Source organism: Mus caroli, chromosome 11 (assembly GCF_900094665.2).
Source record: "Mus caroli chromosome 11, CAROLI_EIJ_v1.1, whole genome shotgun sequence".
NCBI classification, from domain to species: domain Eukaryota; kingdom Metazoa; phylum Chordata; class Mammalia; order Rodentia; family Muridae; genus Mus; species Mus caroli.
The window spans coordinates 58,665,453-58,726,978 of record NC_034580.1 but is presented as its reverse complement, the minus strand read 5'-3'; the positions used below and the strand labels follow the sequence as shown (position 1 = coordinate 58,726,978).

General features: G+C 47.3%; 1 protein-coding gene across 1 annotated transcript; it reads left to right on the top strand.

Annotated features, from left to right (window-relative positions):
• Nucleotides 1-4,141: 4,141 nt before the first annotated feature.
• Nucleotides 4,142-39,214, top strand: Hs3st3b1 (heparan sulfate-glucosamine 3-sulfotransferase 3B1). The gene is made up of 2 exons (XM_021177328.2): nt 4,142-5,129; nt 35,251-39,214. The coding sequence occupies exons 1-2, from the start codon at nt 4,576-4,578 to the stop codon at nt 35,867-35,869; spliced, it is 1,173 nt and encodes a 390-aa protein (XP_021032987.1). The 5' UTR covers nt 4,142-4,575; the 3' UTR covers nt 35,870-39,214.
• The last annotated feature ends 22,312 nt before the right edge of the window (nt 39,215-61,526 follow it).

The window sequence follows — 61,526 nt, the reverse complement described above, 5'->3', positions numbered from 1 at the left end:
GGGGGGGGGGGGGGGGGGAGGGTCTGCTTCTAAGAGGAAGGGCTGAATACAAATCTATGGCCTGATCTTCTGCGGCTCAGGAGAGCGACTTGACTTTGACCAGTCCTGACCCGCAGGCAGGTAGCGGGGAGGCAGATTATAGAAGCAGTGCAGATCTTCTGGAGCACAGGTCAGTGTCCGCACGGGAAGAATCACTCCTTCCAATTGGAGGCCTGACGAAAGTATAATCACAGAACTCTTTAATTGGCTGGAGAGTCCCAGCTGTGGCAAGGCACAGCTGAGTGAAGGGCTTCCACCTGAGAAGACCTCCTGGTAGGGCCTGCTGACAACCAAGCTATAGGTGGAGGACATCCTGACAGAAACTGTGACTTCCAGAGCAGGGAAACATCCATCCTGAAAGGCTCAGGAAGTTTCTGGGTTCTCTCACTTCCCATGCCTTGCCGAGGTCTCCAGGGTACAGGGTAGGGTGGGCGGGGAGGACCCCGGCCCAGTGTGCTGTGCATGGTGCAGGAAAACTACAGAATGAGCGCATCACTTAATCCTCACGTCATAAATTCAATCTGAGCATCACACTCTTTTCCCCCATTATGAAATGGGAACTCGCATCCCTAGCGAGGCTGGCAGCTGAGTCACTCAAAGACCCCAGACTTTACTCAGAATCCAGGCTCAGCTCTCCGTTAGGGCTGATGTTGCCTCTCATAGAGGGACTTGGGGTCTGAAGCTTTTCTAGCCTATTGGTCAGCCACCGCCTCCACCCCTACCCCCCCATCGCCATCTCCAGGAATTCCTTACCCATTCTCCCCATCCTATGCTTAGCTTCTAGGCTGGGGCGCCTATAGCCTTTTGGGGAAACAGAGAGGACACTGGCGCCTGTGACGTCCAGGAGGCGCCAGCAGCCGTAGGTGCCGAATCTAAGCCAAAGTTGAAGCCTTTCCGCCCTGCTCTGCTGAAACCAGATTGCCGCAGCCATCAGTCCAGCAGCAGCGCAGGTCGGAGCGCTCCCTGGTGGGCGGGCAGGGTACCCGCGGCCGCGCTCACAGCCCGTCCCTCCAGCCCGTTCTAGGAGAGCAGATCCGACTCGCAGCTGCTCAGTTCCAGGGGCGGCAGAGCTGGCAGCGGGCAATGCAGAGGGTTCCGGTGGCAGGAACTGGGGCTCTGGGCCACCGGTTCAGGCCGCCCAGGAAATGCCTGCTCTGCCGTTCCGCCGGGACTAGCGGGGGATGGGAGGGCGAAGCCATCAGAAAGGAGGCGGGTCAGACGCAGCTGCTAGGATAGAAGCCGGAGAGTGTGTTCTGCTGGAATCTTAGCACAGGCCATTCCTTTTTAGAAAGTTTGGAGTCACAAGAGGTTGCTAGCTACAGGACCCAGGGAAAGAAGGCAAGGACCACCACTGCCTTGCAGATTAGAACCTCCCTTCAGGCTCTGGGTACTCGCTCTCATTAGGTAACCATGAATAAACGAACCCAAATAAGACATAAACCTCACAGGTGTGCTGAAGTTGAATTCTCTCCTTAACATATTTTCCAAAGAGTAAGCATTGTGGAAAGGTTTATTGGAGGTCATTTTTTTTTTTTTCTGGTTGTGGTGGTAGCACTTGGTGGATACCCAGGAACGATAGATAAAGGTAGGGTGTTCCAGTCAGCTTGGCATCAGCTCTGCCCAAGATCGAATCTCAGGCTTCGCGTTTGGTGTGTAAGGCCAAGCAAGAAATGGCATGTGCTGAGGTCTGAACGAGGGGAACTGTAGCACAAGAGTAACTCCCAAATCACCCCAGGACAGCTCCTGGGGAGTTTGAAGGCCAAAGAACCAAAGCTTGCGGTCGCAGCCTGCAACTTGCGCCGAACTGCAAATTCTGACCCCGCCCACCCGCTGACCTTGGACGGCCGAGGCCCTGGCTTGGCGCATAGAGAGAACTCCCCTATTGTTCTCCGCAACAGGACCTAGTAGGCAAGCTGCGATTTAGCCCTGAGGCACTCAGCTCAGCGCCACACTCTTGGCAATTTCCGACGCCCACGTCTTTGCTTCCACTTGTTGGCTTCCTCCCTCCACCCCCGGAAAAAAAAGAGACTCCAAATATATCCGGTGGTCTCGATGTGTAATCGCTCACTTAATGGCCTTTGCTAACCCTCAGGACAGGGACCATTTCTATTTACACGTAGTCAGGCCTTCAGGGAGCCACGTGGGAACTGCAATTCACCACTTTCAAATCAGCAACTTCCTTCCCATCTAAATAACGAGAACTTGAAAAGGCTCCGGTCGGACACCCTGATCTTTCCTTCTCGATCTGAAAACAAAAAGCCGGACTAGTGCTCAAAGATGCATTTGTTCCTACATTGACTGATTAACTTTTTGTTAAAATGAGGGCTATTAAATCACTTCGAAGAACCCACATCTCAGCGACGGCGGTGGGGAGGGGTGTGGAAACCCTAGAAATCCTAACAGCTGCAATAAATGAGAAGAAAGAAAAGTGTCCTCCGACTAAATGATTTCCCTCTCAACCGTTTTGTAGGAAATTGTCTTGGGCTAGACACATAGGGATGTCAAAAGAGTTTAGCAAGAGCGCATAGGTCCGGTGGCGGCCGCTCTGTCACCTTTGGTCACCGCTATAGCTAAGATGCACTTTCAAATCCGAGGTGCACAACTCAAACCTACTTCTTTAGCTTGGCTCTACCGTCCGGAAGCCGGACCGTGGAGGAGCAGCAAGAGCTCTGGACACTTGGGGACATTAATTCCGGGAGGGAGACAGTATGCGCTCTGATTACCCCCACACTGTTCCCAAATAGTTGAGTAAAGGGAGAAAGGATAAGGTCGGTTCCGCTTCGCTCGCCCGTGCCCACCGGGAAGTGCAAGGCGCCTGTGGCCGCAGAGTGAGTCACCTCCTGCATCCCCGCGGCCTGCACGGGGGTCGGAAGGAATGAAAATTCTGTCCCGGAACCGCACGCAGCCTGGCGTTGGAGGCCTTTCGGTCTTGCGGAAAATGGATTCCAGGCACCGAAAGGCTCTCAAGCCGTCACTTGGGTTAACGTCCCTATCCCGACTTTCCTAACTCCGATCGCCAGCGCAGGAATTTGGCCAAGCCCGAGCTTCCCGCACCAGAGCTGACAGTTTCTAAGAAGACCACTTTCCGGGCCGCCCCCCTGGACAAAGGTGCGAAACAAGGAAGAGCCTCGGAGTGGATTTTCACCATTAAATAAGTGCTACTCACTACTCCTGAATTTGCCCCATATCGACATTCGACTTAAAAAAAAAAGTTATGGGGGAAAACGCCTAGGATTCAGTACAGTGTCATAGGTCAGAAACCCAACCGATCTTCTAAGCAGGGGCAGATGCCGGCTTAATTGTTTGTTCAAGAGAAAGAAGTTAGAACATCTATCAAATTAATGATGCCAAGGAACAGATACCCATATAAAATTCCGACATGTGACTTTAAGTTTCAACTAGTGTCTTTAAACTAAACAACCCCCCTTCTCTCTGTTCGCCTCCCAGGCCTTTTCAAGAGAGTTTGGAAAGCGTGAGATAGTGTTTACGTCCGTCCCTATTAAGCGGCAGGCGCAGGGAAATCATTCTGGACAATACTGAGAGAGCCGGGAAAGTTAGTGACTTCCGCCGAGGTTTCCCCTGCTTAAACTTCCTAAATCAGAGTCTGTTGGGGGCCCTTCCCTGAGCCCCGATTATGAAACTGGGTTTGCGGGTGGGGCTGGAAACACGTCTGGTCGGCTTTCCCTCTTCCATCCCTGTCTCTTTTCTGCAGCTCTTACACTCAGGAGCCGGATGGCGGGACACTTGGATGGGGACTGGCGTCTTTGTCACATAGGCGACTACAGCCAAGACTGGCCTCAGAAGCGAGTGTGGAAAAGCGCGCGTGTATAGGAGAGCGCCACTCAACCCGGTGGGACCTCTTTCAGCGTCGGGTCACTCCAGCATCCTCACCATCTGCTCCTGTCACCAGCCGGTGGCCTCGCCTCCCCGAATTCTGAAGCCAATAGCAACCCGAGACTGCTCTACCCCCCTTCGCGAACCCTTTCCACACCCCCACGTTCCGAGAGACGATTGGCTGTTTCGACTTGGGTGAAGCTCCGGCATTTGCATGCTGCTCGCGCTTCCTGGTAGGTAGCGCAGCCCGTCACTCGGAAGGCCGGGACCGCCCACTCCACCTCAGTGCTGGGCTCTCTTCCTGCGCAGTTCTCCGCCGCAGCCTCCGCGGGCAAGCGCCGGGGCTGCTTTCAATCTCCTGGCTGCGAGGAGGCAGCCCCGGCGAGCTGTCGTGCGCCCCGTCCAGAGGAACTGAGTGCGGGGCACAGCGTAACTGACAGCGCGTCTGCTCACAGTTCCCGCCGCCCGGACTTAGCTTTCCAACCCCGGCTTCTCGTAGGCATCATGTCAAGAGCCGTCGCCGCTGCAACCGCCGCCGCCACCCGGAGAAGAGCCGCAGCTTCGGCAGCCGCGCGCGCACGAGGGCAATAAACCGAATCACTCCGGGCTCAAAGTGGCAGGGGACCGTCGCGGTGCTCTCTGTTCCGGCGGGACTCGTGCCATGTGCTGAGCCATGCCCCTGGCCGCGCCCGCGGGCCGCGTATGGGGCAGCGCCTGAGCGGCGGCCGGTCCTGTCTCGATGTCCCGGGCCGGTTCCTGCCGCAGCCGCCGCTGCCCCCGCCGCCGGTGAGGAGGAAGCTCGCGCTGCTCTTCGCCATGCTTTGCATCTGGCTGTACATGTTCTTGTACTCGTGCGCCGGCTCCTGTACCGCAGCTCCCGGCCTGCTGCTCCTGGGCTCGGGGTCCCGCGCCACTCACGCTCAGCCAGCCCTGGTCACAGCTCCGAATGAGACATCCCCTAAGATGCTCTTCCGGGCACCTCCGGCCAACTCGCTGGCTGCAGGCAAGGATAAGACAGTAGGCGCCGGGAGCCAGGAGGAGCAGAGTCCCGAGGCGCCGGACTCCCCCAGTCCCATCTCCAGCTTCTTCAGCGGCGCTGGGAGCAAGCAGCTGCCGCAGGCCATCATCATCGGGGTGAAGAAGGGCGGCACGCGGGCGTTGCTGGAGTTCCTGCGCGTGCACCCCGACGTGCGCGCCGTGGGCGCCGAGCCCCACTTTTTCGACCGCAGCTACCACAAGGGTCTTGCCTGGTACCGGTGAGTTTCCTCTCCAGGGGCCGCTGCGCCGGCCGCGATCCCGACCGTGAGCCCCCACCGGCCGTTGCGCGTCAGGTCGGGAGGGAAGCAGGGGTACAACTTTGGTCAATTTAGGGCGGGCGGGAACCAAAGTGCGACCGCACACTGCGGGTGGACAGTTGAGAAATCATTGCTCCGGAGTAGGCTGAGACAGCCACCTACAGAAACTTTTAGCTTGACACCGTTGGCTAGTATGCTGCGCCCTAGAACCATTTAGGTGACCTCGCTACAAAGACACCCACCCGGCAGCTACTGGGAAAGCGCCGGAGGAATGGGTTACCTTTTGGCTGTGGCCGCATCCCACGCGAATAACTCGGAGTGGGTTAGGATTTTTGTCGTCTCTCTTGCAGCCAGGGACGCGGGGAGGAGTGTTGTGCGCCTCTGGGTCACAGCCTTTAACGAGCACCAACTGCTAGAGTCGCTTCTGCTGCCCAGATGGGGAGAGGGGCGCAGGCTAAGGCGCAGAGCCAAGGGCGTTTCGAGTCTGTTAACTTTTTGTTACAATTTTCCTTGTTGCTAGAACCCGAAGGGGGTCTGACTCGCTCAGCTTGCGAGCCGCTTGTGCTAGGGAGGGTAGCCGGGAGGCTGTGCGACTTTGCTGGCTGCGGCGCGCCGGGCGTGGAGCTGTGCTGGTCCCTGTCGGGCAAAAGCGCGCACTGCAGCGCGCAGCCTCTTTGAAGGCTTCTGGGCGCCCGAGGCGCTGCGGGCGCTGCCGCTTCGCCTCCCGGGTCTCGGTGCTGGGAGGGCCAGGACAAGGACGTGTACTTCTGCGGACCCGGTACATGTCCGACCTCAAAGAATATCCCTGGGCCATTGATTGAGAAATGAGGGTTGTTTCGGGGTCGTGGCTTCCGGCTGTGAGCCCAGTTCTAAAGGGACCGAGGCTCCTGGGTCACATTCACGACCTCTGCCCACTGCATCCTGGGCTGCTGGTCTGGTGTGAGTTGCTGGAGGGGTCACACCCCAGTTTCCGGAAACCCAGCCGGATCCTCAGCGCTTTAAGTCATCACCCAGCACTAGCGTCTCCCTAGATTCCCCCCCCCCCCCAGACCCAATTACTTTCAAAGAGCATCAGGATTTCCGAAAACAAGGAGAAACACGAACCGAACCCCGCTTTCTGCCTCGACCATACTTTCTAGGACACGGATGGCGTGGCAAATAAAAGGGCCTGACCCTGAGGATTAAAGCAGCTTCTTTCCCAGCCTCTCTCGCCCCCTCCCCTTTGTTCTTTACTATTATTATTATTTTAAATTGTGAAGAGTTGCCCAATTCAGGAGGTTTAAGCCAGCAGTGACGGTCTCCTTTCTCACAGTTCCCAGAACACTGCTGGCTAAGAATGGAGACTCGGGTGCAACGCTCCGGATTCTAGTCCGATGGGTCCTGGTGCTCTCATCCGGGCACAGGGAATAACGTGGATTCTGGCTGGGCCTGGAAGGGCGAAACCTTGGGTGCAGCCAAGAGCAGTTTACCACGGGGGCCTTCGCTATCTGTAGGCTGTTGCCATCGATGTGTTGTTGATGCCATTACCTCTTTGCCACCACTCGTCCCTTACACAACGGGCTCCTGGGATAAGGTTCCGAGGATCCGGTGGCAGGCTAATCTTTAGAATAATTTCTGGCGGAGCCGAACCTGAGGCAGCTTGGGTGTTTTTTTTTTTTTTTTTGATCAGACCCACTCCGGGATGGGTTGGTAGCAAGTGGCGGGCGAGTCGCTGAGCTCTTGAAGGTTTTAGAGGCACCTGGGGCAGGTGGTGGAAATCCCCACTGGAAGATTCACGCAGAGGCGGAGGCAGAGGTGGCTGCCTCCACCTGCCACCGCCCTTGGGGCTCTGGAGGCCCTCGCTTCTCTTGGGCGGCGACGGAGAGCACAACCGAAGAGCGTGGCGGGGACCGGCGACCCGAAACCGCGCCGCCAGCAGCCTTGCGGGCCACCCGGGCTCCAACAGGCCGCGGGGGGCCGGGGTCCTTTTCCTTCGGAAGCCATCGGGAGGCACGGGCCTCGCAGCGGAGACCTGGTGCTCTAGCTGCAGTAGCAGTAGCGCAAGTGTCCTGTCTGAGCGGCCTTCCCTGGCTGTACCACCAGCGACCAGTATGCCAGCAGAGTTACTGAATATTTTCTTAAAGAAAAAAAATTAATGCTGTTTATTTAGAACTTATAAATCATTTTAGACTGTTCGGAGAGCCTGGAGCAATGTAAGGACTTCACGATTTATTTGAAAGCAACCTTGAAACTCTAAATCCAACAGGCTCAGGAGCCGCTGACCCAGAGCGCTGCAACTATCCCTTCCCGGCTGGAGTCCACCGGGCACACAAGGCTGTGCTCCAAACCAGGCCTGTAGGGTCCCTCCTGCTCTGTCCCGATATGGGCCACCCGCTGGAGAACAGCATAAATAATGATTAACTAGAATGTTGTTGCAAGGCACAATCAGTGGTTAAAACAAGTCCTCAAAGCCGAAGTGTGAGCAAGGCGAGGCGCTTTTAAGGCCTTTGAGACAAAATGGGAGGGGGTGTGGAATGGATGGTTGAGTTCTGGGGTCAGCAGGCAATCGGTTGTAGAATGAGGGTCGTGGCTGTGTCTGAGCGAGTTGTTAATGAGTTTAATGGGTTAATACACCGACCTGCCAGGGTCCAGAACCTCGTGGATTTTCCTGGATGCCAGGGAATTTGCAGTCTTTATAGCTCCCTACCAATGCATCATCAGCCAACGCCGCGGGTGGAGGGGTGGGAGGGTGGTGCAGAATCCTGGGAGTCCAGAGCCTGCTTTGGTGGCAACTTGGAGCTGACCCTGCTGCTGCCACCACCCAAGTTTGCAAAATCGAGCTAATGCGAGCTAGTTCCAGTCTGTTTGAGGCCCAGTTTGTCCAAAGTTCTGAGCTGACTTTCCAGTTCATATCCAGGGTTCTCTGATCACTTTCCAAACTTAGTGCCCGCCCGATCATGATGTCTAAGGGGCTCATGGGGCTGTGGTGCCTGAGAGGATTGGGGTTAGGGGACCAGGAATTTACAGGCCTTGGAGCAAGCCACCAGCCGGCCTGGTATAAAGATTTAAACTGACAGAGAGACACTGATGTTTTAAAAAAGGATTTCTTCTTGATCCAGCTCAAGTTTTTGTAAATTTCCAAGAATTTGATGACCAGAGTTTAGGAGTTAAGTTTGTCATTTGCTCCACAGTAGTGGGAACTTCTTTCAGGTCCCCTTTCAATTTCTGTTGTACAAAATAAGCGGCAGAGGGGGATGGGGGTAGGGAGGGGGGCAGGGAGTGAGTGGGGGTATCGATCTCTGTGGGTGTGTGTATGTGTGTGACTCTCTGTCTCTCTCTCTCTCTCTCTGTGTGTGTGTGTGTGTGTATGTGTGTGTGTGGTTTAACAATATTGTTAATATGTACTAAACATTTGTTCCAGGCACTGTTTCAAGTGTTATGGTTAGCTGATTTAATCCTCATTACCATCCTGTGAAGTGGATACTTTGACAGGTGAGGAAACACAGGCCGAAACAGAGAGGTTAATCGACTTGCTCAAAGTCTCACAGCTAGAAAGTGACAAGAGTTCTTCCAACAGGACAGCCTTCTGTGCCAGGCTCCCTGACTTTAGTGACTAAAACGTGCTGTTAGTCATGTGTAATTCTTCAAAGTGATGTCTGCTCTAATAGTGTTTGAAGGTTTCCTGCCTACCTCCGGTGGCCCCCCGTGCTGAGCGCCCACTTTGTCATTTATCTTAAAACCTTTGTAATGTGGGGACAATTGACTGGGAATCATCTTGCATTGGTTTCTAACTAGATGAGGATAATCATACCACTCTGGCACTTTTATTTCTCTGCACAGGACAGCTAGAATCAAAGGAGTCATTAAAATGACAAAAATAGCCCTCAAGTATAGTGGCTGAAAAAACAGCCAGTGTCTCCTGGAGGAAGCGGTTTATTCAGTGCCATTTGCCCTTTTCAGGCTGGGAGGCCCAGGTTAAGTGACATCTTCCTAAGCTCTTTGGAATTAATTTGTTCATTTAAAACGATAGAATGATCCCAAGTCAAGAAGGACACAGTGATTACTTTGTGCTCATTAATCAGAAGGCAGATGTAGCTAGAACTCGAAGTTTTCCTAGAGATACTAAAATCCAGTAATAAATGTCTCCCAGTGACAGCCGAAAACAGTAATTTCCTCTATATTTTTAGCTGATCTCCTGCCTCCACAAGCCTCGTTGGTTTCTAAAAACTTGGTGGCCAGTCCTGACTTCCCTGGAGGCTCTGATCTCACTGGGGATAATCTGTTCTTAAATAATTGTTCTTATGGTTCTGGTGTTTAACACAAGTCCACGGCTCACTTCCAGGCTGCTGGGAGAAGGTCAGCCATCCACATTGAGATGCAACAATTTGAAACACAAACCATTATGTTAGAATGCTGTCAAGATTTACCAGCAGCACTGTGTAGCATGTGTTGAGCTCTGTTTTTAATTAGGCCCCTAAATTACACCATAAAATGGTTGATTAATCTTTTACAAGTTGGGGGGCAAATATAACATAAATTAACCTAATCATAAGTGTTTTCCCAGATGCTGAGTTAATAAAATTGTCAATATTTAATAGTGGCCTATTAGTTTTAGATAAATAAAATGCCAAAATGTATGAATTAAATTGCATTTATTATCTTCCAAGTGGTAGGTTATTATCCAGCAGGTCTGTCTCTGAAAATGAGTTTGGAGTCCTTATCTTAGGAGACATTCTTAAAAGATAGGCTGCTACAGTAAATAGAAATTAAATGCTGGCTACAGTAGATTTTGTTTTTTAAAAAGGAATCTGCTTATTAAAAAAGCAGTAGTTTAATGTCCACTAATAATGACAAGATGTATTCTCCCAGTCTGCAGTCTCCCATTTGCCTCTGCAAAGCGATCTTACACATCTCTTGTTTCTTTGATTTTTTTTTTTATGTTTTGATAATTAGTCAGCACTCACAAATTCTTGTTCTAAATAGGCATGCTTCCGTTTGAGCCCTTCAGTTTAAAACAGATTTAACACAAGGTTTTCTTTTTTTTTTTTTCTACAAAATGACTATCCAAATCACTAAAACTATTTACAATAAGTTCACTCGGAATAAAAAATAAACAAACAAATAAATAAAGCAAAACAAACACCACTGGCAGCTCTGAGGTTAGAGGCGCTGTGTTTACCAAGCCTCAGAACTGAAGCCCAGGACCAAGACAGCTTACCCACTGCTCTGGGCCGTTTGGAATGTTCTGTGTTCTCACTCTATGAACATGGAAGTTAAACTGATGGACAGAAGCACAAAATGCCTACCCTACAGGCGCAGCACAACAGCTTCTATTGCTATAAAGAGAGCTTCATCAGAACTTCACCCCTCACGTCAACAAGACTATTTCAGAGAGTAAGAGAAACTTAAGGGCAGGGCGGGGCTGGTGGGAGAGGCTCTACTCCCCCAAGTACATGGCATAGTGTCAAGGGTAATGAGAGCCTATCCTGCCTTCCTCAAGAGACAAGAAAGAAGAGATGGGGTACCAGTGTCATTGAAGACCAGAAAAGTTTTTTTATACTTAAATCCTTACCTTGTTAGGACTGTCTTATTCCCTGTTCTCAAGACTATCCAAACTCAAATAAAAATGGCTGCTTCTGCATGCCAGACTAGTTCTTCTTGTCCAGAGATAGGGGAGGTTAGCTGTGAGAAGCAACAATTATTCTTAGTAACTTGATAGTAAATTCCATTATAGCCAAGAGGCTAAGTGTTACAACATCCCTGCGGTTCAAGAACCCCACAGCAAAGTTTTGTGCTGCGGAGGAGTGGCTTTCTCTATTTAAAATTCTTTTATATCTGCACCTCACACACTCGGCGGTCGTTTGACAAATATTTAGAAAATAGTTTGTTACTGACTCACTCAAAAACTTGCTTTCCTGTGACGTGTAAGAAGCATGGCTAAATGAAGCTGTACTGCTCCATCTTTGCCCCCACAACAATATGATGTTCTGTAGAACAGCAGGGAGAATCCAGTTAACAATAGTATATTATAGAACAGAATAGGAGAACGTCTATGTACCCACCACGAAGGGATGATAAAAGGTTAAGGTGATGGATATGCTAATGACCCCAAGACTATACAGGAATTAAGACATCACATTCAACCACAAGACTACTACAAACAGTTTCAGTCAAAAAAAAAAATCAAACTTAAAATTGAGTGAGTCATGGAAATAGACGTGATTAATATCCAGTCGTGTAAATAGACCTTTGTAAAGAGGAGTTCGCCTTTCTCAATATTTAAAAGGGCATGCAGTGTGTTAGAATGAGATATTTTCCTTGTAAGCCTGGCAGATTCGTGAGCCTTGAGCGCCCCTGTTTATGGCAGGCCTCTGGCACTTCAGCTCAGACTACTTTGAATTGTCTTGGAGGAGAGGCCGTGACCATTCCATGTGTGTATGTCCGCGAGTTGGTGGGGCGCAGGATACAGAATTTCTGGGTTCCAGGATTTGCCACAAACCACCCTGCAACCTTATATTAAACCAGAAAAAAGATTTTTTTAAAAGGAGTTTCTGGGCATTGAGATTAGGAGTAGCCAGTGAAAAGTGAAAAAAATACCGGGAGAAGCCGAAAGAAGCCGCTTGCCACGCCCTCTCCTGATATAAGGGAGGAGTCTCCCCCTCTCTAGGCCTGGTGACATTAGTGTGCAATAGGGCCCACGCCTGCTGGCCGCTGCCACGCGTGCGCTTCTGGCGGGTCCTCACCTGTGGGGTTGCGCTGCCTCGGCCCGCGCTGATTGGTCGTAGGGACTGCCCGGAGACCAATGGCAACGGACCTGTACGAAGCTCCGCCCCCGGGCTTTCTCAGAGCGATTCTGTCTGTGCTGTCTGCCCAATTCTAGCCTCTTTTTAGCCTTGCTTCTCTGTATTAGACTCGGCTTTAGAGGCTCCTGCTCTGCGGGGTCAGCCTTCAAGACACCAGCCTGCAAGCATTCAGTGGAAACTAACTTCATTTTGACCTGGGGAGAGGGGAGGAGTTGTTTCCTTATGGTGGTGCTGGGGGAAAAAAAAAAACAAAAAACAAAAAAACCCAAGATTTATTCCGTTCTTCCTGCACAAAAGTGCACTCTGTCAGGAAAGCTGACATAATTAGAGACGCCCATCTCCTCCAGACCCCTCCCAGAGCCTTCTGGAAACTGGTCCTCATTCAGTCCAGCCCTTACTCTTGGCTGGCTGTTTGGCTGGTCCCTGGAGTCCTCCCATATGATTGTTCCAGAGGCTCCAGGCATTTAGCATATGCCAGCTCCACCAGTTAACACAGATACACAAAGAAGAAACATCCTGTTTCCACCCACGAGCTTCTCAGAAGCCCCAAATGGGTGGGTATGTGTGTGCTGGAGGGGGCACAACAAAGCTTACTTCTGAGGCCAAGTCCAGTTAAGTCACCCAGGCTGACCTATACCTTGGGGGTCCTTCTGGCAGCTGAGTAACTTGGATTAGAGGCGTGTGTCACCAGGTTCAATGAATAATGCACTCTCATAAATTGTATTTAAGCCCCTCCCACAACTGATCAGACAAGGGCATATTTATTGAGCACTTGTGGTAAAAAAAGATAAGACTTCATTTTCTGGAGCACTTTGTTCATTTTCTGGAACAAATGTGATGCACAGAGCACGGACCTTCATTTCTACATAGCATTCTCCCAAGACCCTCTCTTCAGCAAGGGATGATTTCATATGGTGGATGAGTTTGGGCATACAGGTCTTTCAGGCCCTGGTTCGAATCACAGCGCTGGAATAAGGGCCTCTGCCACCAACCCGGCTTTTTATAGGAGTTTGGCAGCCTGTAAACATGCCACCAGTGTTGATGTGGACTGCAAACAGAGTCCAGATATGGTGCTACTATGGCAAAGAGTCCCTCCCACTGGGTAGCCCCTCTCAGCTGTACTGGGCATGGAAGACAGTGTTGTCCATCTCTGCCCCTATCCCTTGTCATCCTATAAAGAGCCTGTTTCCTTCATTTGTAACTTGGCATAGGACAGAGCAATATGCCCTGTTCCATATCAAGAATATGCTTTCATGGTGCAATTTCCACAGCCCCATTCCTCACAGACATTCTGAAAGAGGTTGTTCCTCACAGACAGACATTCTAAATGAGGTTGTTCCTCACAATCAGACATTCTGAAAGAGGTTGTTCTTCACAAACAGACATTCTGAAAGAGTTATTCCTCACAGACAGACATTCTGAATGAGGTTGTTCCTCACAGACAGACATTCTGAATGAGGTTGTTCCTCACAGACAGACATTCTGAAATAGTTGTTCCTCACAGACAGACATTCTGAAAGAGGTTGTTCCTCACAGACAGACATTCTGAATGAGGTTTTTCCTCACAGACATTCTGAAAGAGGTTGTTCCTCACAGACAGACATTCTGAAAGAGGTTGTTCCTCAGAGACAGACATTCTGAATGAGATTTGCCATCTATTTTTATCCACTTCACTTCATTTGCATTTTGAACCTTTGTAGCCATCCTGGGACAGGTTAGCTTAGCCTTACCTGAGTCAGTTTCAGTGAGAAATTTTTGTTTTTATTTATTTATTTTTTTTAACTTCTCTAATAGAATTCTCCCACCTGTTGTTGGTAAGTCTTAAGGTCGGTCCTTTGCTACAGACACTTTTGTACCTGAGAAAGTCACCTGTCTCTAATGCCAGTATCCTTTCATACAGCTGAGGCTGGGCCCAACAGTGTGGCTGAACCAATGATACACTCTGTGTGTGTGAGTGTGTGTAGCCTCATATCTCCCACCCTGTCACACAGAGCTGCCACACATAGAGTGTTGTGAGCCTGTGGTGTTTTACAGAGCACACTGGCCCATTCTCTGTTCAGTGAGCTCTCTGGCTTAAGTTATTAGAATCGTGAGTGTCTAATTGTGTGTGTGTGTGAAAGATCATATATGTGACACATATAAATATATGTTTAATTTATTTAACCTAGCATTTGCTCTTGAGCCAGAATCCTGCATCTTGTTTTCATTCATATCACCCACATCATCTTGTGAAGTGATGGTTTGGATGCCGATTTGGAGTGTGTTGGTGGAGCAAACCTCTGAGCATTTGACCTCCTGATCTCTTGAGCTTATTTGACCTCCTGATCTTTGTTCTCTGTCTCTGCTTTTGCCTCCCCTTCCCTCCATCTTTACTCTAGGAACCTGGATTTGGTTGAATCAAATCCCATATATAAATCTATCTCCTGGGGTGTCTGCTCAGACCTAATAGGGCTGCATCCTCCAAGATGTTTGCTATGAAATGAACAATAAAGAAGGAGAAGCAATCGACTGTAAATCAAAGGCAGGATTAGGAAGTGGAAAAGGATGAGGAGTGGGAAGCAGTCTTGCTAGTGAGTGTTTCAAGTCGGGTCTTGCCACCAGCTTCTTCAGCAGGCCTCCCCTGCCTGTTGTTCCCCTGAGCAGGCTAATTGCAGGTTCGGCTTCCACGGAGCAGCTTAGGTCTGCTTTCAAAGGCGAATCTTGTGAGTCCTGGTGGTTTTTGCAGAGCAGGATATTTGCCTGTATTGGAAAAGATGGAGCTAGTCTCTGACCTGCTCAGCTCTGTACTCCTGCGGTCTGTGTGTGTTTTGTCCTGACCCCAAGATCATTGTTGTTCCTGGATGCAGCACTGAAGTCTTCACTAAATAATGTGAACAACTGGTAGAAACATCAGCAGCCTGGGGCTGGAAACAAAGCCAGTAACTTTAAAAGGAGGAGGGGGAGGAAAAGGGGGAAGAGGAGGAAGAAGAGGAGGAGGAGGAGGAAGAAGAGGAGAGCACATGTTCTGTCTTTGTGTTTGCAGCCACAGAGATACTGAAAGGCACCCTGAGACCCACAGCACCAGAAACAGAGGAGCCCTCTGGATTAGGTGTCATTAGGACAGGAGGCAGGTGGGACCTTTTAGCTGAAGAACTTGGGGTTGATTACTGCTGATGTACACTTAGGTTTCAGGGGTGTCTGAATTTCAGCCTGCTGGGATCACCTTATCTCCTGGCTCACTGTCTCGGGTAGGCTCCTCCCACTTAGTGACAGTCTCGAACCTGCCAGAATGCCCACCCCACAGCTCAGAGGCAGGCATTTGGCAGAGCCAGTCCAAAGGGCAGAGAGTGAGCAGCCTGGCACAGTGGGATCCTGTTGGCTGGTCCTTGGCTAGCTTTGCATGCTTATCTCGTTTCTCGCCCTCTAAAGTTCCATGTCTGTTTGGGGGACATTTGATGCCCCTCTTCTATTTCCTTGGGACCTGGGAGGAAGTCGGGCAGTGAGTTACAGGGTAGACTTACTGTCAGTCATGCAGCTGGAAACCCCAAAACAGGCTCCTGAGGATTTTGTGTTCTGAATAAAGAACAGGGAGTGCCTGGGCAGCCTACTATATATCTCCTTATGTAAGGAGATGAGGGAGGCCTTAGATGAGCACAGGTGACAGACACCAGTTATGAAGAGGATAGAAAGCTAATTGTTTTTCTTCTTCTAACTCTGTGGAGGGGGTTTTAGTGTGGAGTGGTGGGTAAGTGCATAAGATATATTTGACACTGAAAGTGTGAAGTTTTTTTGTTTGTTTTGATTTTTTTAAAAGATTTATTTATTTTACACACACACACACACACACACACACACACACACACACACGAGTACACTGTCTCTGTCTTCAGACACACCAGAAGAGGGCATCGGACCTCATTACAGATGGTTGTGAGCCGCCATGTGGTTGCTGGGAGTTGAACTCAGGACCTCGGGAAGAGCGGCCAGTGCTCTTAACCGCTGAGTCATCTCTCCAGCCCTGAAAGAGTAAAGTTTAACGTGGAACTTCACAACATTCTGCTGTGGATGCTGTTCTAACCGAATATATGTTCATTAGGTTTTATAGACTTTGGGTCTGGTTAGCTATAGTGTGTGATTTGTTTATTTATTCTCAAGTTTTTCTTAATAATAAGTTTACGCAAAAAAAAAAAAACACCCAAAAATTTGTTCTACTTGATGCCCACGTGTCAATTGTGCTTTGACTTGGACTTAATTGGGATTTTGCCCCGGTTCTAAAACCCCTCTGCTTCTCCTTCCCCATAGAATAACTTCTAGAGATCTTTCTGTCTGAGGACTGTCATGGGGACCAGCGATGGAACCAGGTAGCAGGAAGAAGGCATGAGGGGGTCTTCAGAAAGCATTTGTTTTGTTATTTGGATGCTTCCTGCTTTGGGTTTTGCTCTTTGGAGTTGCTCTTGTGTTTGGATGGGAGATGCTCTCCACCTGCACACAGCTTTAAATGGTTGTTCACAGCTGGTGCTGCCTGGAAGGTCCTGAACCTTCTTCAGCAGGCTGCCCTTCCTGTTCACACTGTACTTCCTGTGACTGCTCTGGGACCCAGGCAACTTCCTGTTTCCGCCACCATATCTTTCTTGCCGTGATAGATTGTATCTCTCTGAAACTACAACCCACAGAAGTACTTTCTCCCTTCAGTTTGTTCGGGGTAGTTTTTTTTATCACAGTCACAGAACTAAGACAGATGCAGTTTGATATACTCTGCAGTGTATCGGGCACTTGCTTTTTGTTTGTCCTGACTAGCATGCTTTTGCCAATAGTTGAGGTGAGGGTTCCCGCCTATACACTCCTATCATGATGATGCTGTCTGCCTTTCCCTCAGTAGAACTCTGTGCCTTGTTAAGTCCTTCCACTCTCAGGGTGCTTCTTATCAGGTGTTTGGTCACAATGATGAACGACTAATGAGCGCTATCCTGTGCTTCCATGCCCGTGCCCCAAGTATTTCATCCCAGAAGCCAAAATTACAATTCTGTTGAACAGTTTTCAGCAAGGACTGCGAGCAGAGAAGATGGCGCCTAGAATCAAAGGCCATTGCTAGAGCGCCTTCATGATGAGGGAGAGGGTGTACATCCTCAAAGTGGCTGCTGGTTGTTGGGGTAGAGTCTGTCATTAAAGGAAAGCCCTGTAATTAGAAATTCTACTTCCAAGAGAGACCTGCAGCTGAAGCAGCTGCAGACTCTCCACACAGCATTCCTGGATGCTGAAGAGGGGGATGCTGGAGCCAGGGTACCCATTCGGCAGTCAATGGGTGGACCTGTAGGTAGCCATCTGTCTGAGGATGTGGTCAACCCCCTCCCCGTTCCAGGGGCCAGGGATGAGGGCTATATGGCTGATTCTATCCTCATTGGCTCCTTATTTCCAACAACCCCACCCTTTTGGTTCCTTCTTCCTTTCTGATCTCAACACTCCTTCATTTTCATCCCCCTCATTGTCAAACTTCTTCCTGAGCATTGAACCCGGGTCCTTGTACATGCTAGCCAAGTATACTGTAGGCATGAGCCATCAACTTCAGGCCTCAGTTGCCAAACGTCATTAAGATGTCAACTCTAGGAAAGACTGTGTAGTGCACACCTAAACTCCCAGCACTTGGTAGGCAAGCAGGAGGATCTCGGCTTGAGGCTACTTAGTACAAACTCCATCTCAAAACACAGCAGCAACAACAAAAAACCCTCTTCAGTCTTTTGCACACTGTAAACTGTGTTGCTGTGCCCTTTTATCTGACCACCAAAGGAGAGGCTGGGCCAGGGGACAAGAAATTATAGAGACCTAGCCAGTGGCTGGGGTCTGTCCCCCCCCAATCACTGACTCAACAGACAAATCCACTGTCTGGTTTATAGCTAGGCTAATTCAATTTTCAGCTCAGAGGCCACCCCCTTGCCCATTTGGTGGTAATCTCAGATGGTTAATGAGCTAGAAGGAGAGCCAGCCTATGGGATGGCCTCTCACTCCTTGCCTCAGTGACTTAGCAGGCCTGATTTATTAGCCGTTTGTTCCTGGTGTGAGTGGGCCCAGGCAGTCTGACACAGCTTCCTGACTCTCCCCTCTTCTAAAGACCCACCGAGCTCTGGCTTCTGGCCTTAGCTTTTGGACCTCTTTCTTCCTTTCACAGCTGGGGTTGAGTGGAAGGGAGGAGAGCCTAGGACACAGAGAGCCTCAGGCCAGCTCCTCTGCCCAGCCAGCCTGCCTGGCCTGTGAAACTCCTCCAGCTCTTTATTTCGGAAGCATTTGTCCCCAGCCAAGCCAGCATTGAGCAATTCTGGCCTGAAATTCGGTCTCAACATTTGGGCAAGTGCTTTCCTTCTGTAGGACTGTGATACACTTGAGAAAAGACTGAATGCCTGCTCTGTAAAGCGGGCTCGGCGGAGCTGGGGAAGGCAAAGAAGTGGGCTTTTAGCTTTGTGACGACTGGCTTTAGGGAAGGTTTCACTTCTGCTTCCTAAATTAATCTGCTTTCCTCACACACAATGGTCCGTTATGCCATCACACCCTCTGTGTCAACCAACATCTGAGTACACTTATCACCTGGATGGTATCTGGGACCCTCTGAGGCCACGTGGGACTCCAGTTACATAGGTAGCTTGTTAATAACCAACCCCTGTTGTATGTCCATACCACTTCATATATGGTGTCTCACGGATACGAACATATAGTTCCATATAATAAAGATGTGGTTCGTATCATTGCAAACAACATTAATTTGAAACCGGACCTTTTCAGGTTTGACTGGCAGGCAGGGAGGACAGAGACCGAACTCTTTCCAAAGGAGGTTGGCGTTAATGGATGGGTCAGAGAGCAATGGTGATGATATTTGCACATGTTGATCCCATAGGTTGGCTTCCCTTCTAGCTCCTTAACCATCTGAGATTACCACCACGTGGGGGTGGGCGGTGGGGACCATAGCCTCGGGATGGACATGACCCTAGAAATTCAGCTGTCTAGAGTCTGCATTCCTGCTTCCCTGTTGCCCTGTATAAAGCTTGGGATCCAGAGGCTTCTCCTCCCTAAGCTACTTTGCCCCCTCCTTTAGATGTAAAGCACCAGAGGGTCCCCTTGTGTCCCCATCCTTTGCTTGCTCCATCTGCAGGGCTCCATGGTAACATGGCTGATGTAGGGCAAGGCTGCCTCTTCCTTACCAGAGGCAAGTTGCTGTGGTTCTGTAGCGGGGACTTTGAGCATCGTGCAGGTCGGTGTCTTGGAGGTTTGGCTGAACTGCTTAGACCCCACCCTTTCAAAGCTTAATGAAAGACAATGAAGGGCCTCAACCTCACAGCCAATATCAGAGAATGAGCTGAACCCATGGACCCTATGGGATGGGATCAGAAAACCCAGACAATACCATCATCTCTGTCCACTCTGGCCTGTTAGCACCTTGAGCAGGCTCGTGGCCAGTGGGTGGGCCGGCATCGGGAGCTCTTACCCTGTGTCTGTGCACTCCTGAAGCTGAGGGTCAGCTTCCATTTATTTGCTGCACAGAGGACTCTTAGCTTTCTCAGGGTCTGTAACTCCTAAACACTGAGGAACTGTCCAGGGGCACGGGATTCCGTTGCTATTGTTTGTTTCTTTGCATTTTTTGCTCCCTGCCCAGTGCCGCCCCCAACCCCACATGCTTTTGTCCAGCAAGAGTCTTGCCGTGTGGCATAGCTCAGGATTTCCTCCAACTTGCCTTGCAGGTTCCAGACGTACTTCACTATCCGTGGCTGCACGTACTTCTTGCTTACTGTAATATTTAATGAGTTTAATTTAATTTCATTTCTGTTCTTCTGACAGGATCTTCAGTGGCTGTGACTTTTCCTCTGTGATGTACGGTACCCTCAAACCATGAACAAAACCAGACCTTGCCTTCTTCTTTAACCTGCTCTTGCCAAGCGTTTTGTTACAGCAAAAATGAAGGCACAACTAAGCCAGGGCCTTGTGGAGCTAGGGCCCATGCTGGATAAGGAGGCTAGGAGCAGGGCCTCTTCATACTGTGCTTGGTCCCAGGCTGTCTGTCACTTGGGAGTCTTGGCACCTCTGAATGACAAGTTACTCTGCATTTAGCAAACCCAGGAGAGCTTTCAGTTTGATTTGTTTCCCAAACATGCTAATAGGGCTGAGGAAAAACGGGCTCTGATCCTTTCTTTAGGTAATGTTTACTTATGGGCTTAGAGTGTGTTCTCAGCCAGGGACTTGGGAGTGGATTTCCAGGGGAGAGAAGTTAGATTTGGCTTTGTCAGACTCCAGAGAACCCAGAGGCTCAGTGGCGCCTCTCTGAGGGAGGCAATCACTGGCTTACAGGGTCAATACCTAGCTCACACCAGGCGTCCCCCTACCCCACTCTCCACCCCCCACCCCTACCATGGCCAAATGTCTTAGCAGCAGCTTGATAGACTAGAATCTTAAACGGCACGGGTCTGCTGTCCATTTCTGTCTAGGCTTACTTGTGGGTTGAGACCCTGAATCTTCTTGGTTTTTGATCTTTCTTGAATGACCCCCCCAACCCCCCTAAAAAGTTCTGGGGAAGTGAGAGGGGGCTGTTCCTTAGGTGGATCAGAGCACACACGGGTGCCACATCAGTTTCCTTAGGCCTTCCTCTTAGCTTTCCTCTTGCCAGCTTTCCCCTCTTTCAAAGTCACTTTTGAGTGTGTTGACTTTCACTCCTAATGGCTCCCCACCCCTGTCTTCAGACACACAGCATTTCATTTATTTTGATATATCTTTCTGGGTAGGTCCACAAAGTGTTCTGTGTGTGTGTCTAAATACACATATAAAATATGACCTTGAAAGAAGAAAGAATCAACCACATTTGGTGCCTCTTATGTGACTGTATCTTTTCAGCATTCATGGATAACTGAGCAGCAGTTATTCAAGTTCAGAGTCCTGCTGTGGAGAACAGCTCAGGATTATCTCCAACTTGAAATCCTCCTGCCTCGGGTTTTACACACACACACGCCCACACACACCCACACCCACACCACCACCACCATGCTTGGCTGCACACCATTCTTGCTTGCTGTAATATTTAATGAGCCTCGTTTCTGTTCTTCCCAGACAGGAGCTCTAGGGCCATGATTTTCCCCCTCTATGATGGATGCCTGTCTGGGCAAAAGAAAGGATGACTGGGATGACTGTTCTGGTGTAGAGATGGGAGTCTGGCCACTGACACACACACACACACACACACACACACACACACAACTAAATCTCAAAGTTCATCCAACTTTATTGTTCTAGGATAATAAAAGGGAAAGAAGGATGAAAGAAGGAGTGAGAAAAGAGGTAGGAAAAGAGGCAGGACTGCCACTCCTTCCCAGTTGGACAGACCAAGATCACGCTAAGGGTTTTTATCTCACATTGTTAGTGAAGGCAACAGGCAAGTCTTACTGCTTTAAGGGAAAAAAGCCAAGAGAATTTGTGAGTTTCCTTCTTGTAAGGGGATGTTGACATAAATTTACAAATGGATGATGAACCTTGACATAGAGAGGCGAGAAGGAAGATCCGTGGACCTTGGACCAGAAAAGCTTGCGCTGCATCTCCACGTTCATGATCTCCAGAACTCCCAAGTCACCGAGTCTCTAATCTTGACAGTGCATAGCTTTCCAGTGGAGACATCTCTTAATGTTTTCTTATTATTCCAAACACATTTCTGGACTTCTGTATTGATTTATTTAAAAACTAGTCTTTGGCAGACCCATGGAATTGATAATTGGTTAAGACCTCAAATCTTTTTGAAGTCCTCTCCATGTGTCTCCTCCTGAGGTAGCACTTCATGGCACTCATCTCCTGCATGGTGTGACTTTTCATTCCATCTGTGGCCAAAGGCAGGTTCTACCTGCCTCTCGCTCGTTTGCTTACTCTTCATTTCTCTAGCAGTCATCTACGTTTGCCAGTGTGCAAAGAAGACACAGCCCAGCCCCTGAGGACTGGTCATAGTGGACCGATAAAGGTTATGGTGAGGCACACCTGTTTGCTGGGAAGAGAGCGGTTACTAAAGTCAGCAAGGGTTGCATTCAGATTCATTACGTTGTTCCTGGAGGTGGACGGTCTCTGGGGATTAAGGAACATCAGGATGCCTTGAAGAAACAGCTCTTAGTTAGGCTGAACAGTTGGAGAGAAAACTACCAAAGGAACTTCATCACTCACTTGGAGGAAGCATTTGAAAATCATACTTAAAGCACCATGAAAGGCTTACAAGGTCTTGAGATTTGTCACTCAAGAAGATGTCTGTCATCAAGGATGGGCAGGGTAGGTAAGGGCATCCTCATCCTGCCTCCCAATATGGACGGGAAGTAAGAAACAGTTTGTTTTCTGAGCCTGCTGGGGGTAGGGTAATGTTCTCAGGTGAACTCAGCTCCTGGATGGCTAAAGCAGGAGGAAGTTCTGAGCCAGCATGGGCTACAAAACAGGATCCTGTCATTGAGAGTGGGAGGGATGCAAAAGAGAGGGAGCAGGGGAGAGAGAGGTGGGTGAAAGGGAGAGAGGGGGGGAGGGAGAGAGGGAGGGAGGGAGAGAAAGAGAAGCTGTTCCTTTTTAGAAACAAATATGAGTTATGAACAACAGAAATTCAGGTTGCCTCAATTGGCATAGATTACCATCAAAATGGTTACATATGCTTTTATAGTCATAGAACAAACACTGTCACAGATCAATATGTTTCCAGATTCACTCATGGGGACATCAGCACAAAGGCAGCTGTAGGAGGAGTCTGCTATCGATCTGATAGATTGATAGCATCTGGGGGTGTGCTACACTAATACATTCTATAGGTTTTAACTGATAGTCAGGAGAATGTCAGTTTGAGTATAGAGGTGAGAGGTAAATGGCTATTAGAGTAAAGATAGCCCAAGATTGTTTCAGCTTTTAATCTGTGACAGTTCAACTTCTCACACACCAAGGTTCAAGTCAGCCAGTCTCCAATCTCCAACATAAGCGTGGCTTTTTACCGGGAACTTAGTTTCACCCTTTTGGGCTCAATCCATTGGGAGGTCACATGAGTGTTAGAGGCTTCCAGAAGTCATCTTACTAACTCATCTCCCATGGAGGACACAGTGCTTAAATGGTAGCCTGCTTTTTCTCTTGCTGCTGGTCCTGTCAGACGTCTTGACTATCTCAGCCTGCCATTGCCTGATGGATGCCTGGACATGCAACCTCATGTTAAGAACAACTGAGACAGAGCATCCTGTGACTGCTCACCAGAGCCATCTTCCTCACTGTCACTAACCATTGTGTTTTATGGGTTTGAACCAGGGGCCGTAGCTTATTACCAGCCAACACTCAAGGGCTGCTCGCTCATGCCCCACAAGTGGCCTAGATCTTCTGATCTCAGAGCACACTTGTTCTTTGCTTTTGATTGACATTCAAGCCTGGGACCTTCTTAATGTCGATGGCCTCTTAATGTAATTGTGTCACTTAATGTAATGGGAGTGGTGATACATAAACGTGACATCGTTGAGAGTTGGAGGCTGAGCCCCCGTGATAATTTATCCTTCCAGGTTGCCCTCAATTCTCTTTACATGTCTGCCCCGTGACCTTCCATTCTGTGCAGTAAGCATAGCTTGCTGCTTGCTTTTTGACGCCTTGACAGCTTTCGAGTGCTGGCTTGGTATTTTGCTGACTTCCTTACTGATCCTTATTTAGAAGATTGACATCTTTAAAATCCTCAGTGCAATTAAGTACAAAGCAAAATATGAAAGTTTGTAAGCTGTAGTAAAATATTTTGCTCTCAGACATACAGGTTTGGGTCTGGAGAGATGATGCAGCAGTTCGGAGCATGGGGTATTGTTCCAGAGGACTGAGTTCAGTTCTCATTACCCACATGCTGGCACATATCTGTAATTCCATTCCCGGGAAGGTCCAATATACCTTTCTTCCAAGGCAGGAAAGTGGTACTCAGTCATATATGCAGGCAAAACACCCAGATTAATACAATAAGAGAGAAATTAAAAAAAAAAAAACCAGATATATAGGCTGCCGATATAAAAAGAAGTTGCTGGGCTAGTTTTCAGTGAGACTTGTGCAAGGCAAATGGCTAATCTCTTGTCATTCTTAGTCCCCTTGGTAACTGTGTAACCATACTTGATTTCCTTGTTGTGTCTACTTTTGTTCCCTTGGAGTGGGAAGGGTGAGGATGCTTTCTTAGAACACAAAGGATGCTGAAGATTTTGATCTGAGGATTCACCAGTCAGGCAACACCACCATAGGCTATAGTAACCGCGACGGGACATAGTCAGATCCTGTGCGATATTTACCAATTGCTTCGGCCACCAAAGTTTTCCCCCTTTTCCTGTCCTCCAATGTGAAATATACCAGGCCAAATGGAGTCTGTAGAGATCTGTGGCTTATTCGTGGCTGACTATAACTATGAAAAAGTGAGCCTAGACAGTATGGGGAGCCATTTTCTCCTGCTGAAGGCTGACTCTGGAAGCTTCTAATCAATAGCAAAAGTGGTCTTTCCTCCCCTCCCCTCAGGGGGAGCTGTGCTGGGGTTTCCAACTGCTGTTAGCCTAAGGGTTACCACCCCCTCCCCCGTCAGCTTTAAGCCATCCAGGAAACACACTGAGAGAAGTTGGGCAAAATGAGGGGCAGCAGCTGGTCCTTGGTCCTTGTCAGCAGTGCTTCCAAGTTCACAGCTCCTGAGTTGCTGTGTTAGAAGTACTTCTTTAGTTTTTAAAAATATTCGTGGGTCCTTTAAAATCTGTGACAAGAGGATCGGACTGCATCCTCCTCATCCTTGAACCTGCCTTCCTTGGAGAGTGTCAGTGGATAAACAGAAAGGGGCTGGTGAGGGAGGGTTGCTGGCTGAGTAGAGGAGGGCGGGGCAGGGTGCTGGATTATCCATTCTCTCCTATTTAATTCCCGGGGTGGGGGTGGGGGACAGCAAGGGCTGGGGCGGGGGGGGGGGGGGGGGGAGGCAGCGCACTGATGGCTTGGATCATGACTTTTCATCAGCCTCTGGTGGACCTCTGTCTCCATACTCTTGTCTGCTGCCTCATCCTGGGTCCTGTCTCAGTTATCTTTGTGCCCTTGGTGGGCCTGAGAAGAGAGTGTATGCAGTGAGAGGGGATGCAGGGAATCAGGACTCTTAAACAAGATGTTGAACTTGAGAATCGAACCTGTGCAGTGTCTGTTTCCTTCCAGCTGTTCATCCCTCACCCCGGAGCTAGGAATCAGCAGAAGGAATGAGAGCAGACAGACCAACCTCTCCCATCCTTGAAAGACTTCTGTTGCTTTCAAAGCTCATTTACTTTCAAACTATGTTGGAGGAGGAGAAGGAGGAAGAGGAAGAAGAGGAGGAGGAACAGGAGGAGGGGGAAGAGGAGGAGGGAAAGGAGAAAGGAAGGAAGGAAGGAAGAAAGGAAGGAAGGAAGTTAAGTAAATGGAAGGACAAACATTTCTGTTTCACAGAAGTGAAAAAAAAAATAGCCAGCCAGACCTGGACCACTTTTCTTTCAAACTAAACAGCTTATAGTCAGGTGCCTAGGTTAAGGCATATTTGACACTGGACTCTCCCAGATTATGTATCCTGAGGTCTGTGCTACGCCCCCGAGGAGCATCTTGTAAGTGTTCACCATCAAGTGCAGATGGTTCCTGCTTATCCTTCACGGGCTCTTGCCAACTTAATGCTGGCTACAGGGGAAGGTAATTGTAAGGGTTGCTTTACACAACCTGCAAGCTGATCTGTTAATTCTACTAAAAAGTTAGTGTGTTGTTGTTGTTGTTGTTGCTTATGTGTAGGTGCCCGCATGCTCCTGCTTGTGTTGTTGTGAAGACAACATCTGGGACTTAGTTCTCTCCTTCTACCTTCCGCTCTGGGAACCAAACTCAGGTCATGGAGTTTGGGGGCAAATGCTTTCACCTTCTGAGTGGTTTCACTGGTTCAAATGTAGTTATTTGTATTCATTGGAAAAACTGAGTCCAAGGCTTGGTATGGTTGGTTCAAGGTCCCAGTCTGATGCAAGGCAGGATGGGAACAGAAGTCCAGGCTTTCTTAGGCTCGTGGGCCACTGTGTAGAGAATGGCTTTCTAACCCTCCCTGAATTTTTGGAGACAGATGGGGTGGGGTCTTACTCAGCATTTTCCATTGGCTCTTGAGTGAGTCTGCGCTCGCGCGCACACACGCACACACACACACACACACACACACACACACACACACACACACCACAGGAAACTGCCTAAGCCTGGATCCAGTATGAAGGTGAAGGCACAGGGCTGGATCTGCACTCCTGACTCTTGGGACCAATCATCGTGTGGTGGGACTCTACAAGTAGGATTCTGGATCATTCAGTTTTTTTCTGGAACTCCAGCTGCCTTCTCCACTGTCTGGGCCTCTTTTTTTTGCTTTTGCTTCTGCTTTCTACAAAGACTGCCTGCCAGAAAAACTTCTGCCTTTCTAATGATTTTAAGGTCTCTTTTCTTTTCCAGGAAACGGGGGCACAGATCCCTCAAATTTCGCAAGATTTGTCCTTCTCAGGCCTTGGTGAGGCGCAGTAAGCTGAAGCAGGGAGCTTGGAGCTGGAACACAAAAGCCCATTAGCTTTTCACTCCCCCTCCAAGGCCCAGCCCCTTCCCGGAACAGGAACCACCCCCTTTGTGAGCAGGGCCTAAGACCCAGGCAAAGGCCTGGAGGAGAGGGGGCTCCAGCTGCCTGGGCAGTGAGATGCTCATTCGCTCCCCACCCCCCAGCATTGAAAAGCTTTTATTTTCAGAGCAGCATTGAAACTCCAGGACAATGGAGGCCAAATCCTTGGGCAGCGGTTGGGGCCAGGATGGGGGGAGGCAGCCTTTGTCATGTCTCTTCTTTCCAACCCATTACCTTAAAAAAGAAAAAGAAAGAAAGAAAGAATGAAAAGAGAAAGGACCGAAAGGACCCATGAACTCTTTAAGAATCGTGACATCACTTCCGCCAGACCTGAAATCTAGACTATTTACAGTTTCATTTGAAATTAGTTTAAACTCTCCCAAAGGAGTGCTTTGATATGCAAACATCTCCCCAAAGGGAGACAGTTACTTATGGAGATGTGGCCCTTTGAAGGGGCTCAGTGTTGGTGGGCTCCAGACCTCTGAGGAAGTGAGAAGGCCCAGATGAAGGCCCACACTGACAACTGATAGCACCGTCCTCCTCTACCAAATGGAGTCCCCTGGGAAGAAGGAGGAGTGTGCCATAAAGGAGAAGCGATCTCGGTTCCGCTTAAACTTTTCGCTCTCCCAGCCTGCAGTCCCAGCGCACACAGGCTAACTCCCAGCTCCGCTTCTTTTCCCAGCCCCAGCTGCGGCTGCGAACTGTCTTCCTACAGAAGGGGACAAGGGAGGAACTGCTGTTCGCTCACTCCTGACTCACTGTGACTTACCGCATCACCAGGTGCAAACACAGCAGAGAATTTGGGGTTGCCAGGCAGGCTTTCAGTGGGTTTTAGCGCGCATGCCTGCTACTGCGCATGCCTGCACAGCCTGTGATGAAGACTCGACTGCCTTGGTGCACTGTGTCTGCCTGGAGCTCCAGTTGCCTGCTGCTGCCCAAACACTCCTGCTCGGTTGGCAGCTGTTAGGGCTTTCGGTAGCTTACCCCAGTAAAGGGAAGTTAAGTTACAGGGGCTGTGCCTGCTTTTGTCACTGACCTGCTACAAGCCTAAAGACAATAAGGGCCCAGGGACCATGATACAAAACCTCTGGGATAATGAGCCAAGCGACCCTTTCTTCCCTGGAAGTGGTTTCTCTCAGGTAATTGTCACAGCAATGGAAAGCTGGCTAGGATTTCCCATACCCCACTGTTAGTGTCCTAGGAGGGCTTCCTGCCCTGGGACACACCCCACCTACTCATCCCTCCCTCCCTAGATCGCAGTACAGTTTCAACTCCACTACTAGTGTTTATGAGTTTACCAAATGCTATTTAAAAAAAAAAAAAAAAAGACACTTGGTTTACTTTCCCCCATTGGATGGCAGCTTCCTCATTGCTGAGACCTGCCCGTGACTGTACAGATTCCAAGGAGCTGTTTTTTTTTTCCTTTGGGCCACAATCTTCCTAGAAACCTTGGTTCTTCTGTCCCGTGACTGAATTGTCAGAGGCTTCTGGGAAATGCTACAGCTGGTGGGTCATCACAGTTTCCTGGCCTGGGCCTTGAGTTTTTGGTCAGTATTGTGGAACCAAAGGGGCAGAACCATTTAGCTTCTTCTGCAGGCTAATTTAACAGATGTGAAATCTAAGGCCTGAGAATTTGGGAATATAGCCAAGGGGTCATGCCGATTGGAAGTGAAGAGACTCACATCACAACTTAATTTCAATGCTTCCGAAACGATACCTATTTAACGAAATCTCTAAGTATTGAGTGACTGTTTTCTCATTTTACCCGTATTTTCCCTGGAATGGCATCAAAACAAGGACTTGTCAGCCTTTGGCCCTGTATTAGGGGAGGTGCCAAGCCTTGGTGGCCAAGGGCAACAGAGGGAGCTTGGGTGCGTCAGGGCTGCTCTGTCCTGATTGTAATGGTGGCGTTTCAACTGTGCACCTGCCGCTGTGCTTAGTCCTGGGCATGAATGTAAGTTTAAAGTGTAAAACTTTTAAAAGAAGAAAAAATTCCCTTTGGCATTCAGAAAACATGGAGTATTTCCATGACTTGGTAGAAAGTGATCATCTATGGAAGTGGAAGAGGGCTTCATAGCCCCTGATTGCTCAGCTCCTCTCTGTAGACTGCAGACTGAAGACCAGACCTCCCCACACCAGCCTTGTCTCTCTCTGAATTTCATTAATGCCGCACATCAGCTGTTTTGTGTGACTGTTGCTGTGTTGAGCTACAGCGAGGGGGTTGCACACCCATTTTAATAATCTTCCTTTTCGCCGCATTGTTATCCCATTCAAATAGTAAATTCAGTTGCTGGATGGTCAGACTCTGGGTGTTGCTAAAGGGGGTGGGATGAGAACAAAGAAAGAAAAGCAGGGCAGTGTTTGGAACCAGGGAAATCAGAGGCTGTGTGGAACTCCTCTGGTCCATTCCTCATTTTTTATTCCCCCCGGCTTCGGTTTTTAACCACCTACTCCCAACAGAGCTTAGGAGTTCTACTAGGGCTGGGGATGTTGCTAGTGAACTGGGAACCTCTTCCCCGGGAAACGTGGCAGCAGTGATAGACTCCACTTTTATACTGAGTTCTCCAGACTTCAGACAAAGGCACGGAGGAGTTGATACCCTGACCCCAGGCTGGTCATTACCTTTCTCTTCCTGCCTGGATAATAGAGAGGAAGACCCAAGTCTGGCCATGCAGGCCTGTAAATGCAGTGGCTTTGGAAGCTGAGGCAGGAGGATCACGAGTTCAAGACAAGACTGGAAGACTTGTGTCTGTATCAAAATAAAAAGAGGATTTAGAGTACAGGTCAGTGATGAGAACTTAACCTAGCATAGGCAAGATCCTGGGCTCAGGGTCTAACATCTAACATCACCACCAACAGAGGGACAGTGGAACCAGCTCAACAGCCTTTCCTCCCTCATCTCTCTCTCCTTTTTGGTGGGCTGCTGTACTGGCCTCCTACTGGAAACAGTTTTCCTGCCTCTGCTACCCAAGTACTGGGATTCTAGGCATGTGCCACGATGCCCAGCTCTGGTAGCTAATTCCTGCATTCATTTGAATACTGTGGAACTTAAAAAAAAATACAGGGTTCAAGCCACCAGCTCTGAGCAAAGCAAGAAGCGCTGCAATGGAGAGTTTGTTCTTTCTTCAGTTTGGCACTGTGTGAGCCGACTCTGGGCAATGGAAAGAGACATACCCGTTGGTTTCTCTTGGTCCCACGAATAAGGATGTACTTCGTTGGCTGCAGTTTTAGTTTGCCTCATTATAATTTACTCATAGTCAGATCTGTGTGTCGGAGAGAGGGAGAGGGAGAGAGGAGAGAGCACTGTTGAAGACAGAACACCCTTCACTTCTGTTTGCAGTAAGCCGCACTGTATTTGTCTGTTCTTGTCTGAGACCTTGTCTGACCACCAGGAGCACAATCTCATTCTTGTGAGTTACAATGGGAGCTGAGAGAGTGTGGCCTGCCCTCCGTTCTCCTGACCTCTAGGACTTGGACTCAAATAGTCTTAGACTCACCAAATGACTTGTATTTCTGCTCACAATATTGTGTCCTATGCACACTTAGAAAACAAGATTTATTTCACTTTATATGTGTGTGTCCACAGAGGCTAGAAGAATGCATTGGATCTCTTAAAGCTGGAATTACAGGCAGTTGAGAGCTGCCTCCTGGTGCAGGCGGTGGGACTCAAACTCAGTCCTCTCCAGGACATCGCACACTCTGGACTACTGAATTGTCCGTCTCCCCAGCCTCCTCTCCCCACATATTTTTTTTTGACGACAGGATCATATGATAAACCCAGATAGGCCTGGAATTCACTATGGAGCTGAAGCAGGCCTCAGGCTGTAGGTCCTGGGTGTGTGCCTCCCTCTTAACCTTCATAGTAGCTCTAAAATCCACGCAGCACCTCTGTTTAGGTGCAAATGCCAATGGGGGAGGGGAATAACCCAACGTGCAAGATAGAGTCCAAGGCCAAGGATGCCCCATCCTGTCTGCACAGGAGAATCATTAAAGAGTCCTGTGCTGGAGCCATGCCCAGGCAGGGCCTGGTTCATTCAGTCTGTCTGGGTGGAGCCCAGACATTTAGTCCTTGTTAAACCACCCTCCATGGTTCTAATGTGCACCCAGAGGTAAACTTGGCCAGCAGTGAGATACACATGACTTTCTTGTAAATATTCCCACAAGGTCAAAGGCCTCCATGACCCTCTAAGCCCAGCTGGCTTGCAGAGTGCTGCTTTTGAGATCTAGCTCTTTTTAGGCATCCGGTGTTCCTGGAAGTTCATGGGCATTTCTAGGCCCTAAGATATGGTGACATGCCTCCCTCACTCTGCAGGTTTCACCAGATGAGCGAATCCTTTCTGCTCTCTGTCACTTCTGTTTCTGTTCTGTGGTTCCCAGACAGTGTCTCTCAGGCCATCCTAAGGGACCTTTGCATCTGTGATCTATGTATGAGTGAGTAGTGTCTCTTTTTCTTAGCCTTGAACTGAGATAGCCTGTGCCTTCAGCTTCCCAAGCACTTATTCACGATGTGTGCCAGGTGTTTGTGCTCTCGGAGTGTATTTTCCCACCTAGGTGACAAAGAGGAGAGGAGGGGCTGAGCCAGTGGTGCAGGAGGACAGGGGCTGTCTGGACTCATTGGTGATTTTCCAAGCACCGTAAATTGCAGGTAACAATGGGAATATGTGAACCAAAGAGGCTTTTTTTGTTTCGAAATCTGACTCCTATTTGAGCAATTATGATCAGCAGTGATCTGATTGGGACTTAAGTATCTACCATTAAGATCATAATCTCTGAGCTAGAGGTATTTAACCTGTGAGCACACAGGTGTCTAAAGAAAGACATGCTAAGCTCTGTGCACTCTTCGACTTGCTCAGACACAGGGATCGCTGAAAAGGAGACATCCCAATGGGTGGGAAGGGATGCACCAGAGGTCTCAGCTCTGTGACCTGGGCATCACCCTCTCTGCTTTCGACTCAGCTTCTTCATCAGTAAATTGGGGATTACATACCTACCTCAAAGGCCTGTGGCGAGGGATTAAATCAGATAATGCATGTGAAAGTTCCTTTGTGAGCCTCCAAAGCACAGTATAATTATTAGCTGTGACTATCCATTTGAAAAACTGGCTTTCGTAATGAACAGCTCAATTACCCCATGGGATGTGCTTTTGTGGGGGCCAACTTGGGGCCGCAGCCGCCTCTGAGATGTCTGGGATGGGCAGGCAGCCTGCTCAAGAGGGAAGGTCTTGCCCTTGCCTGCAAGCTTGTCCTTTCTCCTCTGACCCTACTGTTGAGCTCAGAAAAGTTATGGAGTGTGTGTGTGTGTGTGTGTGTGTGTGTGTAATGCCTGGAAAGCCAAACTTGGTTTTGGAACCTGCTGATGGGATTGGGGTGACGGGAATGGACAGCTCTAAGTAGAAGGAAGGGACTAATCTGCAAGCACCTGGAAAGTTCCATGCAAGGAGTTCTGTATATTCTTAGATGGTGCTGTTCCCTTGCTTGGTGAGACAAAGGTTCAGTGCTTGACCAAATTTGAGTCAGGCCTCTGAGCCTTCACTTACCTGTTGCTGGGTATGTTGGAGATCAATGCCTGGTCTTTCAGATCTCAGAGCCTGATAGAGATTTGAAGTCTGAAGTCTACAGAGGGGGTTCTGGAGGCTTTTAGTGGTGGAGAAGACAGAGACACATCCCTGACTACCTACTACCTGCATCCAGCTCAGTGGAGACAGCAGCCTCAGATTCTCACAGTCTCCAGAAGTAGGGATTGAGTCTCACGGTCTCAGAAGTAGGTCCCCTGGCTCCGTGATTTCAGCAGCTGTCAAAGTCCTGTAGCTCGAGGAGTGTCCTATTTGGTATGTCTGGAGACAGGGTTTCCCCCAGTCAATGCTAGAGCTATAATGCTCTAGCAAAGTAGCAAGTGTTTGGGCACAGTAAGTACTTATGACTTTGGGACTTTGTAACATATCTACCGTTCCTTTTTACTGGTCATGTGTGGCTTCTGATTCACAAATGACTTGATATTTTTATTCAGTTACCGCCAGACCCTCTTTAGGGATGCTGGGATTGAAAGAAGGCTGTGGAGCCAGGCACACTGAGATCAGGTCCTTGTGTCTATTGCCCTCTGTGGAAAGAGCTGTTTGAGTGACCAGTGCTCTGGGTGAAGAGACTCTTGCTCTGTCTTGCCAAGATCTTGGCAGAAGGTGCTGGGTACCATTTTCCAGGTGCCCGTAAGGTACTGATCCAGGCACCAAGATCAGCTTCCCAGTTTCCTAAAACCTTATCAGAGCAGACACCATCCTTGCTGTCTGTGTTCAGCTGAGGAAAATGTCAAACAGATGGGCAGGTCATCCATTCAGGGCTACGCACACTATAATACATACTGGTCTTGAGAGCTACACCTGGCAGATAGACTTCAAAGTCTATGTTAAGTCAAAGTGAATCTCTGAAGACAGACATCCTCTTCTCTACACCCATTCCCAGTGGCTGTAGCCACCTGGGGTTGGGGGACTGGATTGCCTCTTAACATGGCCATATTGCTTTTATTTTGAGTCTGAATTTCTTATAAGCTGCCCAGTTGCAGAGAGCTCAGCACAGAGAAGAAACCCAGCCGGTGTCTGAGCTGACCCGTTTTCCAGAGACATGCTAAGTAAGCTGAGAGCTGGAACTCCTTAATCCTTGATTACCTTAGCCTGATGGCCCCGCTGCTACCGTATACTAAGTGAACAAAGTGGGTTAATCTGGCTTTAGCACCCAGCGGGCCTGTGAGGAGCTTCCTCTAAGCCAGGCGAAGTGTGCTTGTGTGCCACTCTCAGTGGGCTTGTCTTGGAACGAGCTGCCCCCTCCAGGAAACCAAACTTTCTGTCTTGTGTAATAAAGTTATGTTGTCACTTCTAAAAAATGTGCTCTGATTACCGCCTCAGGCAACATGATGGCTCGAAATTAGACCTGTGGAATGTTCTACTGAGAAGGGTATATTTACCAAAACAGCAACAGCAACAACAAAAAGATGTGACAGCTGTCTCTCTTTTTATTTCAGCTTTGTGCTCTGGCAAAAATCAGTCAGATAGTACCTACTTCTTTAATGCTTAACTTTTAATATTTAATTCTTTTATATAGTGAAACTGTTAAGAATCATATACCCGAGATAATAACGAAGACAGAGTGATGTTATCAGACACGCATCAGTCATGCCTGCTCTAAGCCTATTGATCACTGACGGTTTAGATTTTCGTGAAACCCCCATGAGGTAGCTATTACTTTCTCCAGATGACGAGAAGGTACCCCCCTAGCCCCCAAATCAAGGTAACAAGCCACAGGGCCAGGAAGGAGGAGTTGACTAGGCCAGACCTCCAGAACCACATCCTTCCAAGTGTTACGCTAAAGCACTGTGGCTCTGAAATACTCCTTTAGTTCTCCAGGAACTCAGCAGAGAGATGGAATTATTCTGCTTTTGCACATTCGGGTGCCAAAGCTCAGAGATGTTAAATAGCGCATCTTCTGGTCACACAGCTGTAGAGAGGGATTCCCAGTCCAGTCCACTCCTACTGTGAGATGCCAGGGAAACACTGTTAGCAGCATGCGTGTGCGTGCACGTGCATGCGTGTACACATGGCTTCTGCCTTCATGGAGCCTTTTTAGAACTATCCATACATCTGGACACCTCATTGTAGTAGGATGTGTCACTCAGATCCTCTCTCCATGTCCTTCAGTTTGTCAACCGCAGAGATGTTGCAGAACCTTAACTCTGAGGCATGTCTGTATGTCATATTCACATTCTTGTCTGCCACCCCCACCCGCAGCCCCACCCCACCCAAGGTTTCCTGATTCTGTTTCTCCCATGTTTCCCTTTGCTGGTCTTTGCCTGGTACTGTTTCTGCTTCCTAGAGCTTCTTTATCCAGTTTACTGAGGGTGGCCTCACATGGACTGACAGGCCCCCACTTACCCACAGGGTCACAGCAGTCATCCCACAGGCACGGAACAGAATCTCTGGAATAGCACAAACTCCTACAAATGGCTTCTACTCCACCGGCCTTCTGTTTTCACATCTTGTAGTCAAGGTGCCTCCCCACACCACTGATTAATGTAGTCAACATGACTGTCATTTACCAATGACCAAAAAACCCAGACCAAACCCCATGGCCTTATAGTGACTGTTTTTGGTAAAATTTTATCAGCTGGTAGATATCTTGAAATGAGTTTGCCCTAATGGAATCTAAGATATTTTCGGAAGCTCCCGCACACACACAATGTTTGAGAGTTTAGTTTCACTTGGTATGTTTCTGTTTGTGCCCATTTTGTGTAGCTTTTAGGTAATGACTGCTCGGTTGCTTTTTGAACATTTTGTCAAGTCACATTTCTGGTGCCCGAGACCATTTGGGCTTGGTGGACATGGGAAGGACAGGGAACCTGAGTTCGCGGTGCCATTTCTGAGCAAAGACCCAGTCAGGGCTGTGTGGGGCCATGTGACACTTAGGGAGTTTTAGGGAGAGATAACGCCTACACCAGCGCTCTTCTGCCTACGAGGAAGGAGATTCAGCTGGGAGCTATTTGGCCTTCAAGTCAGGGTGTGGGGTGCAGAGTATTAATGCACCCTAACTCTAAAATCCTGTTGCATTTTTTTGTTAAAAAAAAAAGGCCTCACTAATAAGAGGGAACCGAGTTATATGTGATATTGAGCACAGAAGCTAAAGAAGCGCCACTTTCTAACTCCAGATTGCTTCTTTGCCTTCGGCAGGGACCTGATGCCCAGAACCCTCGAGGGACAGATCACCATGGAGAAGACGCCCAGCTACTTTGTGACCCGGGAGGCACCTGCGCGCATCTCGGCCATGTCCAAGGACACAAAGCTCATCGTGGTGGTGCGCGACCCGGTGACCAGGGCCATCTCGGACTACACGCAGACGCTGTCCAAGCGGCCGGACATCCCCAGCTTCGAGAGCCTGACGTTCCGCAACCGCAGCGCGGGCCTCATAGACACGTCCTGGAGCGCCATCCAGATCGGCCTGTACGCCAAGCACCTGGAGCCCTGGCTGCGCCACTTCCCGCTCGGCCAGATGCTCTTCGTGAGCGGGGAGCGGCTGGTCAGCGACCCGGCCGGTGAGCTGCGCCGCGTGCAGGATTTCCTGGGCCTCAAGCGCATCATCACCGACAAGCACTTCTACTTCAACCAGACCAAGGGCTTCCCGTGCCTCAAGAAGGCGGAGGGCAGCGGCAAGCCGCACTGCCTGGGCAAGACTAAGGGCCGCGCGCACCCCACCATCGCGCGCGAGGTGCTGCGGCAGCTGCGTGACTTTTACCGGCCCTTCAACCGCAAGTTCTACCAGATGACCGGCCGCGACTTCGGCTGGGACTGAGTCTCCCCTCACAGCTTATCTATTGAGAGAGAGTATATGTATGTAAAATGTACAGAAATCTATTTTATAATAATTTATTTTTAATTCACGAGCAATTAATTCACTAAGCTGCCTAGCCACAATCTGCAGAGAGTTCGAATCACGGTCTGTTAACATTCCAAAGTGTTTAACTCCGATGTTTTGTTCTGTCCCTCACAATCGATGGTGCTTCCACGTTCTCTTCCCCCTCTCCCCACTGTATTTAAGAAGAAGAAGAAAAGCACAACTTGAGAATTTTTGTTACGGGTATTCAGCCTTCAGTCACCTTGGGTCTTCCACCTGCTATCTCCTTGGGTCTTGGCTGCCTCAGCTGGGTGTGGTATTTTCTTGTCTGGATACCCTCCCGGAAGCACTGAGCTGCCTCAGTGTGCTGTAGTCGGAAGGTGGAAGTTCACTTAAGCAGTTCGTTACCCTCAGTGACGTAGCACCAAGGTGCATTTCTCCCGCCTCCCTTACAGGGATGTCCTTATGAGCCTGACTCTCCTCCTCTTCTACCCTCTGTCCATTATTCAGCTGGAAGTGTGTGCAAACACTTGATCCCTTTCCCAGGTCCCATGAGTCAGAGGCTTGGGTGCTGCTTTAAAAAAAAAAAAGTGACATCTCCTTTGCATAAGAGGGTGCCACACTCCTTTCTTCAGTCAGACAGTCATGCTATGACACACCAAAGACTCTCCCAGGATTCCATACATAGGCAGCGGCACAAACCTAGGATGCTGGATGTTGAGGCCCACAGGGGCCAGATGTACCTCTTGACATGCAGCATTTATAGAGGTGTTGCTCTGTGTAGACCAACCTAGTGTTGGGCAGGAAGCTCATGGCCTCAGTAGAGAGATCTGGCAAGCAGCCCAGCAGAGGAAGAGGGTGCCCAGCATTACAGACAAAAGCCTCTGGGTTCTTAGCCCATCCCAGAGATTATGACATGGTCTGTAGGCAGTGTCCACAGCAGGCTTTGAAGGATGGACCTATTGGGCCTAGGCTGGGAAAGCTGGCTGCTCGCAGTACTCGAGTCTGACTCTTGTGCAGCGTCCTCTGAGGTAGTGGAGTTTTAGCAGAGAAGTCCCCAGCTTTGCTGCTAATATGTAGATGGTACTCCCTGTGCCTCTGTGTTGGGAGGACACTGGAGGGTCCTTTGGCTAGTTAGTGGCAGTTGGATAACTGTACTTAGATGACATCATGATTCAGTTAATCTTCAGTTTCTTAAACCAGAAGGCTTCTACCCCCAAAAGGATTGGTGTCTGAGTTAGACTTTCATCAAGAATGAGTAGATGGTTGAAATGACTGCATTGTGAACTTTGCAGAGGATTTTTTTTTTTTTTTGATACTTTTTGGGCTAACTTGACGGGATAAGCAAAGTTACATGGAAAGAGAAGATATACTGTCTTTAGAAACTAGTGAGAGAGGTGTCTCTAAGGATATTTTGATAACCAAGTTTGTGGTTTTCTACAAGTTATAGCCCAGCTTGAATTAGCTCATTCTGGGCCACAAAATGGTCCCTGGGCTATATTCATCCTTTAGATGTTACACCTATTTCTTCCCTCTTTTCTTTTTGCTTCTGCAGAGCTGGGGGTAGAATCCTGGGCCTATTGCATACTAGGCAAACACTGAGCCACATTCCCCAGCCCATTTCACAGTCGTTTGCTCATTTTCTTCTGTCCATACTTAGTATGGTGCACATTGAAGCTAACCCCACACTGCCAGCAGAATTCCCTGGCTGGCAGCTGTGTGGAGACCCCTGCACGCAAGGTGCTCACCCGCCTGTGCTCCTACTGTGCAGAAGGCTGCTTGCCATCAGAACAAGGGTCACTCCCCTCACATACAGCAGAATCTTGCTCACAGCCAGAGGCAGTTGTCAAAGGCCTTCAACCAAGGCTTGCTGGCTGCTCCCGGAGTCTGATGTGACTCATGAAGTAGAAAAAGCAAAAAGAGTTCAGAGAATGGTACATAGCCAAGTGGGGGGAGGGAGGGGAGAGATGTGTGAGCCCTCCTGCTCTCTTCCCAAGCTGGACACCTTTAATTTTTTTTTTAATTAAGTTGTTTATTTTTTTAATTATTATTATTATTTTGCTTGAGAATATAACAAAAACAAGACATACTGAGGTAGAAGGAAGTCATTTAGTCATGAGCACTGAAGTGAGTTAGGAGTCTGTTCTGGGTCAAATCCTTGGATCTGAGCAGATGTCGATAATTAGTGGTGATGGAGCAGGGTGAGATTTTCAGTGTTAGTCAAATAAATCAAACAACATGTGCACCTCTTTGGTCAGGCCCCACTGCTTGTAGTCCCTGGATGATCGGATGCTGCATCTGCCCAAGATGCCGCTCCATCATCATGTGATAGTCGTTAAACACAGGGCCTCTTCTCGGAGGAGTTAGGGAACATGGAGAATTAAGCCTTAGGTCTGTCTCTTCCTGCACTGGCCATCTGCAAGCCCACTGAGTGTCACTTCTGAGCTGCTAGGCTGCTAGGAGACAGACACCAGTTCCTGTCCTGGCAGTTTGTCCTGCTAGGAGACAGACACCAGTTCATGTCCTGGCAGTTTGTCCTGCTACGTGTTTGGTATTTTTTCCCCCAGTTTATAGAAAAGCTATGGCATATTCCTGGTGTACTTTATTTCTGAAAAGTTTCATTTCTTTCCTTGTTTGAAAACAAAAAAGTACACCCCCACCCCCCGTGTTTGTTTGTTTTTTAAATTCCTATCCATGGAAAGCCTTCTCTCTGGGGATGTTTGCATGTAGGTCTGTGTTCGTTTACTCTAGCATTTACAAAGGTAACTTCAGGCAGAGTGACTATGGAATAAAGTCTTCATTGAGTGGTGGAGAGATGGGGGGTGGGCTCTTTGGGAGTCCTTCCCAGTGACAGATGCACTTCAGTCTTTGGGAGAAACCCAGGTGTAGATCATGCCTGACTGCTCTCCTAAGAACGGGAAATGGAGGCTCCAACAAGTCAGTGAGAATCAGAGGTGTTGATGTGGGCGCCGGGGGTCAGTTCTCTTTTCAGTTTTCCATATAAATGGTTAATGAATTTTGAAGGTGTGGTTAGTTTTTTATTTCATTTTTATAACATTAATTTATGACTTGAGTTTCATTCAGCCCAGTAATCAAAAGTGCTGTGCAAATTCTCGCAGTATGTCTTCTATAACGTGGATGTTAGAATAGCCAATATGTACAAAAAAAAGAATTAAATCAAGTATTTTGTCCTATGTATAACACAAATTAATTTTACACAGAGAAAGATGTTTCTAGGAAAATGAAATTCTGGTAATTCATACTTTTTCTTTGTATGAACAAATAAAATATATTTTACCAACATGTGAGTATGTTCCTATTTTGCTGTGTACATCGATTGGAAAATTTAATATTGATATTTTTATATTTTGAAATATCTATTGATATTTTTCAATAACTTGTCAGGTGTGGGCATGTTTACACACTGTCAAAGGCAGGTAGATTTTTTTTGGGGAGGGGGAACTTCTTTGTTGTTTGTGTTTTTGAGACAGTCTTACACTGTAGCCTAGGCTGGCTTCAAACTAACAGCGTTCCTGTGTCAGTCTCCTGAGTGCTGGAATTACAGGCTCTGCTGATTTTTCAGCCTAATTTGTTATTACATTAAAATAACTCTGTTTAGGGTGTGTGTGTGCACATGTGTGTGCTGTGTGTGTGTGTGTGTGCCTGCAATATCTGATTCCTATCATGTAGTCTCAGGGTTGAACGCAAGTCATCAGAATTGGTAGCAAGCACCCTTACCCACTGAGCCATCTTGCCAGAACTGATTGTTCATATTTTTTAAAAGTGAAGTAACAGAAGCCAATTGATCCATAAGTATTGTGGATAGATTTTTCTGGTAAATGTCTGGGAAAGCCAGAGTGTAGGAGCCCTGTGCTCTGGAGAGAGCTTCTACCACCCACCACGTATTACCCAAATACTCAGGATCCTACCAGCTACTGCGGCCACTGTGTGCAAGGGCTTTCAGAGCCAAGGTGGATAGGAGTGGGCAGCCACAGATACTGTGACAGTGTGGGGAGGGCATGTGGCATGGGCGGTGAAATAGCGCTGTTTCCTTTGCATACCTGCTGCGTGTGCTCATGGTAAAGTGGGACCTTTATCTGTGAGGAAAAGGCAGACTGGACAAGACGATGCAGATCTCCAGTTTTTCCAAAACCACCATAGATTTCTTCCTGACACAGCATAGCATCTGCATGATTATAGGATTTACATTTAAAACAAAAAAACCCAACCGATTCTTATTGTACTTACGTTTTTAAAACAAAAACCTGTTTTATTTTCCCAGATCCAGAAGTTTGCATGTTGCACCAACATTGCTTCAGGGTAGCCTTCGTGTGAGGAGAGCCTTCTGTCAGTAGCATGCAAACACAAATGTGTATCCCAGGCGCTGTGCTGGCTCAGCAAGGATCCATCTTACACGCAATTGCTGTTTAAGCAAAATGACTAATCAAACCAGAACTGTCTGGCAAGGTGATTTCCTGTAGGTGGATTGTTCTCAGAAAAAAAGAACCCCAAAACTGTAGGCAGTTCACACAGATGTTATTAGTACTGTCTGCAAATAACAGATTCAGGGGCTCCAACTTAGGAGCTAATGGACTTTGACCCAAGAATTGAGAGAGGAGACTGTCAACATGGCTTTAGGGTAGGGAAGAACTGCAGTTCCCAGAACATGGCCAGTCATCCTTGCTTCTCCAAGAATAAAAGTCACAGTGAAACCAGTTTTTCTTCCTTCACAAAACCTAAATAATAAACCCAGAAATGACCCCTTGGCAACATTAGAATTGCTTAGTTTCTCCTTCTGTCTTTGATCAAGACATAGAATTGACGGCCTTCAAAGTTACAGCTTCCCCAGATGTGATACTCAAGTGTAGTTATAAAAGAAAAGCCTTAATAAACCCTGTTATGTTTGCTTGGTTGTGTGTGTGTTTGTGTGTGTGTACAGCTCGGAATCCAACTTGGAGAAGTTCTCTCCTTCTACCACATGGGCCCTAGAGATAGAGAGTGCTGAAGTAAAACTATAGATTTGAAGTCAGCATGGACAGACACTACCAAGCAAATGTCTGCTCCCCGAGGGTGTAATAAAGCATATGAAAAATAACATTAATTTCTGCATAGACTGTGGCAGAAGCCCCATTAGTCTTGGTTGGGCTCACTATTGGCAAAATGGACACTTGATGAAATTCAGGGTCTCACTTGAAGAACAGATTATTGAAAGCATCACCTGCTACCAAGTGTTATTTGGGGTTGATCCTAGGCATGCATTAAACAGGATCACCCTTCCCCCAATCATCAGCTTTCCCATGCTGGAAAACACAGACTCTCACAGAGAGAGAGTAGAGGCACAGAGATGGAGATTAGAAAGCTGTTTTGGGAAGGGTAGGAGAAAAGATGAGGCAAGTTGGTTAGCCAGCATTCATGTTTGTGGAGAGCAGGTCACTAGCAATATGCCATGAGGTGACCTGTGTGTCAACATTGTGATTCTAACGTCCCAGCCCATCAGTTTCTATGGAGACACAGCAAGGTGGGTGGGCAGTCCATCTACTAATTAACCTGACAGTGCAGGTTAGAGCCGAAGGGTTTGACCTTGGGCAATAGATAACCTGGCCTTAATCCTAAAGTTCAAGCAGACCCCAGACTGTTTTACATGTATAATAACATGTATAATCCCTATGAGACTCTAAACAGGTAGTCTGATGCTATATCTCTAATCTAAAAGCCCGACATCCAAAATGCTTCAGAAAACAAAACCCTTTCAGCACCAACATGAAGCCCCAAGAAGATGATCCCATGGTGCCCATGACTGGTCGTCCTTAAAACAACTACGGTGGGAGAGTGGTATGGGTTCGATACAGTTATCTTTTGGCTATGGAACGTAAGTGAGAGTCTTGTTTAGATCCGTGTTTCGCTCCCAGCGTATTCTACCGTGCAGACATAGATTCCCCTAAATCTGATAAACAGCCACAATTTGATGTGTACTTTTAACCCCAAATATTTCAGATATTTTCTCAGTCTGTGTTGAAAGTGCATCTTCATGATTCTGGTGGTTCTCAAAGTGAAGTTTCCTGATGATATCAGCACCACTGGGAAATGTGTCACAAGTGTTCATTTTTTGGCCTCTACTCAGACCTCCTGAATTTTTTTTTTTAATATTTGAACACGATTTCCATGTGTGTATTAACTTTTCTCATGGCTTCCATTAAATATCTGATGAAAACCGACTTGAGCGAGTAAGGGTTTGTTTGAACCACGGTTTAGGGAGGGATGCAGTCTCCCACCCCCCAATAGAGGGACTGTGGGGTCAGGAGCACAGACACAGCTCTTACACTGTGCCTGCTGTCAGAAGCAGACAGGCACTGGGTTGGATTATTAACCCAAAGCCCTCCTCTGGTGACCCATTTCCTCCAGAGAGGCTCACAAAGATTCCTCAACCTTCTAAGAGAGAGCTGTCAGCTGGAGACCAAATATTCAAACATGATGAACCCATTGGGGACTGTTCACAGTCAAATTACAAGGTTACTTTGACAAAAGTTTAAGAAACCCAGGGCTTGAACATGGACATTATATCATGCTGAAAATAGAAAGTTGGAATTTCTAAAGCACATTTTCCTCTGTTACGTGATTTTTATCAAAAAGGGAGAGGGCAGTGGACCATAAAGTCACCCATTATAACTCTGAGCCTCCCTTATAGAGAGCTCCTTCACTATTGACTGGCAGCCTTCGAATAGTGCTCAGAGCTTATGGTTGCTGAGGCCATCTGTATGATGTGCGTCTGGAACTGCACCGAAGCAGAGCTATGCACTCCAGGGTTCTCCAAAGAGATTTTGTTTTTCCTTACCTAGCAGAGTCAGGCTTCCAGGAGTGCATCCAGTGTTTTGTGGATAATCTGTAACTGATCATTATTATATCCTATCCCTTGCAACTGAGCACATCTTGGTTACTTACTGGCTATTCAGCAGCAGCCCTGGTCCCCAAGTCATCTTCCAGGGAAATGAACATAGTCCTACCTGCAGTTCCCAGCCCTGGCATGTCTTTAACTCTCACTTATTATCCTTATGTGCAAAACATGGTAACATACATAACAGCACAAAGTCAACTGTAGTCTTGTCTACAGATTCATTGCTAACCCCCAGCTGAGGATATGGGATGCTCTCATTCCTATCCAATAGTCTATATTTTGTGATCTAAAAGTGGCTGTGTAGGGCCTCCGTGAGTTAGGGATTTTTTGAGAAAGGTGACTGGCAAGGAATTGAGTCTGTTCCCTGAAACCTGCTTTTTTCCCTTTAAAATATTTCCTTTCCTCACCTCCACGACTGCCAGCTTCTTCCTTTGCTGTATAGAAGCCATCCATAATTCATCCAAAAGATCCAAAAGATCCTGACATCAGAGCATCTGGGACTTCCCTGATTCTCTTGTGATGTAGTCTCTAAGAGAAGAGAGAGCTGCAGCCTCCCTTGAAGCAAGAAACTGCAAGAAGTTTCTAGATAACCTTAAAAAAGGAGGTCCCGGGCAAGAGGGATGCTGGGAAGATCATACGTGGGAGATGGTTTCCCCATTGACTGGAGCAAGAGTAGATCAGAGTCCCGTTGGTTCATTCATTGAATAGATTTGCCAGAGCCTGCTACACCAGGGATGTGCATCCTGCCTCAAGGAATTTACTTTCTGTGGTGAAGTAGAAGGACCCATAAATGATGTCACAGAGGTGCCTTGTGACTAGGACTCGAATGGGGTTTAGCCAAGTATTGGTCATGTTTTCTGGGTAACAATATTAAATAAATATAGTTCTTAGACTGGATCAGATGACTGCAGGAGCTGAGACATTTTCCAACAGGTCGTTGGAAAGAGGAATGGGTCGTGTGGCTCAGTCTACAAAGACACAAACTTCAGAAACAGGGTTGTGGGGTAAGGGTGTGGCCAATGCTGCCTCTGCTGGTCCACAGCTAAAAGCCTGGAAGCCCCTGGAGGGACACTGACACAAGTTCCAGAGGCCAAAGGACCTGATGTCTGATGTGCAAAGGCAATGAGCCGGGGAAACTCATCTGGAAGGACAAACCAGGCCGAGTCACTCTCAGTCCACTCTTCTCTTCCATGTCGACTCCAGCGGAATGGATGGTATAGTGTGTGCATCCACAGCAGGCCTTTCAATTCCGTTTGCTGACCCACATGGCAATCTTCTCTGGAGACACCAGTCTGCCTACCAGCTGCCTAGACATCTCTCTAGCCAGATAGCGCCAACTACAGGGCACTCAACAGAGATACAGCGTGGGGCTCTCCCAGAAGAGGAAAGGGGAGGGTTAAGGGGAAAAGCCTGCAGGTCCACTGCAGCCCAGCACGCTGAGCTCCAAAGTCTCTGCTTCTGTTCCAGGCATCGTTTACAGTCCTCACTAAGTCCCATCAGGGTGACTTCCGTACAAGCTCCCAAACCCGTTCACCCTAGTCTGTCTCCTCTGAAACTATCCTGTTTTGTGTGCTAAGCTCTTGTGGGAGAGAGCCATGCCCCTGGCCACCCACACAAGTCCCCTCTGCCCTCAGATCAATTCTGTACACAATAGATTAGGGATCTTTACGACACTAGTTGGACTGCGTGTTTCCATGTGAATACCCCTCAGCTCATCTTCTGTTTCATCTCAGACACACTTACAGCCTCAGCTATTCAGGATAGGGAGGCAGAGGCCAGGGGTACTAGCCTGTAACCTCAGAACTAAGGAGGCTGTGGCAGGAGGATCACAAGTGTGAGCCCAGCCTGGGCTACATAGTGAGCTCAAAGCCAGCCTGTGCTGTATAGGAAGAGATGTCTCACAAGTAATCAAGATGCCCATCATACTAGATCAGGTTGGGAACTGGATGTTTAAATAGGATACCAGTGTGAGCACGTCATGATAGTGTGTTGTAGGCGAAAGTGGAAGGTTGATCCTAGATGAGGAAGGAAGGGTCTTAGGGAATGATTTCATCTCAATCTAGTTACATGTGCAAAAGCTTAGTGTGTCCAAACAAGATCACCAGCACAGGTGCTGGGGCATAGTACTTTAATACGTCTTTGGGGAGGGACACCATTCTACCTATGGAAGCCTCAGATTCAGTGTGTTTACTGGGTTATGCTTTAGTTTCCTTCCAATGTGCACCCCACTGGCTGTGCTGCGATAGTTTTGTGACCCTTTATAGTGTAATAGCAGAGACTTTAGCTCTGCCTTTGGGAAAGAAGGGGGCTACTTGGGGAACCGTGCGGGAGAGAGGTGATACACAGCAAGACCCCCAGGAGATACGAGCCTCAACGTGGAAGATAAGTGTGGCCTTCCTGTGGTTTTCATCTGGTTATTTTATTTGGCTGTGAAATAAAAGCAAGGACTTGGAAGGCTGTGGGACTTGGGGGAAGCTCGTGTTGCAATCAGATTAGCACTTTAGAAAGATGGTGCTGGCCGGCGGCTCTAGAGACTAGATTGATAAATTAGGAGCCGAGGCAGAGAATCCCTTAGGGACTTTCAAGGACTCGGAGGACGGGTGTGGTGACCAGGATATGGAAATGAGTGGGAAATGGAGGGAAGCCAATAGTTATGGGAACCACAGAGAGTAAACTGAAAGATTTAGGGGTAAAAAGTCCCCAGGAGGACAAACGGGTTGGGTTCATGACTCAAACGCTTGGGTGGAGAGCAGAGCTGTGACAGGAAACTGGAGGAGCATACTGCTGCAGTAATGCAGAAGTTGAGAGCAGGAATTGGAGCTGGCCCGGCAGGCCTCTGACTTGCTGATGAATGCTTGATTTTCCAGCCGGCCGGCAACTGTCATGTCAGATCTCAGGAGCTCTTAGGTGCTTAGCTTGCTGAACATCAGGTGGGACCATCAGAAGTCAGGAGACACTGACACCAGCTTACTTGGGACTGTAGAAACATGCCCAGATGAACATTGCTTTTTATTTTTTTCAGGGAACTCTAGCTGACTATGCCCCCAGGAAGCCAAGCTGCCTCAGCTGAGGATTTATTGACACAAATACAACCATATAAAAACATAAGTAACAGAACACAGTCACTATGTACCCCCAATCCCTAAAACCCAAGTCTCTGAGCCCCCTTCTGTGGGAGGTCCAGGAGATGGCAAACCCCAAAACTATGAAGAACACCATAGCTCCAGGGTACGCAGGGCCATCTGGGTGCCACCTCAGCACATCCGGCAGTCAGTGGAAAAGAAGAACTCCAAAGTCCAAGTGCACGGGGAGCTTCAGGTCATGATCATTCTTGGTGTTGGGTCACACATTGATCAGGTATCAAAGGTCTCCTTGCTGTCTTCACCACCAGGTACTATTTCATGTACACTGATTCTAGGGCATGTGTGAGGACTTGGGACTGGTGGGAATGTTGGTCTGCTTTCAAAAGCAGGTGAACCCAGTGTCTAAGTAGGATAAGAGTGTGGGCATGTTGTCATCTTGCTTCTTGGTAGGTAGAAGTAGGAGATCAAGGTTGAACCTTCCACACTGATGGTATAGATGCCCATTTTCTTTATGAGGTTGGAACTTGTGACCAGCTGCTTCAGGTCCATCATGTCTACCAGAGACTGGGAATGTCAAAGCCATATATGATCTCTTATGGGTGACTTTTGTAGTCTTTGTACTGCTGGTCCTCTATGGCCATTATATGCAGGGTCACCATGTCTGGGAAGACAAGGCATTGGGTGTGAACTACTTGTCACAGGTGTGCAGCACTGAACATGGAGATGTCTACATTCTCCACCTTGCCCTTGATAATGATCACCACATGGTCTATGTTCCCGGCTTTGAAGATCTCAGCCTAATTAGAGATGTTGGAACACTCATTCCCAAAGACCTGTGAGCCAGGTCATGGAGGTGAACATGCAAAAGATGCCCATACTCGAGCATATGCCCGACACTACCTTGCCCTAGGAGAGGAGCTGCCTGAGACACAGGAGGTTGTAGCATATGAGGATGGACAGCTCATCTTTCAGCATCTTTTTGGGGATGCCACAGTGAGTGCATCATCAGAGCAGCCATCTTTGGATGTATTGTCTGCAGCACTGGGCTTCTTGCTGCTTTTGGTCTGACCAGAGGAAACCTTCATGATGCACTTTATGGTCTTGGCTGAAGCCATATTCATCCACATCTTCCTGTCTCTCAGACCCCACCCCAGCCCCTTCTTTTCTTATTGAGTTCTAAAGGTTTTCATGTTTTCTCTAGAATTAGAGTCTGCTCTGGATTTTGATCTGATGTGACGCCCCCATTGGTCAGCTTTCTATTGCTAGGGAAACACTTGAGACAATCAACATATAGAGAGGAAAGACTGATTTAGGCTCACAGTTTGTTTGTTTGGTGTTTTTTGTTTTGTTTTGTTTTGTATTTGTTTTGTTTTGGTTTTGGTTTTTCAAGACAGGGTTTCTCTGTGTAGCCCTGGCTGTCCTGGAACTCACTCTGTAGACCAGGCTGGCCTCAAACTCAGAAATCCACCTGCCTCTGCCTCCCAAATACTGGGAATAAAGGCGTGCGCCACCACCGCCCGGCTAGGCTCACAGTTTTGAAGCCTAATAAATGACCAATTGCAGTGACAGTGCTTGACAGAAAGGATCCTGCTTTCTTCCTATCTATAACGTGTGAGACAGACCAGCAACCAAAACCTTCATCAACTTTCGATTCCCATTGATTTGACTGCCTTCCTTCCCACGCTCCATCTCTTAAAATTTTACACGACAGTCCAAGCAAAACAAGCCAAAGACCAAGCCTTTAGCCTGTGTTCTTCATAGAATGACTCATATACATATGGCATCAGGTGCCTAATACCCTTGGCAACTCTGACTGCCAGTTCTGACCACTGATGCTCTCTAACCACAGGCTTGAAATCGCAGCCAGGTGAAGTAAATCATGAGCTTCAATAGTCAAATGTTGTAACACACTATTATACTCCCAAGATTCTGAAGGCTGAGACAGGAGGATTACCACAAGTCTAATGTTACGCTGAACTACTCTTATCTATACTGGGTATGGTGGTACATGCATTTGATCCCAGTACTCGGGAAGCAGGGGCAGATGAGTCTCTGGGAATTTGAGCTTGAGGCTAGCCTGATCTTCATAGTAAGTTCCAGAACAGATGGGGTTACATAGTGAGACCCTGTTTCAAAAAATAAAGCACAATATAGTAGACTGTAAAAACTGGGGCTGGAGAGATGGTCGGGCAGTTAAGGGCATGGTGCACTGCTTCTGAAACTTACCTGCGTTAGATTCTCATCCTTCACAACGAGGAGCCTACGTGTTTCATGACTGCTTGCAATTCCAGCTCTAGGGGCTCGAATGTCCTCTTTTGGCTCTTTTGGCTTCTCAGCTCTCATGTACACACACACACACACACACACACACACACACACACACACATACACATTTTAAAAAGATAGGCAAAAAAGGAAGTTAAGCAGCTTTTGGGGGCTAAGCCAAGAGACCTCTGAAGTCTGTTTTATTGCCTACTTTGTATAAACATAAAAAATTACAAAGAGTGCCAGGCATCTTGGCATATGCATTTATGACCAGCACATGGTAAACAGAGGCAGGTGGATCTATGAGTTCAGGATCAGCATGGTCTACATTCCGACTTCCAGGATAGTCAGAACTACATAGAAAGACTTCATCTCAAAAAGAGGGAGAAGGAGGAGGAGGAGGAGGAGGAAGAGGAAGAAGAGGAAGAGAAGAAGAAGAAGAAGAAGAAGAACAACAACAACAACAAAAATAGAGGTTTGTTATTGCACCATTAAGATATCAGAAATTCGCTTTATAATTCAGGAACTCTTGGTTCTTGCTCATCAGCCTGCTGAGCAGTTCCTTTTGCAGACACAGCTGTCATCCAAAACTTAACCTGTGTACTTGATTTTTATTTCTGTGGCTTCCTGGACCAGGGATGATAAATTTGACAGAAGTTCGGGGCCATTTCCTCAAAAGAGAAAGTCATCTTCTGGGACCTGAGTCACCGGCCAGGCAGCTCCCTCCTCATTTGGTCCCAAGGTTGTTTGTACCCTGGAAATTGTGGGTTTCAAAAGAGGCCCATTCTCTGGACAGTTACTTACGTGATCCCTCAGGCATCCTGGTGGGCAGGGCTATGTCACTCTGCCCCTGACTGGAGGTAGTGAGGACAATAGCCAGCTCCATTTCTCTTGTTAAGCTGGTGCATCGTTTTCTTCTCAAGGGGCCAAGCCCCATCCAGTGTTGATATGACTCGGACATTCCTCGGAGGTCCTCTACAGTAGCTGCATCTTTACAGAGTTATGCTTTATTTTCTAGGGTATCCATATTATGAACACTGAACTTTTGGGGGATGCAGTAGGAAAGATTCAGTCATAACTTCTAAGGGACAATGTATCCTAGGCTGGTGGTCTGCTCTCCAGCAACTCTCCCATATGTGAAGGGTCCCTCCTATTTGTTCTTCTCTGCTTCTTTCCTCTCTCCCAGGGCTATGTTGCTACTTGAGGGTCACATTGCGGATGCTTAAATGGTTGCAGTTTTTCTGCAGGCCATTTTCGTCTTTTCTTGCATCTGGAATCCTGTGAATGGACTGGATTGCATTACTTAGAAGTAGAAGCAAGACTCTGAAAAAGTAAATTTTTGACCTGAAGAGTCTGTAAAACTCAATTTTCCATCGTCTTTGATCGTCTTTTGCAGTCCCAACATTGGTGAAATAACATTTCAAAATATTGCCAAAAACTAGGCCTGCGTATGAGGACTGAGCCATGTGTCTGACAGTTCTGGAGCTTATCTTGGGATTATGAAGCCGAAGATTAAAATTAAACCCAAGGACGTTTCCTTTGATGTACTACCGTTCTCACCCAGTGAAAGACAGCCACACAGCTATGATTCACTAACCGCTCTCCTTCATGAGGAGAGTAAGATGCTCTGAGAACCCAGAGATCTTTGTGCATTCACTAAAATGGAGGTATTTCTAGAATGTATTTCCTTCAAGATTAAAATAATTAACATCTGTTTACACGAAACTTGGAGATTACAGAAAAAAAATCACAGAGAAAATAAAAGTTATTAGAATGTAACTAGATGCAATCATGGCAAACACTAAAGGCCTTAGAATTTGTTTTAATATACAGTAACACATGCATTTATATATGTGGGTTATAAAACGAAAAGACATGAGTTTGGATTTTGCTTTATTTATCTAGCATTGTATCATAATTTGTCAAGTAGTGTTCCTAGAAAACAATTTTTATGGCTTCCAGGATATACATTTGGCTTCCTTCCTAAACGTTTTTATCCCTTTTTTGTGTTATCAGAAATTCTAGTTACTCCCTGTTTTCTATTTTTGCTATTATAAACAATATTTTAATGACTGGTTTGTGTAACCAGTTTGGATTGTTTTCTTCATCTGGATATGAGTAATTTGGTAGGATGAATATCTAGTCAAATCGTTTGACTTTTAGAGAGATTTTGACAGGGTAGCTGCTGCTGTTAGGCATGGCTGCTGTTGCCTGGGACAACAGGTGAGTGCCTCTCACATCCAGAAATTCTGTATCTTTTGTAACAGTAGATACTTGAGAAAAAATGATTTCGCAGCATCTTCTGAAAAGAGTAGGATGTCAGGATCTGTCTTCTTATTGAACCACTTAAAACACAAAGGAAAGATTCACGGAAATGTCCCCAAGTGATTGTCAGAATGACCAGGGTCAGACTTCCAGGCAGCTAGGATTTCTCTGGTTGGTGGATCTGAACTTGTCCTCAAGTGATAGTCTGTTGTCATTATTGTTGATTTCTAGTTTCCATTTGCTCAGAGGCAGGGTCTCGTGCAGTGACAGTGGCTTCTACCTGGCTGTGTAGCTGAAATGACACTCAAGCCCTAGAAAGACAGGCATGCAGCACCATGCACAAGTCAGACATTAAAAAAGTTGTATTATTTTATTTTAAATTACGCTTACCTGTGTGTGCCTGCGTGTGGGTGTGTGCACATGAGTGCAGGGCCCATGGAGGCCAGAAGAGGGCAGTGGACGTCCTGGAGCTGGAGTTATAGGCAGTCGTGATCTGCCTGACACAGGTACTGGGAATCAGACTTAGGTTCTCTGGAAGACCAGAATGTACTAGTAACAGCTGAGTCATCTTCCAGCCTCCCACTTTATACATACATACATACATACATACATACATACATACACCCACATGGCACTATTTGTGCTGTCATAATATACCACACCCATCTCTGACTATGACCTGGTTTCTTCTTTTCATTTTCTTTCATGTATTGTTGTTGTCTTGTTTTGTTTTGAGGTGTTTCTTTAAGACTTCTAACAGGAACCACACTGTCCAGTGTGGCTTCTTTCCCATCCTCAGAGACACTTGGTCAACACGATTTGATGCTTACTTCACAACATCTTACATCTCTCTTAAATCTTTCTGAAGCCAGATTACCCTAATACCCCATTCTGTTCGTGTGAACACAAATAAATGAGTGCTGAAAGTTCAAAGGATTTTTGGTATTAATCACATCAAAGACAACATTCAAGGTAAGTTGGCGTTGAGGTTTCCTTGGGTTGAGGACACGGCAGGATTAGGTTAAAGCATGACTAAGAACCATTAGACTCGTGGTGAGAAGAGCTACATTGTATGTAACATAACTGTATCAAAGAGTTTGCTGCTTGCTGTCCTTAAAAGGTTTGAGTTAGTACATATATTTAGCAAAACTTTTTTTTTTTTTGAAGAGCAACCACATTCTCAGCAGTTGCCTGCAACAGTGGGGAAAATGGCGGTTTGTGGAAGGGAGAGAGAGAGAGAGAGAGAGAGAGAGAGAGAGAGAGAGAGAGAGAGAGAAACTCGGGGACAGCTGAACTCTTCTCATGTTTTATTCTTGATTATTTTGTACACCTATATGATGAAATAAGATTATATCCAGCCCATTTCTCTCTTTCAACTATTCCATGACCCCAGTCCCCACATTCCATGTCTTCCCTTTAATGACCCACTGAGTCTAGTTACTGAGTCTAATGCCCAGTGTGTGCATGGGTGTGGGGCATCAGTGAGGCTCGCCCAAGAGGTTCTTTTTATAATAATGCACTTTCCTGGGAACTAACTGGGATTCCCTGAGAATACATTAGTTCCCTCTGAACATGGCCCTGCCCCCAAGGACCTAATTATTCCTCCCAGTTTTCATTCTATGGGTTTTCCAGCTCAGCATTGTCATAGCAGGTACCAACTTGCAACATAGCAACCTCTGGGAGACATACTCAAGCCACACCCAAGCAACTGCAGCATCCAAAGGAATGCCTCTCACTTCCAGAAGACACTAATCCAGAAACACACTGTAGCACAGGGAATCCGAGCACACTTTGGAAAGCAAAAGAAGCAGATCACAAAAATAATCATACTGAGCTGGGCTTGATGGCAAATGCCTTTAATTCCAACACTCAGGAGGCAGAGGCAGGTGGATCTCTATTAGTTTGAGGTCAGCCTGGTCTACACAGTGAGTTCCAGGACAGTCAGGGCTACAGAGTGAGACCCTGTTTCAAAAACAAACAAATAAAAACAAAAATTACTTTATAATTTCACTTCCTTGAGATGGTTAGAGCAGTCAGATTCCTGGAGACAACACAGAGATGAATGGTGGTAAGGACTGCCCAACAATGTCAACGTATGCAACACCAGTAAGCTGTGCACTGAAGAATGGTCAACAGAATGCACTGTAGAAATGATCAAAACAAGCAAATAAAGGAAAAGAAAGGAAGAATAAAAAGGAAGGAAGAAAGAAAGGAAGATGAAGAATAACAAATGTTGTTTAGGCATTTGCCTCTACGGCAGTCCCAAGCTCAGTATGTGTAGGGGTCACTTGGGCACCCCAAGTGATGAGAGCCTCCAGAGGCCACTGTTCCCACCAGACAGCAGAGGTTTGCTTGGGCTGATGTAGCGCCTGCTCTTCAGCCTTTAGCATGAGCATCTAACAGAGGCAAATGGAAGGATAGACTAGAAGGGTAGCCGGTGAAGCATCTGAGAGGGAAATGTCAAAGTGTAGAACTGTACCAACCAGAGAGTCCCAGAGGGCAGCTCTAGGGAATGACGCTTACAGAAGACTCAGACCCTTGCTGAGACTCACTAGGAGCTTTTGGTGCGTTAAGGAGCCCACTGTGAGGGCAGAATGCCACTGAGCAAGGATCAAGAAACCCTAGAAGCAGCAGCGACCGGCCACTTCGTTCCTTCTCTGAGAGTCTCCCCCCCATGATGCTCTTTTCTGGTCTCTCTCAGGCTCAGGACCCAGCTTGGGGGTCCTCTCAGTCACACTCTCAACTGCTTGGTTCCCACCCTTTGTGTTTCTGTTTATACAGAGCCGGTTACACAGCCCCACGGTTCTGAGTGTTAATCTCAGGCATTGTGACTGCATTGCAATGTGACCGCAGGTTCTCAGGACACAAAATCGAGAGACTGAAGTTTCTAGTTCTAGAGTCACATCCCCCACTCTATTCTCTGCCTACATCTAATGGTCTCAGTTCTTGCTTTGCAAGATCAAGACATGAGCTCTGGGATCTCTGAGCCACTCTTCAGGTAGCATCTTCTCATCCCTCCTGGTTACTTTAGCAAACACATGGACATCTGATGGATGTTCAGGACCATGTTTTTCCCTCAGACAGAGGCAGTCCTCTGTGGTTGGTAATAACTAGCTCCCTGATGGGCTAATGGTTACTTATGGAGCCTGTCAAGCACACTGAGAGATTTCTAAGTGGTATTGTTACAAGTCTGCCTTGAAAGCACACCACTCCAGGTATGGCTACTGAACACCAGCTCAAGTCAGTGCATTCGAACTTGTCAGTTGCTGGCGGGAGCACTGATCCTCTGATGATTTTACACAAATCATCTCTTACAGAGAAGAGCCTCAGGAATGGCTCAGGATGAAAAAAGTCCCTTGACAAAGAAGAGATGTTTGGTCTGGCCTTGTGTTCACTGCACACTCAGGCTGTTGGTTAGTACAGCTCAGCCCCAGGTCGTTGTCACAGGCATCAAACTGCAGCCCAACACACAAAGGATGGTTGATGAATGGAGACTGACTACTGTGGATGATAAAGAATATAAGCAAATCTAGAGATGTCATGAACTCACTGCTCATTTGAGAAAATCGAGCAGATGGTGAGGGATCTGCCTTAGTTGTCCTGGTCAAGAAAGGTAGAAACAGTATTCTTCTCAAGAGCTCAGAAGAACTGAAAAATCCCAGAGGCAGGAAAAGATTTGGTTTGCTTGGAGGTCAAAAGGACACAATTGACCAGGTGTGGTGGCATCAGCCTGTGTATTGCTTACTTTCTTTTGCTGTGATAAAATCATGGCCAGAAGCAACTTCCATAAGACTATTTGGGTTTCCAGAAGGAGAAGGGCCCATTTTGGTTGGGAGGCATGGCAATATGTGGGAATGATGGTTGGAGCAGTAGGTTGAGAACACATATCTTCAATGGTAAGCAGGAAACACACACATACAGGGCCGGGGGGTGGGGGAAGGAGGGAGCGAGGGAGGGAGGGAGGGAGAGAGAGAGAGAGAGCATGAGCAAAATTGGGGATAGACCAAGTCTCTGAAATCTGCCTGTCTCTAGTGATATACTTTCTCTCAGCAAGGCCACACCTTCCAAATATTAACTTAGGACCAAATGTTCAATGACTGAAACTAAGGGGGCAAGTCTCATTTAAGCCACCACAGTCTATACTTCCAGCACTTGGAGGCTGAGGCAGGTCGATCATGAATTTGAAGCCAGTCTGGGCTATCTATAGAAAAAAAAAAGTGGAAAATGGCCAGAAGTCAGTTATCGAGGGAAGGGCTGAGCACGTGCACAAAGTTTAGGTTTGACTCTAAGCACAAAGGGAAGCTGTAGGGAAGGTTTTTATTATTTTTTAAATATGGTTTACTTCGTTTTATGTGTATGAATGTTTTGCCTTCATGAGCATGCATGCATGGTGCCTGTGGAGTCAGAAGAGGGTGATGGATCCTGTGGAATTACCGTTAGGATCGTTTCCTGCTACTATGTGGGTGAGAATCAAACCTAGTCCTTTGTAAGAGCAACATGTGCTCTCAATTGTTGAGCCATCTCTCCAGTCCCAGCTGTTACGAAGTTTTAATCCAAAGAGTGACATGTTCCTGTTTCTGCTTCTAAAAAAGCATCATGGCTACTCTCTGAACACACACACATGCGTACACACACACACACACACACACACACACACACACACACACACACACATGCTCGCACTCATGCCAGCAGGTGCTCTGAAAATCGTATGTACTGCTGAGAGGTTTGGCACTTTCCCACATTTCGTGGCTGTATGATGCTGATCTGGTTTGGACCCTATGGGGCGCCTGCAGGTGTTACCAATAAGCTTAATGTTACAAAAGTTTTAGTCATCCAAACTTTGGGTTTTGTATTGTTTTGTTTTAGGAGGTTTTAATAAAAAGAGAAACAATAGTGTCTGATATGGAGTGCATACTTTTTCTTTTATTGCCTGGCAAAGGGTTATTTTAACCATCTTCACCATCTTCATTTTCCAGCTAAGTGAAGGGGTACTTTAGACCTGGGTCAGCTCCCGGCAGTTCAATCACACAACAGGTAGCTGTTGGCGGTAACTGATCTCCACATGCTGCCCTCTCCTGCAGATTCTCCTGTGATTCAAGAAGAATAATTATGTCTTCCTACCACACAACCTTTACCTTTGTCTCTAAAAAGCCTGAGAGGGCTTTCTGGTGAGTTTACATGAGGTCAGCGCATCCTTCCTGTCCAATGAAAACAGTGGTCGTGGCCCTTTGGGCTCCAGGCTTCTTGTTTCTCTGGATCCCTCTCTGGCATGCGGGTGGTTCTGTCTCCTCCACCCTGTTCCAACACAGCTGAGAAGCCTTTCAGAAGCCCCCGCCCCCCAACTAGGCTGTCTGATCTTGAGCTTCCTAAAACTGAGCTAAACAGACCTCCTTTCTTCTAACATTTCAGCCTCAGGCATTTTGTGACAATGGAGTTACGCCATATTTTCTTTACTCATCCCTTGGTTGGCAGACACTGGAGTAGATTGTGCTGTTAGGAATATGGAATATAGTATCAGAGACCTTTCTTTTGCCTCCAGACCCTTAAATAGTCTTTAGGGATATAATCCTGCCATTGAACACCATAGGACTGCAAGCAGATTGTTCCTCAATTCATGAACTGGAGGTGGAAGGGGTTAATTTTGGGGGCAGAACCTCTCTCAGTTTTACAGGGCCTGAGACATTTTTAGTGCAGGCAGCAGGAAGATCTTCTCAGAATGACTCTCAACTGTTGCAGTCAGCAAGGCAGTACTGGGGATTCTGGGTTCAATGCCATGGCTGACTTCTTCCACCTCCCTTTCAATGGCTGTACAAATGGGGGTGTATGTGGGTAAAGGATAATTTTTATCTTAATTATTTTCAATTCTTGAGAAATTAATCAGTGTCTCCTGGTAATTGTTTACATTAGGCCATGAAGAACTGATCCTAGCCCAGGCAATCCCTCCAGCTGTTCAGAGATGTTGAAAGGGACCATCCAGAACATCTGTGAGGCTTCTGAAGGGTGAATCAAACATGGGCTGTGTGCTTATACCTCAATTTTAGTTTTTAGTCGTAACCTTTTTTTTTTTTTGGTCAGAAATAGGGGGTCTGGCCGGGCGTAGTGGAGCATGCCTTTAATCCCAGCACTCGGGAGGCAGAGGCAGGTGGATTTCTGAGTGTGAGGCCAACCTGGCCTACAAAGTGAGTTCCAGGATATCCAGGGCTATACAGAGAAACCCTGTCTCAACCCCCCCAAGCCTCCCCCCCAAAAAAAAAGAAAAGAAAAGAAATAGGGGGTCTGAAGGAGCACTATAAAGGCTGAACTCTTTTTGAAAATTTTTTTGAAAATTAATAATTTCATCATTTTCCCCCCTCTTTCCTCTTCCCTCTGTCTCAGGGTTTTACTGCTGTGAACAGACACCAAAACCAAGGCAACTCTTTTTTTTTTTTTTTTTTTTTTTTTTGGTTTTTCGAAACAGGGTTTCTCTGTGTAGCCCTGGCTGTCCTGGAACTCACTTTGTAGACCAGACTGGTCTTGAACTCAGAAATCTGCCTGCCTCTGCCTCCCAAGTGCTGGGATTAAAGGTGTGGGCCATCACCACCATGACCAAGGCAACTCTTATAAGGACAACATTTAATTGGGGCTGGCTTACAGGTTCAGAGGTTCAGCCCATTATCATCAAGGCAGGAGCATGGCAGGGTTCAGGCAGGCATAGCATAGTAAGAGCTAAGAGTTTTACATCTCCATCTGAAGGCTGCTAGGAGAAGACTGGCTTCCAAGCAGCTAGGATTAGGGTTTTAAAGGCCATACCCACAGGGACACACCTACTCCAACAAGGCCACACCTCCAAATAGTGCCACTTCCTGGGCCAGGCATATTCAAACCACCAACCCTCCCATATATCCCACCCCTTATGCTTTTTCAATTTTCATGGCTTCTGATTTCATTAATGGTTGTTGCACACACACACACACCACACATATTCCTAAACACATAAATACAACTCTCTCAGTCTGTATTAACCAGTGGTTCTCAGCTTTCCTAATGCTATGATCCTTTAATACAGTTCCTCATGTTATGGTAACCCCCACAACTACAAAATTATTTCATTGTTACTTCATAACTGCAATTTTGTAATATGAATATCGGATATGCAGGATATCTGATATGTGATCCCAAAGGGATTGAGAGCCGCTGGTATAAGTCCTTTTGAATATAGCTCTCTTCCTGGGTGAAAGGAAAACTTCCATTACTCGAAGAATTTGGCCATAGGGTGAAGGCCTGGGCTGACAGAGACTTTGTTCAGCTGTGTGTGTAACTTGTAAACAGCACTGCATTGTTTTCTGAGCCAAGGAAAACAAGTTCACCCTTGAAATTCCCTTCACTGATCCCTCTTGTAGACTAGTTTATACCAATAATGTCATGTTATATGCCAGAAAGGACTTTACAACACATTGCTCCCAGATCAGTCATGTTGAGAGTGGATTCAATCATTCTCTCTCTCTTGATTTATTCACTATATGTGAGTACGCTATAGCTGTTTTCAGACACACTAGAAAAGGGCACCAGATCTCATTGTGGATGCTTGTGAACCACCATGTGGTTGCTGGGATTTGAACTCAGGATCTTCAGAAGAGCAGTCAGTGCTCTTAGCCGCTGAGCCATCTAGCCAGCCCCATCCTCCCTTTCAATAAATCCCTGTCTCAGGCCTACAGTCAGCCAAATGGCGCAGCTTGGCTCAAGACGGGGGGCTGGAGACAAGAAATGACGGTACAGGTCGGGTATTTGGTGTGTCACTCATCAAGCAAAGGTAAGATCAGTAGAGATGTAAGATTACAAGGATGGGGAGCCCATGAGGATCCCATTAATGAGGGGCTCAGTCTTGCTGTGGTCATTGAGAAAACATAGAGGATGGGGAAGCAGGTGAGGTGGGGTACCAAACCCTGACCCTCAGCAGTTGATACTTAGCCTGGGAGGCATTGATTTGCCTGTGTTCTTATGGTACCACCCTAGATATCAATGACTGTATGAAGTAGAATGCTGTCATGTCTTAGGTCAACTCCAAAGGGTCCAAGGTGTTATAGGGCATTGTCAGCATCTGATACTCTGCATTGTGCTAGTGCCACAGACAAGGTGGTACGCAAAATCAATATTATTCTATCAAAGATATACCTGCATTGGTAGGAATTAAACAAATACTGTGATGTCAAAGAGGTACCCACACTCCCAAGTTCATTGCAGCACGTGCACTGTGCATGCCAAAATGCAGAGCAGGCCCACCCATCCATTGGTAGAGGATTGACAAGGAAAATATGGTATGTATCCATTATGGAGCAGGTGAGGTGGGGTACCAAACCCTGACCCTCAGCAGTTGAGACTTAACCTGGGAGGTATTGATTTGATTGATTGATTGAACAAAGACGCAGTTCTGCCATTTGTGGGATGGGGGTGGAGCTGGAGTCGATAGAGCCAATTGAAATAAACCTGGTATTGGAAGCTGGACCTCACCTTCACTCATCCATCCCAGCTAGCATGTAAAGTGTGCAACAGCTGTGGTGAGGAGAGACAAGGAAGAGGGAGATAGATGCTGATTGGATGATGGCAACCAAAATAAAATTAGCATGAGAAATTAGTTCTACTTCGACAGGACAGTGAGGTCACTGTGGTCTATAACTGTTTATGGTATATTATAGAACTAAAGAAGTCTGAAGGGTCCTGAGAGAGAAACGACAAATGCTCATTACTGTTCCTCAAAAATAGTTATGACTATGACGTAGGGACTAAAAGTAGAAACAGCATTACCAACCCTGTCCTTGTCTCTCAGAGGAGACAGGCTATGAGCAGACCCATACATGCCCGAGTGTGGGCAGGCCTGTAATCCCAGCTCTCAGGAGGGCTGAAGTACACAGCCTAAGCTACTGTGTGTGACTGTCTGGAAAAAGAAAAAGAAGAAAAAGAAAGACACAGAGAATAATTGTGAGGGATGCTATGTAGGGGATGCCCAAGGTAGGCAGGCATACAAGGAGGAGTGGGGAGCTTGACTTTCTGGGGATCAACATTCTTTTGAATTCTAAACACCGAGAGCCCTGGTTAGCATGATTTATGGAGTGAATGTTGAAAGTGAGCTTTTTAATTGGGCATCATGACAAGTTCCTGGAAGTTTTGGTGCTCATCCTAATCTTTCTAAGAGTCATAGTATGAACTAAGATACCAGGCAACAAGCTAATTCTGGAACTTTCTGGAAGTCCCAGCAGCTTAAATGAACAGCATGCCTAGACTGTTCTGGTTGTAAAGTCTGGACTGTTCCAAGGAACCAGTTTACACAGAAATGCATTTTAACCATCACTTCATGATTACTCACAAAAATACAAGTTTTATAGTTGGATAGGACTTCTTAATTGTAAACAACAATAATTGTTACTGGATAGTAGTATAAGAGGTAAACACACAAAATATTTGTTAATTGATTTACATGCAAACATGTGGTGCATATTTATATAGAAAAGTCATTCCAGAGAAAACATAACTGCTGGAGTGGAGCCTCATCTCATATGTATTTTGTGTCCCGGGTTGGCTAAGCCTTTGACAGTCTGTTTTCTGTTCCTGAAAGGACTGCAGACTCTCTCTGTTCGGAAAGCTGCAAAAGTGCAGAGATGTGGGTGTCAGTCATACCAGATCAGATGTCCCCCAGTCAGCCAATGAACAGGCTCTGGGCACCAAAAAAAAAAAAAAAAAAAAAAAAAAAATCTGTGTTCTTTGGTACTAATTGTCAATTTGGGAATGTGTACAAGACCCTAGGCTTCCTGTCCCTTCCATGTGGGCATTTATAGATATATCACATATAGCTATATTGAGATCCTATGTGGATACAGAAGCACACATAAATGCTTTTGTTAGTCACTTTCTGAGCATTACAGCAGTTTTCATGGCAATTTTGAGAGCTGAATGCCATTCAGTGACAGCATATGCCAAAGTATGTGTTCCAATCCAATTCTACGAATGGAAGGTAAATTTCAGATGTTAGGTTTCAAACCTGGGACAAAAGGCTGAGGTGTCTATTTAATACATCAAAGCAGACATGGCCACTAGGTTCTCCTTGCATCCCTCAGTCCCCACCTGTTAGAGGGTCCCCTACCCTAAGGGTCTCCAGCTCAGTGGTCTAGGCTGCTTTTCCTCTACAATCCCAGCATGGTGGCTCTCTGCTCTCTTGGTACTTTTGGGTCTCCTGGCTGCTGCACCTGGCTCCCTCTCCCTTCTCTCCCCACATGGTTCAGGGTCATGTCCACCCACGCGACTGACCCACATGTCCCTGCCTCTGGCTATGCTCTCCCTCCCACGTGTCTGCAATAAACGCTCTCCTTCACTAAACCTAGGACCAATCATGCTTCCTTTTCTTGTTCTCCCTCCCCTCTGCCCCACTCCCCCTGCCCCCTCCAGCCTTCAGGTTTGTGTAACTGTGATCAGAACTGGGAATTTTGAGAGTCATATAAGTCAAAGTACTAAATAATTGTTTGGTACAGACTTATAAATTGTAAATTTCTGGGTCGAGGGAATAAACACTTTTAAGGCTTTTAATTAATGTCATCTAATTACTTTTGTGGAAATGTAAAGTGTGAATAAAAATTTAAAAACATAGATCCTGGCGTGGAATTACATGTGTATAGTGCTGAAGTAGGAGGCATTAGAAAGCTCGACCGCAGCTTGGGCTGTGGCGTGAGAACTGGTCAACAAACTAACCAGCCAACCCTCAAATACTCAAGCTTCTGCACCATATTACTTTATTTGTTTTTTCAAAAAAAAAAAATCAATCAGGGAGTCAGTGAGATGGCTCAGCAGGTAAAGGAGCTTGCGGCTAAGCCTGGGGATCTGAGTTCAATTCCTGCATCCCACATGGTAGAGGGAGAGAAGTGACTCTTTGACAGTTGTCATCCTGACCCACACATCAGTAAATAAAAGATTTTAAAAAATGAATTGGCATGAACTCAGAGCTGTTACATGTTTTCATTTTCATCACTGAGAAGAGAGGGTGAGGAAGAAAGAAAGAAAGAAAGAAAGAAAGAAAGAAAGAAAGAAAGAAAGAAAGAAAGAAAGAAAGGAAGGAAGGAAGGAAGGAAGGAAGGAAGGAAGA

Excerpts from the sequence above, each read along its gene's own strand:
- Hs3st3b1 (XM_021177328.2), top strand. The coding sequence starts at position 4,576 with ATGGGGCAGCGCCTGAGCGGCGGCCGGTCCTGTCTCGATGTCCCGGGC. Across the intron at positions 5,130-35,250 it reads AAGGGTCTTGCCTGGTACCG|GGACCTGATGCCCAGAACCC; the intron begins GTGAGTTTCCTC and ends TGCCTTCGGCAG.